The sequence below is a fragment of the Pleurodeles waltl genome, chromosome 12 (genome assembly GCF_031143425.1).
Source record: "Pleurodeles waltl isolate 20211129_DDA chromosome 12, aPleWal1.hap1.20221129, whole genome shotgun sequence".
In the NCBI taxonomy this organism is placed as follows: Eukaryota; Metazoa; Chordata; class Amphibia; order Caudata; family Salamandridae; genus Pleurodeles; species Pleurodeles waltl.
Window position 1 is genome coordinate 291,987,195 of NC_090451.1, and position 72,089 is coordinate 292,059,283.

Sequence of the window (72,089 nt, forward strand, 5' to 3'; positions counted from 1 at the left end):
GGCGTAGTCTTGTCTACGGTGTCACTGGGATGTCTGGGTCTCCAGCCACGTTTGTGGGGAGGTTCCTGGGCTACAGGGGAAGGGGTGGTGGTGGCCTGTGAATGCTCTGGCAGGGCTACCATTCCACTGGCTGTTGCTGAGGTTGAGGGCTGGGCTGTATCCTGGCTAGTGGTAGGGGCCTGCTGGTGGTGGAGGACTCAGGCATGATGTTGGGCATCCTCAGCAGCACCCCTGCAATGGAGGCCATGCTGGCATTCAGTTGTTTCCATTGCTCCATGGCCTCCTGCTGTTGTGCCACCTGCAGCCTCTTGTTCTCCTGCAATGTGGCCAGGATCTGACCCATCTTGTCCTGGGAGTGGTGGTATGCCCCAGGACCTCTGAGGTAGCCTCGTGGGCAACAGAGTCCCTCCTTGACCCAACCCCCTGGGCCACTGATACCCTCCCAGTGGCCCTGTCCCCCTGTGCCTGTGTACCAAGCACAGGTTGCCCAGTCTCACTTGCACTTGGACCTTCATCGTCCTGCCTGGCGGTGGGTGGTGACTCCGGTCTCTGTACAGGTGGGCAGTCAGTGGGCTGGTGACCCTGGTGTGGGGGCATTGGGCCACAGCTAATGGTGGTAGCTGAGTGGTGGGGGAGTCAATTGTGTCCTGGGTGGGGCTTCTGGGGGGGGGGGGGGAGGGGTGAGTGTCCAGGGCTCTGGGATTGGCCAGGGTAGTTTTCTGGGTCCAGACATCCATCTGGACTGTCATCACTGGGGCCTTCTTCTGCTGGTGGAGTGGCACTTCTTTGCACCTCCGGGTGACATAGGCAGTGGTTCCGGTGTGGTAGTAAAAATATTGTTTTGTGACTCCTGCAATGTATGGGCATTGTGGCTTCTGGGTGATGGTATAGTTGTAGTGCTATAGGGGATATGGCATTGACAGTACTGTCTCTTTGTATAATAGATGTGGTATATGTGTCTAATGTAATAGTTGTTACCATTGGCATGTAATTCTCCTGTTTTCTGCACCCTATCCTGTCATTGCCATATCCCTTCATCCCTTCAGGCACTTGCCACCTGTTTAATTAGCTTACTTCCCCAGTAGTGGGTTAGCTGTGCACACAAGGGATAGCCGACGGCAATCATTCGCTGAGACTCATCAGACAGCACCATCCCAATCGGTGGGTGGGCTGGCTCAAGAGCCAATAGACACTTGCTTGACGGCATCCTCCCCCGAACGGGAGTTCGAGTGGGTCCGGCAGGTTTCACAAAGTCCATTGACTCAGGAAGGGTGGTGTCTGCAAGACCCTAGCCCCGAAAACAAGTCAGTGAGGAGGATCTTGGAAGAGGAAATTGTGCACCCAATGTGGATCGGGAGGTAGGGGGAAGCACTGACTGCATCATAAATACCATCAATAACTCCTTGCTGGCGGCAGTCAAGGAGCCAACATGGCAATCCCATAAGATGGAGATTCAACTAGAGTTAATCCACATAATGGCTCAAAATGTTATCCCGTTAGATTATAAATTGAACGCGTTAATGGGAAAGTTAGAAGGGTGGGACCAGGGTGGGCCAACGGGGAGGGGAGAGGTTGGGATCCATACAGAAGCAATTTTGGATAAACTTTAAATAATGCCAGAGATGTTAACCAGTTTAATTCAATGTTGTGAACCTGCCGGGACAACAGAAAAAAATAAAAATGAATGGCATGTTACTTGGAGGCAAGAAGCAGGATATCTGCAAAGGCAGTCCCCCCGCATCCAAGCCTGAGGGGTTGGTTGGCAAGGAGCATGGTGTAAGAAACGAGCACCCCACCACGGAGCCCGCTATACCCCATAATTATCATGGCAAAAAAGTCTAGAATTGCGAAATCTGGAGATCAGCCGCAAAAAGTTCCTCCTCTCATGGTGTTCCCACTTTCCGCCTCTGCTACCGTGGAAAAAAATTGCTTTGAAGAGCCAACTCCAGAGATAGTTCCAAATGAGCCCCAAAATAATCCTCCCTTGTCAGTGCTGCCACTATCCCCTACAATCGTTGTGGGAAAAAGCAGTCTAGAAGCGCAAAATGTGAAGACAGTTTCGAACCAGTTGCGCAAGTAGAGCATGGGATATGCTCAACAGCCATCGTTGTCAAGAAGAAGAGACTGAAAAAAACACGCAAAGCCACAAAACACAACTTTAGATGGAAAGACACTGGAAGAACACTCAACGAAACCAGTAACTCCCCAGATACATTGGTGCCTTATCCTATTTTTAAACAGAGATCAGCAGCTACCTCCACACTGAGCGCTCGCCCAGCGGGGGAAGATCTCTCATCCAACGTCAAGCCTAAACTTCAAATCAACGACAATAAGGTGGCTTTGGCTCACAAAGAAGATCATAATCCTCTGCCTATCAACCCTGGGATGGAGTTCTCAAACATAGCATTTAGTCAAGTACCATCCAAGGTAGGTGCTAGGCCTGTCGGAACTAGAGTTCCAAGGATAACAAAGGGGCTGTCTCAAGTTGGTGGGGTGGTGCCTGTGACGGAACAAGAGTTTATTGGGAGTACGGAAACAGCACAGGTGCCTAGCTACACCCCTGTGCTTTATTCACTTGGCACGAAGGGTAGGAGCAGCATCTGTGAAGGAAATCTAGATAGGGAGCCAAGTATTATGCCATTTGTCATCAGTGGGGCCCTAGGTTAGAATAAACAAAGTAATACTGACAAGGCAATCGACCAGCATCTGATTTCTGCAGACGCCACTTCTAAACCTCATGGGGCAAAGGGGACCACCGGGAGGGGGCCTCAATCCACAGGAAGTTCAAGATCAGGCCTGGTGGGGGCTTGGAACCGTGAGAATAGATATCAACTCCGAATAGAATATAGCCCTGCGCTGGATCATGAATACACTAGGGTATTAAATATAAAGCCCGTAACCCATCAGGAAATCACGTATCAGCCAACTATAATCTTCACCCCATTATATGCTTCTCAGGGGCCAGGGACATTCTCAACAGATCAAATATCCTATGATTACTACATAATATATCGGCATTTGATAACTTAATGTCTGAAGATCTACTAGTGGTGAATTACAGCACTCTCACATGGATTAGTGAGAATGAATCAACATTGACCATATGGTCTGCACAAAATAATATCAATAGAATCTTTGAATATGAAGGCCTTTTAGAAAATTGGGGTATAAAAATTAGCAAGGAAGTCGGAGAACGGTACGCACAAGTCTAAGCTGCTGGAAACCAAGCATCACATCTGGTGAGGGAAAATCCCAGTACCCTGAGAGGAACTCCAGTCATGAAACCACTATTCTTAGGGGAAAAAATAACCATACATCTCATAAGGGAAACTGATGAGCCCAACTAGGATGGGCTTAGGAACACAGGTATGGTTCACTCTGATGGCCTAAATGACTGTCATGATATTGTGAGGGGGCAAGGATGGAATTGGCTCCCTGCAGCCCTGTCTACTAAAACGAAGAAGTGTATTTACCTCTGAATGGCCTCGCATAAAATCTGAATTTAACACAATTAAAATAATTAGCTGGAATGTGGCTGGCCTGGCTTCATTAATAACTGGCGCTAGTACTAAGAGCTTTGTAACTGAGGCAGATATTATGTGTTTCCAAGAAACATGGTCAGCAGAACCTCTGACCATAGAGGGCTTTATAATATTTCAGTTGCCTGCCTATAAAAAAAAACTTGTTTTGAAGATGTATTGGAGGTCTTTCTACATATGTTAAGTTAAATTTGGCCATTAAATTAGCAATGTGGGAGAATCTACAAGCAACATGCTACTGCTAACAATACATGGCTTAGCCTTATGTAAAAAAAAAACACCCGGTAACAGTAATAACGATATACGTTAACCCCCACCAAGGAAAGAAACAGATTATGGCTAAATCTATACTGGCCCTACTGAAGGAGTTTGTCTACAAACATTCAGGCCATGTATATGTGTTGGCAGGTGATTTTAATATTCGCCAGCTTGGCCAGGGAAGGGGGCTTTGCCAAGATCCAGTAAGATTGACCATAGAATCTTTCCTTAATGAACATGACCTAAAAACAATGGATCGTAACAACTTAGTAGCAGGCACATGCATCCCTACTTTCAGACAATAGATTATGGGGGTCATTACAACATTGGCGGTTAAAGCCGCTTACCGCCGTGCAGAAGACCGCCAACACACCGCCGTGGCTGCGGAATTCCGCCACAGCTATTATGACCCACATCTCGGAATCCGCCAAAATTCAGACACCCACACAAGTCCGCCACACCAAAGGTCAGTGATAAACTGGCGAAAACAAAACCTCCACCGTCATGCCAACAGAAATACGCCCACACTATCATGACACACGAATCAACGCAGCGGTCTTTCAACCGTGGTATTCCATTGGCGGTACACACCGCCGCGCTCAAAATACACACACACAGCATCCACAGGCACATAATACCATCACCCACACAACTTCCACGCACCTCACACAACACACCACTACATATCACCACACTTATCACCACACACACCACCCCACACATCACGTACACCACCCCATGGCACGGCAAAGACACCCCAGGTTCTCGGAGGAGGAGCTCAGGGTCATGGTGGAGGAAATCGTACGGGTAGAGCCACAGCTATTTGAATCACAGGTGCAGCACACCTCAAATGAAAGGAAGATGGAGCTATGGCGAAGAATAGTGGACAGGGTCAACGCAGTGGGACAACACCAAAGAAATCCGGAGGACATCAGGAAAAGGTGGAACGACCTACGGGGGAAGGTGCGTTCCGTGGTCTCAAGACACCACCTGGCGGCTCAGCGGACAGGCGGCGGACCCCCACCTCCTCACCCACAACTAACAACATGGGAGGAGCAGGTCTTGGTGATTCTGCATCCTGAGGGCCTCGCAGGAGTTGGTGGAGGAATGGACTCTGGTAAGTCAAATCTTAACTATTACATCCCCCACCCTACCTGCATGCTATCACATACCCCCACCCTGCCCTCACCCCTATCACTCCAACTCCTCACAAATGTCCCAATATCACAAACCACACATCCCAACACCAAGCCCTGCATGCAACAACAAAGCATGGACACCCATCACTAAAGCATGCCCACTGCACATACCCATACACCCCCCTAAACCATCATTACACAAGCTCCCACACAGGAATGCCAGCACTGGGTTACACGGTCACCCACCCACTGCACACCATGCCACACACAGATGCAATAATCATGCCTTTACACCCCTGCAGGACCACTACCCAACGTCACCAGACAGGAGGGTCCAGACATGTCCACTCCACCCACAGAAGAGGCCCACAGTGATGACAGCACCTCTGTCCAACTGGATCTAGATGACCAGCCCGGACCAATGGGGGCCTCGGGACAGTCGATTCCCCTCACACAGGCACAGGCCACCACAGACCTTCGTCCCTCAGGAAACACCAGCACAGCACCCACCCAGCGGGCCCATACCTCTGTCCCCAGGACAAGTCAATCAGCTGTGTGTCCACCACTACAGGGAACCCAGGATAACCCACCACCCCAACAACAACTGGGACCTGGGGGCAGTGGCAGTGGGCACACGGTCCAGGGGACGGAGGCCCAGGAACACAGGGGAACTGGGAGGGCTGCTGTGCGACAGGGGGCGGACAGGCCAAGGGAACCCACTCTCCACGAGGCCCTCTCCTCCATCATGGGAGCATACCACCACTCCCAGGAGACGATGGCGATGGCAATGGTACTGGCCAAGTTTCAGGAGACCCAGCGCATGCAGGAGGAACAGTATATGGGCTTCAGGGAGGAACTCAGAACCATCAACTCCACCCTGGGCACCATCGTAGGGGTGCTGAAGGAACTACTTAACACCAGGAGGGACACTTTGGCACTACAAGGGGCCCCTGACACTAGCATGGATGATGAACTGCCCACCACCTCCACTGGCTCTAGTGGACAGGATGCCCCGCCACAGGACCACCACACTACCACCCCACCCCCTGCAGAGGGACAACCACCCCGCAAACGGTCCCTGAGATCCAGGAACAAGACAGAGCACGATGCCAAGACCCCCGCCAAGAAATGAGACCACCCTGATTGTCATCCCACTGTCCCACTTTGTCACCCTGTCCATAATTAAACTGCCCCAGCTCCACTTCCCATGCCCATATGGGCAATGCACCTGTGAAACTAATAGACTGGACTCTGCCATGGACATTCCTCCACCATCACCCCTCACCATTTAACTTCCCCTTCCAATATTTTGCATTTAAATAAACACACCTAAAGCACAAAATGATCTTGAGTCTGTCTGTGATTTCGAAATAGTGTATTTGCAATTACAGTGACAAAATGTTCTTGAAATAGTAATGTCAACATACCTATGTCACACAGCTCTAGTCCATGAGGAATCTAAGCAGATGACACACGTTGGGACCCACATCTGTGAAACCGTAAGGGAAAGTGACAACTCAGTGACCATACACTGGGTGAAAATGACAGACAGTAGAGAGGTAGTAGTGTAAAAGTACATGTAGTAGGCAGGAATGTATTCTCACCTGTGTTTCACTGGAAATATTGCTGGATCACTGAGTCCCTGTTCTGCATGTCTTCTTCCTCTGCTTCATCCTCATCACTGTCCACAGGCTCCACAGCTGCCACAACACCGCCATCTGGACCATCCTCCTGCAGAAAAGGCACCTGTCGTCGCAAAGCCAAGTTGTGAAGCATACAGCAGGCCACGATGATCTGGCACACCTTCTTTGGTGAGTAGAATAGGGATCCACCTGTCATGTGGAGGCACCTAAACCAGGCCTTCAGGAGGCCGAAGGTCCACTCAATCACCCTCCTAGTTCGCCCATGGGCCTCATTGTAGCGTTCCTCTGCCCTGGTCCTGGAATTCCTCACTGGGGTCAGTAGCCATGACAGGTTGGGGAAACCAGAGTCACCTGCAAATGGCGAGGGACAACTGTTAGCCACACACTAACCTGTAGGGATAACCCCAGACAACCATTCCCACTGTCTTGCTTCCAGGGGCTCACCTAATAGCCACACACGGTGCCTCTGGAGTTGACCCATCACATAAGGGATGCTGCTATTCCGCAGGATGTAGGCGTCATGCACTGAGGCAGATAACATGATATTCACATGGGAGATGTACTGGTCGGCCAAACATACCATCTGTACATTCATGGAATGATAACTCTTCCGGTTTCTGTACACCTGTTCACTCCTGTGGGGGGGGGGGGACCAAAGCCACATGGGTCCCATCAATGGCACCTATGATGTTGGGGATAGGTCCAAGGGCATAGAAGTCACCTTTCGCTGTAGGCAAATCCTCCACCTGAGGGAAAACGATGTAGCTCTGCAGCAGGGCAGACAACACTCTGGACAATACGTTGGAAAACATAGGCTGGGACATCCCTGATGCCATGGCCACAGTTGTTTGAAAAGACCCACTTGCAAGGAAATGGAGCACTGATAGCACCTGCACTTGAGGGGGGATTCCTGTGGGATGGCGGATTGCTGACATCAGGTCTGGCTCCAGCTGGGTACACAGTTCCTGGATTGTGGCATGGTCATACCTGTAGGTGATTATCAAATGTCTTTCCTCCATTGTCGACAGGTCCACCAGCGGTCGGTACACCAGAGGATTCCGCCATCTCCTCACATTTCCCAGCGGACGGTGCCTATGAAGCACAACAGCGACCACAGAGTCAAACAACTCAGAGGTACGTACCCACAGTTTACCCAGAACACCAATCATACACAATAGGTGGCCTGTCTGTGTGTTGAGACTAGGCCTAGGTATGTGTGACTCAGTTGGAAATTAGGCCATGTGGGCCCCTGAAATGGCGGCTGCCTGACCTCTAAAGTGGGACAATGGGATGTGAGGTAATTGCGCTGGCGTTGTACACCGTCGCGGTAGGCGGTCGGAGACCGCAGCGCAATGCTGCATTGGTTAACATTGGACCCTATGGGTCCCAGGAGCCAATGACAATGTACGCCTGCGGTGATCGTACGCACCACCGCGGACGTGACCGCCATTTTGTATCTGTTCAATCACTCGATACCTGATCTTCGACAGGAGAGGACCTACACTGCAAGTGCTGCTGTGACCTCGGTCTGGAAGAGACAATGGCTCGTGCATCTGGGGAAAGGGCCCCTGCCTTCACATCGGAGGAGTTGGAGAATCTCGTTGATGGGGTCCTCCCCCAGTAAACGCTACTCTACGATCCTCTAGACAAACAGGTAAGTACACTGGGAGCATGTTGTAAGGACTATGCCTGTGTGGAGAGAGCTGGATGTAAGAAGGAAGGGGGCAGAGTTCTGCGTGCATGAAAGACGGTGGGTGCATGTGCCACATGGCATGGGTAGGGATGGGGGCCACTCGCTTTGACGATGGTAATGACTTCTCTTCTTCCCCTGTACATTTCATGTAGGTCAGCGCCCACCAGAAGAAAGATATTTGGCGTGCCATCTCCAAGGACGTCTGGACCCTGGGAGTCTACCACAGACAGAGCACCCACTGCCGGAAAAGATGGGAGGACATTCGCTTCTGGAGCAAGACGACGGCGGAGGCTCAGCTTGGGATGGCCTCCCAACGTGGGAGGGGTGCCCGTCGAACCATGACACCCCTGATGTTCAGAATCCTGGCTGTGGCCTACCCGGAGTTAGATGGGCGCTTGAGGGCATCACAGCAGACACAAGGGGGTGAGTACACTCTCATTCTGCTGCCTTTGCACGCAGTGGAGTTGTCTGGGTGGGGGAGGAGGGCTGTGGGTTTCCCTAGGCCAGGGAGAGTTCCGTAGGCTAGGCCCCTACGTAAGGCATGGCCCTGTGGCCCCCCACCTTACCTCTGTAGAGTGCCAAGTACAGCTATTCATGCCCCTGTGTCATCCATGTGTGCAGATGTCGTCCATAGCCTTGTAGGCCATTTCCCAGGAATTGCACTGTAGAGCCCAAGAGTGCGGTGTAGTGCAGGGGGCTTCTGTGTCTGTCTTGACCGCCAACTGTAGCGGTAATCCATGGTCTCAACATGTCTTTATTCTGTTTCCCTCCCTCCATTTTTTTGGTTTCCCTGTTCTTGTGTGAATTAGCATCATCAGGCGGAGGAGCAGTGGCACCGGAGCACGAGGGAGCTGCATCCCACATGGCCATGGAGGGCCACACTACGGACTCAGAATTCACCAGTGGGACGGAGGGCGAGGGGAGCTCCACAGCAGGGACAGGAGCTGACACCAGCGACACGGACTCGTACTCTGATGGAAGCTCCCTTGTGGTGGCGGCAACATCTGTGCCCCCCGCATCTACAGGTACAGCCGCCACCCCCCCTACCAGCACCGCCACCCCAGCAGCCCTTCAGCCTTCGCCCCGTGCCCGCTCACCCAGGAGGGTGGGCATCACCTTCGCTCCAGGCACCTCAGGCCTTGCCCCAGTCACCCCTGCTGCCCTCAGTGAGGCGGCCATTGACCTCCTCAGGTCACTCACTGTTGGGCAGTCTACCATTTTGAATGCCATCCAGGGTGTAGAAAGGCAGTTACAACAAACAAATGCATTCCTGGAGGGCATTCATTCTGGTCAGGCGGCCCTTCACCGAGCCTTTCAAACTCTGACTTCAGCACTGATGGCAGCCATTGTCCCTGTGTCTAGCCTCCCCCCTCCAACTTCCTCCACCCAAACCCAATCCCCTGTACCTCTGCCTATCCCAAGCACACCATCAGACCAGCCTGCACACACCTCACCACAGAAGGGAAGCTCAGGCAAACATAAGCACCACACATCCCACAGGCACTCACGCAAGCATCACACATGCAGACACACCAACATCCACTGCCTCCACTGGGTCCCCCTCCTCGTCATCTCCCTCCTCCCTCTCAGTCTTGTCTACACACACACCTGCATGCACTACCTCTACAGCCACTACGTTCCTCACCAGCACACCCACCAGCACAACCTGCTCATGTGCAGTCACCACCCCCACTACCATTCACACGTCCCCTGTCTCCTCTCCCAGTGTGTCTGTGACGCCCCCTCCCAAGATACACAAACGCAGACACACACCCACCCAACAGCCATCCACCTCACGACAGCCTCCAGCGCATGCACCTGCCCCAAAAGTCACCAAACCTACACCTCCTACAACCACCACCTCTTCCTCCACTCACCAACCCCCTCCAGCTACCCGTCCCAATGTGTCCCAAAAACTTTTCCTGTCCAGCCTTGACCTTTTTCCCACACCTCCCCCACCCTGTCCATCTCATAGGTCCCGAACTAGCACCTCAGCCACAACATCTCCAGGACCAGTGGTGCCTGTAGTCACAGGTATGTGGAGTGCACCGCCCACCAGGACAGCCAGTGTGGCATGGAGCCACAGCACAGCCAGTCACCCCCCTGTGAAGCATCAGAAGTTGGCCAGTGCCCGGCGGGAGAGGGGGAAGACTCCAGCCACCAAAGCCGCTCCCAGGGGTCCCTGTGGGAGTGTGGACTCAGCTGTGACACCTCCCAAGGTGGGGAAGGGCCACAAGAAACCCGGCAAGTCTGGGAAGAGCAGCACGGCGGAGAAGACCGCCATCATCCCCGCTGCCCAGGAGGCCACCGCCAGCCCCATCCCAGCTCCCCAGGATGGCCCGCCATCCCCATCCCTGCTGCCCAGGAGGCCCCCGCCAGCCCCCCAGCTGCCCAGGAGGCCATCGCCAGCCCCAGCCCAGCTGCCCAGGAGGGCACCGCCAGCCCAAGCCCAGCTGCCCAGGAGGGCCCCGCCAGCCCCTACCCAGCTGCCCAAAAGGGCCCCGCCAGCCCCAGCCCAGCTGAGCCATGAAGGACCGCCAGCCCCAGCCCAGCTGTGCCATGAAGGACTGCCAGCACAAGCCCCGCTGGGCCATGAAGGACCACCAACTCAAGCACCGCTGAACAGGGCACCGCCAAATTAAGCACCGCTGAACAGGGCACCGACAACTCAAGCACCACTGAACAGGCCACCGCCAAATCAAGCACCGCTGAACAGGGCACCGCCAAATCAAGCACCGCTGAACAGGGCAAGCACTGCTGAACAAGGCACCGGCAACTCAAGCACCGCTGAACAGGGCCCCGCCAAATCAAGCACCGCTGAACAGAGCACCGCCAAATCAAGCACCGCTGAACAGGGCACCGCTGAACAGGGCACCGCCAACTCAAGCACCGCTGAACAGGGCACCGCCAAATCAAGCACCGCTGAACAGGGCACTGCCAAATCAAGCACCGCTGAACAGGGCACAGCCAACTCAAGCGCCGCTGAACAGGGCACCGCCAAATCAAGCACCGCTGAGCAGGGCACCACCAACTCAAGCACCGCTGAACAGGGCACCGCCAAATCAAGCACCGCTGAACAGGGCACCGCCAAATCAAGCACCGCTGAACAGGGCACCGCCAACTCAAGCACCGCTAGCCCATGGGCGGCAGGGGCACTGACGCAACTGGGACCGTCACGGGGTGAGTGATGCACTCTGGGCACCAGTCCCCCTACAGAACCAGTGGAGACATACATCCACTACCTCTGTCCTTCACGGGATGAAGCACTCTGGGCACCAGTCCCCCTCCGGAACCAGTGGAGACATGCATCCACTTCCTCTGTCCTTCACAGGATGAAGCATTCTGGGCACCAGTCCCCCTCCAGAACCAGTGGAGACATGCATCCACTACCTCGGTCCTTCACAGGATGAAGCACTCTGGGCACCAGTCCCCCTCCAGAACCAGTGGAGACATGCATCCACTACCTCTCTCCTTCACAAGATGAAGCACTCTGGGCACCAGTCCCCCTACAGAACCAGTGGAGAGATCCATCCACTACCTCTGTCCTTCACAGGATGAAGCACTTAGTCCCCCTCCAGAACCAGTGGAGAGATGCATCCACTACCTCTGTCCTTCACAGGATGAAGCACTCTGGGCACCAGTCCCCCTCCAGAACCAGTGGAGACATGCATCCACTACCTCTATCCGTCACAGGATGAAGCACTCTGGGTGCCAGTCCCCCTCCAGAACCAGTGGAGACTGTTATCCACTTGAGAGACCGTGGCTTTGCACTCCCAAGGATAATGCAGTGGGCAAACCACCCACTGAAGACACTTGAAAGACTGTGGCTTTGCACTCCCCAGGATAATGCAGTGGGCAAACCACCCACTGGAGACACTTGAGAGACTGTGGCTTTGCACTCCCCAGGATTGAACAGTGGGCAAGCCACCCACTGTAGAGACTTGAGCTTTGCACTCCCCTGGATTGAACAGTGGGCATTGAGCCCCCTCATGGATCTGGCGTTGTGCACTCATCCGGCTGAGGTGCCACCCCTTCCCTTCCCCCTGAGGTGCCTGTTGTATTTCTATCTGATGCCCCTGCAGTGTTCTCTCTGTTTTGATCTGATATCGAGTGTGGGCCTCGCCCATGCATTTTGGGCCCAGTGGTCCACGGACTATAAATGGTGCAATACCTGGACTACTATTCTTGGTGTATATTTTGTTAATAGTGTATATATGTATATTTTTGCGTACTGGATTTTAATATATTACAATGGTTACACTCATTTCCTTTTGTCTTTGCATTCTTCCGGGGGGTTGGGGAGTGTAACTATAATGTATCACGATGTATTAGTATGTGTGTTGTAGTGGGTGAGGGTGGGGGTGGGGGTGTTGCGTGTGTGTGTCCCTGTTTTTTGTCTCCCCTCCCCTGTGTCGTAGGTGCAGTACTCACCATGGTCTTCGCCGCCGGCGTTCATGCTCCTGGTACAGGAGCAGGAAGACTATTGCAGGTAGGATTTGGAGTTCCGGGTCCATGGTGTCCTCGTTGAGTGTGTAGAGGTGAGCGTTATTCCTTCGAAATTCCTGTTTCCGCCGTGTTTTTATCCGCGGTGAATCCACCCCGGAAAAGGTGGCGGATTGGCCTGTCATAATAGTGTGGACGGTAGATTGTCTTCCGCCTGTCTGTTGGCGGTGACCGCCGCGCTGTTTGTTTGTACCGCCATGGCAGTCGGAGTGTTAAAGTGGCTGTCTTTGTTGGCGGTTTCCGCCACGGTCGTAATAGAAAATGTTTTTCCGCCGGCCTGTTGGCGGTCTTAACGCCGCTTTAACACCGTCCGCCAGGGTTGTAATGACCACCTATATCTTTCCAAGCCTAGCACTCCTGAGCAGGTGCTTAAGCCACAGGGTGGTTCACAGGCCTAAAAGTGATCATAACCCGGTGGTAATAAAAGTTGATCTTGGGGCTATGAGACATGACCTTTATAAAGCGAGTGGCCGTCAACTCACAGAAGGCCCCTTAACAAAACGCATTAAATGGTCTGCTGCCTGCAAAATAAATTATGAGGCCTGGAAGCAGGCAAATGGCACAATATATTTCCATCAGGGGGTTGGTCAAATAACTGATCAATGGGTGCTGGTGCTCAAAAACCTTCAAACTCACCTTTGCAACAGAGTGCTGCCCGGTCAAACTGGGGGCAAAAAGAACTGGGTGGATAAGCAGCTAGTATCCTAGGAATGGTTGCAGCATGAAAAGAGATGTCAGCAGGAAGAAAGGTGCTATAAGAGGATCAAAACTCCGGCCTTAGATGCACTAAGGAAGTCGGCACAGAAAGACTATAAAAGAGCACTATGGATAATGAAGGTTAAAAATACAGAAGAATGCTGGAAACACCTGGTAACATTGCTTCTGTCTAATAAAAGTAGAGAATTTTGGGATTACATCAGCACATTGCTCTATGATTCTGAAACAAGTACTAACATGATCTCTGCCAGCGACTGGGAAAGGCATGTGGGAAATCTCTATGTAGACCCAAAATATGCAGGGGATCAAGCTCTCAGTGCTAGTCTCAATGAATTGGATGAGCTAGACAATAAAACTGCTCCCATTACCATTAAAACTGTGCAAACGATCCTTGGCAAAATGAGGCCGGATGGGGCTCCTGGTCCCAATGGCCTACCAGGAAGTGTCTCCTGTTGGTAACAGTGTAATTATCTACGTAACTGGTAAAAGTACAATTAACTATGTAACAGGGTCAATGTCAGGGAAAGCGCTCGACTTCTGCGAAGCGAGATCGCGCTGTGAACAAAGATAAAAAGTAGTCCACAAACCGTATGGAAAACAGCGAGCCTCGCATGTTTTCAGTACTTGGTCACTGCGCTCGAGGAGGGCTAACCACTGGAACAGGCATGACGTATGCATGCCTTCCACTAATGAAAGCAAGCAGATTTTAACAGGCAAGCCCACGAACCAATGAAAGACGCTGATGTGACATGGACAGGGCTCCAAGCCCTTTTCTAACTCCTAAAGCGTCTTGCAAGCGAAACGCATGTGCAAGCGCATGCGACGCAGGCTCGACCCTAAAAAGGGGATATTACCTGCCCTGAAAACTATAGGCTGATAGCCTTATTGGATGTAGATGGCAAAGCATATGCAAGGGTTTTGCTACAAGAGTTAGAAGAATGGATCTCAGCAAATGGCATCATCCCACCTTATCAAACAGGCTTTAGATCCAACTCCCCTACGTTAGACAATGTCCTGGCACTCTCATATCTTGGGAAACAAGCAGTAAAATGAACATCTCCCCCGCTCTTTGCATGTTTTATTGATTATAGTGCAGCTTCCAATGGGGTGGTGCGGCACATCCTTTGGAAGAGATTAGCGTCCTGGGGGTTTCCAAGGAAATTGCTAGCTTCAATAATGGCCCTATACTCTGACACTTGGGTGAGAACAAAAATCACAAAAACCCACATGACCAGAAAGATTTTACTAACAAAGGCCTAAAACAGGACTGTGTTATCGCCCACACAGAGGAATGCACAGAGGAAATACGTTTCCTCTGAGGCTGGGTCAATTGGTGCTCCCCATAATACAATATGCGGACGATATGGTCTTGCTCGCCCAAACCTAGATTGGTCTCAAAAGGGGTCTTGACATACTGCATTACTACAATGAAAGAAATGCCTTAAAAGCAAATGCAGAAAAAACTAAAGTCCTGGTCTTCAGCCAGGAGAAAAAAACTGCATAAAATATGGAAACTTGGACCTTTAAGCATAGAGCTGTAAGATAAATATCACTGCTTGGGGGATTGGCTATCAAATATGGGGAGAACAACACACCAGGCAGCGGCACTGACTTCCAAAGCAGTGAAAATCTCCTATGCATTAGCAAACCTCCAGCAATGGCTTAAGGCATCCACATTTGAGCCATTAAGGAGGGTCATAAGAGCAAAATTGCTACCCACAATTACCTACGGCCATTTGGCATCTCTGGGCAAATTGACAGCCACTCTAGAGATGCCCAGATAAGAGCTTAGAAAAGGATTCTGAAGATCCCCAGACCAACAAGGCATGCAGGGATACGTTTGGAATTAGATATAATAAGTATGGATTTAACAAGCAAAATGGATATCATAAAGCTTTATCGAAGTGTCAGCAGGGCAGAGGCACGTAGCCTCAGGGGGGCCTTGAAAGCAATTTAAAAAAATAAAACCAGTAGTTTGGCCATCTATTTGACACAGGCTGAGGAACAATTCAACCTGGCCCGTTCCTATTCCACAGACACTGCCATCATGAAAGTGGTACTGAAGAAATACTGAAAGAGCTTGGCGTGCAAGCTTCTAGGGACAAAGATACCTCAACAGTCAAGGACATCCGTGGAGCCGTTGGCTTACATGAATCTTATGTAACCACCAAAGGGCAGCCCTATCTAAAAGCACCTTTAGGAGAGCGAGTGTTTCAGAACATTCTGCAGATGCACCTTTTAACTTTATCTGCCTAGGAATATAGACGGAAGTGGAATATTGCACAAGGGCATGTGTACAAATGCACGCTGTGTAAATACCATACTGAATCGATAATACATCTTATATGCTGTTGCCCATGCTTGGCATATGAACGGTGCCTACTGTCAGAGCCTCTGTTCTTGAAACATGGAGTGAGAACATGTAACAAACCTTTAAGACTTATTTTCACTGCAGTGGTACCCATGGAACTAGCCTGTTTCAGGATGTCTTTTTATAAGTTGTGTTTAGCCTTACGCCAGACAAGGAGCCAAACTAGCATGGGTATTCACGGAGGGAGGGGGGCTCTTAAGAAAAGGCTCTGACAAAATGGCTCCTGCCACCCAAGCTATCTCTCTCTGCCACTTAACGGTTCTGAATGGCGAGCTGAGAGAGGTAACCTATGCACAGCAGCTTCCTGGCTAGTGCACATCTTGTTGTGTTGGTCCCAGGGAATGTCAGATATGGGACTGGGTCAACAGGTGAACAATTAGTTGGTGGCTTAATGGGTACTTATTTGTATAACAGCTGGTGTGTAACAAGTTGGGGACCCCGGGGTGGGATTATCTTTTGTATGTTATAGTACTTTACTGCACTTAGATAGAAGGTGCTATGATCAGGCATCAGCTTTGGTATTTGAAGAGTGTTTCCTGCCGTTATTTTTTTCTTTCTTTTTTTTATTTAGCAGCTTTATTAGTTTTGCTTAATAACATAAAAACCAACAGGTCACATCCGCACGTCATTAACTGAACATTATACAAGTCCCACGTAAGTAACATGAGTACATGATCGATATTAGCCATATTAGTCAGGGACAGAGCACACAACGATTGCTGCATTTAAGGCATATCAGTTGAACGATTTCCCCAGGTTCCCATCCAACACCCCCACACTCTGTTGTATTTAGCAAGACAGCCTCTCGCCTCATACACTAGTTTTTCTTGTTGGGTGCACCATTCCACCCCTCGCCGCCATTTCACAAGTGCCGTGCTGTCTCTGCCTTCCAACCAGCTGCAATGTCTCTCTTGGCCACCAGACACCACTCCCACAAAGGCCTGCTCTGCTCTACTGGACCCCATCCCCAGCAGGACCCCCAACAAATGTGCCAGCGGGGCAGCCTCCACCTCCACCTGCAAGACTCTAGAGATCTCAGTAACCACTGCTCGCCAGTAAGTTAGTATATGTGGACAGCTCCACACCATGCGGTAGAGTCAGCGTTGGGGCCTCCGCAGCGGGGACAATCGGCATGTGGCCGGAGACCTGCTTTGTGCAACCTGTCAGGTGTGAGGTAGGCCAGATGTATGTAGTAGGTTTGCACCACACGAAGACGGGAGGTCATAGTCAAGGTTCTCGGGCCATCAATGCGTCTCTCCAGTCCTCGTCCTCTATTCGACCCAGCCAATGCTCCCACCGCTCTCGGAGTCTGCCAAATGTCTGTGTTTTGTTCTTGACCAGGGTGCGGTATATTTGCAACCCTCCCCCTTTAGCCAGGCCGCCCATCAGCATCTTGACTTCCACAGGGCTAAACTCGGGAAGGACCGCACCTGCCTGGACGTGCACTTTTAGTGCATGCCTGAGTTGTAGATATCTATGGAATTGAGTCTTGGCAAGCGTGTACCACTATTGAAGCTCTTGGAAGGACCGCATATGGGAGCCCTCCCAGATGTCGTCCAATAGTGAAATGCCTATAAGATCCCATTTATGGAACCCCTCCAGTGCCGAGACCTTTCCCAGCCACGTCCTGTGCCACAGTGGGGTTTGTGGGGTGAGACGGTGCCACCAACCCGTCACCCCCAGCGCCCCTCTCCACCCCATCAATACCACTCTTGTCACCTCAGGGACCCTACGCGGCAGGGGGTTACCATACAGTATCCCGAGCAGGCCAGTCATTAATCACCAGCAGATGCATTGCTAGGTAGTAAACATAAAGGTTGGACATCACCAAACCACCTTCATACACATCACCTTGACAGATGTGGAATGCCCGCCGGGGCGGGTATTATACCATAAGAATTGTTGCGTGGTTGCGTCCATTTCTTTAGACCACCGCTTGGGGCTGGAGTAGGGTAAGTTCTGGAGCAGGTAGAGGAATCGGGGTAATACCATCATTTTATACAGCACTATCCTTCCCAGGATGTTGAGGGGGAGAAACAGCCATCTCTGGAGGTCCTCCTTGACCGTCTGAGTGAGTGGCGAGATGTTAAGTGACCATGCCAGTTCGGGCAATAGAGCTATAGTTACTCCCAGATACTGGAAGCTGTTGCGTCGGATAGGGATGGCACTCTGCCATTCATAACAATCCCTTGTGGGGTGCAACGGAACAAGCAGAGATTTACTGGGCTGAGTGTCAGGCCGGAGGCCTCAGAGAACAGCCCCAGCAGTTTCAGCACCCAGGGTCCACTGCTAGCCGGGTTGGTCAGGAACAAAAGTACATCATCCACGCACAACGTAATGTGGTCTTCACGCCCAGTGGGCCAACACCAACTGTCAATCAAGGGATCCTCCCTTATGAGCTTCGCGAGTAACTCCATTGCCAGTGCGAATAGAAGCGGGGACTGGGGGCACCCCTGGCGGGCTCCCCGGCGATTAAGGAACTTGTCTGACACAACCCCGTTCACCTGCACCTGTTGGATTAGAATAAAGGAGTTTCTCTAGTCCTCAGAATTTAGGACCAAGCCCGGCTCTCAAAAGCACTGGGTGAAGGTACGTCCAATCCACTGTGTCGAATGCCTTCTCGAAGTCCAGGAGGAGGAGCGTCAGAGGAGGGGTTAAGAGGGCCCGGTTAGCCAATGCCACGTGTAATCGTCTAATGCAGTGACTAGTACTTCTAGTTGGCATAAAGCTGCACTGGTCCGGGTGCATCAATGAGGATAGCACTCTTTTCAGTCTAGTGACCAGTATCGTGGACAGTATCTTAACTTCGGTGTTGAGAAGTGAGATGGGGCGGTAGGCAGAACAGTGCTGTGAAGGGGGGCTGGCCTTGGGGATCACCACTATAGTGGCCTCGTCGAGGCCCGAGGGAAAAGCACCCGTCTGCTCGGCTTCCTTAAACATGGAAAGTAGGTGAGGCGCTAGGATATCACAAAACTTGCTGTAGAGCTCCGCCAGGAAACCATCGGGCCTGGAGTTTTGCCTGCAGCCAGTGCTGAGATAGCGGTCCTGACCGCCTCAAGCATTATGGGTTCGTCAAGTTCTTGTCTCTCCACTGCTGAGATTTTAGGGAAGGACACCTTCCCCAACAAGGGGATCTCTCTTTGCACTCAGGGCCTGGGCTGCTCTTCATAGAGTCTTGTGTAATAGGTGGCAAAGCTTTGCTCGATTTTGTAGGGGGTCCGGGAGATGGCTTCCGATTCATCGACGACCTCAGGGACGACTCTGTTCACCATGGGTCGAGTTGGAAGTCAATGCAAGAGCTTTCCATTCTTATCCCCCCACTCATATACGTGGGCTGTTGAGGCTCCCCACATGTGCTTCGCTGTTTTGAGAGTAAAGTGCCTGATCTCCTCCCTAACCAGGGCTAGCTGTCTCATCATGGATGCGTGTGTGGAGACAGTGAGCTGGTGTTCGAGTCGCAATGCCCTGGCCTTGAGTTCCGAAACCTTTTGGTTCCGCACGTTCTCCTGTACGTGGAGGAGATGTCTGGCTTGCCCCCTAAGGGTGGCCTTGCAAGCAACCCAGATTGTACCAGGGGACGGCATGACCCCCAGATTGTTTGTGAAATATTGGGAAAGTTGGTCCCCTAAGACTTGAGTATAGTCACCGTCCTATAAGTACCAGGCATTTAGTCTCCACATAGGGCGCTGGGCAGCGTCAATGTCGTCTATTCGAACGAGGAGTGGTGCATAATCAGAGACCCCGTGCGAAAGTATCTCAGCCCCTGTGACTCTAGGAATGTCTAGGGCTGGCATGAGGAGAAAGGCTATTCTAGCATGGGTGTGGTACGCTGCTGACGTATCGGTATACTTCGCGTTCTAGGATGCCATATCCACCACACATCACAGAGGCCAAGGCCCTCTGCCCAGTGGCTCAGACCAGAAGCCCAAGTAAAACGGCTCATGGACAGGGGTCCGATGATGTCCATCTCTGGGTTCATGACGGAATTGAAGTCCCCCCTCCAGTATGGTTAGACCCGGGGGAAGCACTGCCACTACCTCAAGGAGGGCAACCAAGAAGCGCTCAGACGCTCCCGGAGGAGCATAGGCGCTCAGGATATTGACTGGGTGCTCCCCGAGCGTCCCGGAAACTACTGCATAATGTCCCTGTGGATCCAACTTGGAAGCGGCTATCACTATGGGTAATGAGTGATGCAGCAGGATAGCCACTCTCCTAGAGCCCCTGGAGAAGCCCGCCTGATAGATCCTGTCATACCCACCTTGTGTGAGCATAGGGCACCAGGTACCTGCAGTAAGACTATGGGTGGGGCAAAGCGGTGGAGGGTGTTAAAGACAGCGGACCACTTAATTTTATCTAGAACCCCATTAACATTCCAGGAAATCACCCGCTTAGATGGTTCTGGTGTGTGTGGGGAACCGGTAGTGGTGTGTGTAATGTGCCTGTCCAAGAGCCATGATGTGACCAACTAATAGAAAAAAAGGTAACGTAACTACCATGCAACCACAATGAAACATTAGATTGCTGAATTAATATTTCCACCCTTCCCCCCAACTGCCCCACCCCATACTTCCAGCCCAGAAGCATCTGTCGCCCTTAAACACAACCAGAACCTCAAAATCAAATTGTCTGTCATTGGTGTGGAGTGGTGGACCGCTCCATATAGTCGGAGATCTGCAATGCGTCCGTCCTCCGTTCCACGCCCAGTGCCAGGCAGGAGGCTCTCCACTGCGCCCTCCCCTAATTGCTTAGAGTACGTGCATGTCACCCTCTAGGGGATCGAAGGAGTCTGGCTGAGGCGGTCCTCCTCCACGGTCGGTGTGAGTCTCTTTTCTTCCGGGCTGTCTGGTGTAGTCGTTCCTCCTGGATGAGCTGGATTCGGTGGTAGACCCTCTGCGGATGGGCTATGTGGGCCACTCTTTTTATTCGGCAGGACCGGGTGCGTCTGCGCCCCCTCTCGCACCTGGCGAGTCAACGCAGTTGGGCCCTAAGGAGTCATCCTCACTCGGGGGGAGACTCCTCCGTGCCACCCGATGCTCCTCGATAAGCCAGGCCTCAGGCGAGTCAAAGAAGAAGGATTTCCTGTTCAGGAGAACCTTGAGGCGCGCAGGCAAAAGGAGCATATAGGTCAATGGCATTGCCCTAAGCTTTTGCTTGACTCGTTCATAGGAGCAGCGTCTGGCCTGCACCTCTTGTGTATAGTCCGGGAATATTAAGATCTTGTGGTTGTCCCAGCAGCGGTCTGGGTGTGCTCTTGCTTCTCTAAGGATAGTGTCCCGGTCCTTAAAGTTGAGAAATCTTGCGATCATTTTTCTTCTGGGACCTTCCGGTGGCAGTTTGGGTGCCAGTGCCCTATGGGCTCGCTCAATAGCAAACCAGGGGGAGAGTCGCTGCTCAGGGACCCAGGATCTGACCCTGCGCTCCAGGAACTCGATTTCCTGGTTCGCCTCTGCTCCCTCTGGAAAGCCAATGAAGCGCAGGTTGTTATGCACGGAGCGATTCTCCACATCTTTGGCCCTATGGTGGAGCTCACCCGTGCGGGTCTGTAGCTAGGTGACTTTAGTTTTAAGATCCGTGATCTCATTTTCCACCTGGTAGACCCAGTCCTCGACTTCCTTGATGCGGCCCACCGCTGTCCGCAAGTCCTGCCGCAGTAGGCCCACATCATCCCTCACTTCACCAATCTTAGTCTCAACTGCCAGCTGGGAGAACTGCATAGCCTGTAGGATCACACTCACCCCCTCCGCAGCAGGGTCCTCCGGCACCGGGTCACCTACCCCCTGGGAGGCCACCTGCCTGGTGAACTGATCAATGCGCTGATGGGATGCAGGCGGCTGCTTTCTGGTTTTGTCTTTCCACACAATGGCCACGCAGGTCTGGGGCATTGTTTTCTTTACCGGATCTCCGTCCAGTCACCTCCCAGGGAGGGCCCGGGGGCATGGGCCACTCCGATCCAGTGCAGGGGGCTACCTTGGAGTTTAGTCACTCAGGAGATGGCACCACCAAGTGCCAGCAGGCAAGCGGAGGGGGGTTATACCAGCGACCAGGTCCCTCCAGGACTAGGCGCAGGTGGGCGAGTGAACGGGGGCGGGCAGCAGGCGGTGGGAACCCCCTAGACCTGGGTCGGCCCACACCCTCCCGGGTGATGCCACTCTGCCCGCCGTGCACCCTCTTTGTACCTCAAGCTCACACCTCGCTGCCCGCCGGCAAGCTGTCCCCGGTCTACCTCCTTTCTCTCTCAGGATCTCGTCATCTGTTCGTGGATGGTGCTGCACTTCAGGGCCCGGTGAGTATGGGGGGCCGGTCTTAGCACCAAGGGAGTATGGGGGGGCCAGTCTTAGCACCCCGGGCCCCCTTCTGATCTCCTCAACTTACTCCATTCTTCCAGCCAAGTTCCTCGCATGGGTGGAGGGTCGACCAGCCCCCACCTGCTCCATAGGGGCCGTGCGGGGTGCTCCCTTTCAGGTCGCCCGAGCAGCTTCTCCACTCTGCAGCTCGGTCGCATCTCTGCACCGACCAGGTTCAAGTCAGGCCGACCTCGGCTCCACCGCTAGCAAGCCCCACGTCCACGGCACCTACAGCAATCCGTGCTCCTCTCTGTCGGCCCGAAGCAGCCTCCACAGCACCCTGCTCCGTCGGGGCTCCAACGTCTCCCACTCACCCACTGCATGCTGGGATCGAATTGCGTCCCCAGGGCTGGGGCCTGCCAGCAAACGCAGCACTGGGGCCCCCAAGACTGTCCCCGCTGCCACCGAAGGCCGGCCCCATGCTCCCAGGACGCGATGTAGGCCTCAGGCTGCAGTCCTCACAGGGCAGGGCCCTCTGGTCAGTTCATGCCGTGGACGAGTGGCAGGGATTGGATTGTGCCCCCAGCATCAGCACTCAGCAGCAAACGCAGCACCGGGGCCCCGAAGGCTATCCCCACCATCAAAAACTGCCAGTTCCACACATCCAAGCCGTGGGCAGGCCCCAATCCTCAGCCTCAGGGGAAGGGGCTCTCCCACTGGCCTCTGCCGCGAGCTCACAGTGTGTCCAGGTCCTGCACCGCCTCGTCTGACTCCCCAACAGGTGCAGGACCAGGTGGGAGCAGTTTGGGCACTGGACAGATGGGGCTTGTTGTGGCGGATGATGGAGGGGTCAAGAGCACTCTTAGAGTGCGACTGCCATCTTGACGCCCGAAGCCACTCCCCTACTTTTATCTTCCTTTTTATTTATTTTAATATGTTGTAAAAAATTTAATAAATCATACAAAAAAGATTCATTCATTCACTACTTCCCAGTAATCTGCATGTAGGGGCCTTTAGAGTGTCATACATTGTTAGTCAATAGATTGGTGGTGCATTGTGCGTAATATAGTGTAGCCTACAGTACATGCTGGGGATGGTCATTGTGCATGCAGGGATGGTTTGGGGGTTAGTGGGGAGGTGTGGGCATGCAGAGGATATAGGTATGGGTGTATGGGGGATGTGTATAGGATAGAATGTTTAGTAGTAGTGACCGGGGTAGGGTGAGACATGCATAACAGATGTGGCAAATGGTAGGGGAGTATATGTGACTTACCAGAGTCCAGTACTCCAGTGAGTCCAGTGAGACCCTCCTGGCGCAGTGTAGCCAAGAGCTTCTCCTCCCAGTCGATGTATTCGGGTGGAGGGGGGGCTGCTGCCAGTCTTCTGTACCGCAATTTGATGTTGTGACACCATGGAACATACCTTCCACCTCTTCCTTATGTCATCCCTTGTGCGTGGATGGTTTTCCACTGCCTTGACCTTATTCACAATCGTCTGCATTAGATCCATTTTCCGGGCGATGGATGTCTGCTGTACCTGTGCGCAAAACAGCTGTGGCTCGACCCTGAGTATTTCATCCATCATGGTCCGCAGCTGCCTGTCAGTGAAGCGGGGGTGCTTAGGGGGTGCCATGGTGTGTGATGTGAGTGGTGTGCACTTGTGTGTGATGCATTTATGGTCTGTGGGCATAGTAAGTGTCTGGTAGTTGTTGACTGGCATTGATCTGCCTTTGCAAAGGATGGTGAGATGGGGGTGTGTTTTATGGTGGGGTGTGTGTGGGTGTGTCGAGTGTGTGTATGTGTCTCCGGTGTGAGAGTTTCGTATTGTCCTATGTGTGCAGTTGTTGTTGGTGCCATTATTCATTGTTGCGGTCTGTACCGCCAATGCAGGACCCGCCTTTGTATGACCACCATGCTTATTTGTGGATCAGAATTTGGTGGGCAGTCTGTTGTTGGCGTGGTGGTGGCAGGTTGCTGTCCTCTGACTTTCCACTGTTGTTGGCCCTGGCGGTATCATGGATTTGGCTGTTTTTTGGTGGGTTGTGTTTTTGTACTCATAATATGGCGGTATGGTCTTTTGGCAGGCCCCAGCACGGTGGTTGCAGTAATTACCACCAGACTCATAATGAGGGCCTATATCTTTGAATCTTTCATGTTTAATGACTCCAATTTTGCATGGTGTACCTCAAAGATTGTATACATTAGTGCGTGGTTTTACCCCAATATTAGAGAAACAATTGGTCATAATTTTGTAATGTCGACATCAAAGATACAAACCTTATTTTCCTACTGGTCTCCTTTATTTTTAGGAAGATTTAACTGTCACTTTTTCTCCTTGATTGTGGGATAAAATATGGCTAATCTATTTAAAACTTCTAATGCAGCACAGATTAAACAAGCACTCTTTTTTATTTATAATAGAGCTGTTGTTCCTCCAATACATGTTATTAAATGTGATACCTCTGCTTCTCTTCTTAGCTGATCTTATCCTGAAGATACTGGTTCTTTAGTTCATTTGTTGTACAATTGTCAGCATGTTAATGTTTTCTGGGGTTTAAATATTTGAAAATTATCTAGTATAGTATACCTCTTAGATTACTTTTCTCAGGGTCCTTGTCAGCTGATGTTGATTGTTCAACTAATAGGCCTATGTTATTGGATCTTGTTATTGCAGTTGTTTTTAAAGTCATACTTTCATGTTGGAAAGACTTCTCCAAATGTCTGGTGCTCACTTGGTGTCTTTATATGTGATGAACACAGAATGCAAAATGTCTCCTCGCTTAGCCTTCAGCAAAAGGTTAAGTCTGAGTTATTGAGGTTACATCTCACTACCTTTCTCTTTGCACTCATCACATTCTAAATGTTTATATTCCTTCTGTTATCTTCTTCTCTTTTTCCCCTCGTTTTGCTTCCTTTTCTCACTGTCATTTTCTCTTATTTTATCTCTTCCTATGCTTGCTTTTTGTCTTTCTTCTCTTTTTCAATGTTTTTTTTCAATCTTCAGTTGTATCTCTTTTGCAATCTTTTAATAGTTATTAAATTTTATGACTGCGGCACTATTTATATATATAGATGGAATGCCCCTTTTTGCATACTTACCCCACACCCCTCAATTTGTGGATTCTGTACTGCTGTTTTTCTGTATTATTGTCTAATATTTTCTATGGAAAATGCACATAGGAGAAAGTGTTTAGAGACCACTATCCACACTCCCTCTCCTCCCCCCCCCCCCCCACCAAATCCCAGGGACCAACACCCCGTTGCTGACGGCCAATTATCAAATGACTTCCAGTAGACACAATAATGACAAGGAGATGCAGTACATATTAAGAATAGACAAAGACTTGCTTAAGAGTTACAAAGGGGAATATGAAAAATGTGAGATATATTACTGATAGAAAATAAGGTATCATGCCTGTTTGTTTTTATTTTTATATTATGTTTATATTCAGTGTCTGTATGGTGAAATGGAGGGGAACTCATGTTTGCAATGTGTGGAAATGCCAGAAATAATTAGACAGAGCTCTAAAAGTTAGAGACATAAATAGCAAGAAACAGTGTAGGTTGAAATAGGTAAGGAAATCATGTGAGAGAAAAGATAATGTAAGAGCACAGTTTCCATATGAATTATCTGCCCTATACCATTAACAAATAATACCCAATCATAAAAGAAGTAAATTAACACAGACTAGGACAATATGGCTGGAATTACAAATACCATAGAAAAGGGAGCTCTGCACTCAGAGTTGCCGAATACACATGATAGAGACAAAAGATGTTGGTTGTTTAGAAATTTTACTGATGCCAGGATGCTTACAGGATGAGTAAATGTCATTGAAAACCAGTGATGGACCGGATGGATCAACTTTTTGTACTAGTGCAAAGTCACCAAAACTGACACAGCTGGCACAACCTGTTTCTCAAACCATTATTTGCACTGGAAAGTTGCCTTATTTTGCGTCATGGGTGTGTCCTGTGGTGCTACCTGCTACCACTAATGTTTTTGCCCGAAGCCCTAGATACTGATATTGATAACCAGAGATTTGCACCAAAGAAATGTGTCTCATTGGGGTAGGCACAAAGAAGAAAAACTTTTTTCTCTCCACGCTGTTCAAACTTTCCACTTGTGCTGCAATGTACAACTTATATGCAAAGTGAAAAAAGTTAAAAATGTTGTCTAGACATAGAAAGGTCTCTTCCGGTTTATAACCTTTGTTAGACATCACATGTGCACCTTTACACAATGCTGCAAAGGTGTTTGTGCGGCGAAAGGCAACCTAATTGTGTGCCAACACTTGAAACGATAGCAACAGCGACATATCTAAGCATATATGCCATTTTTCAGTTTTCTTCCGCTTTTACAACAGTGCAGCATCTTTGGTAGCTGTGATGTATGAAATATTAGTAAATCTGTCCCCAGGTATGGATTTGCCAATACCTTTGGTTCAGTTTGATTAAGCTGCATGAAATGTGGCACGCTGTTAGAAGTTGTGCCCAGTGCTGGGATCTCAGGTTTGAAATTGAATGGGATCTAACATGTGAAAACATCCTTGGTGCCATTTCAAAATGTGGCAGATTCCTAGCATATTTACCTTAATCTTGATATATTGAGTTTTTTGCAGATTTATCTAGGTGGAAAAAGGTGAAAGAGACAAACAAGTGTACATTTGTTTATACCTTTAACAAACCGAAACAAAATTCAGCAGACATAGAGGTTTCATGCAGATCTAGCAGGGCAATGGGACAAATTTAAAGGGAAAGGGTCGAAAAAATGAGTGATTTACTAATGACTGTGATGCCTTTTGAAAAAACCTGCATTGCATTAGGCAACCATTTACATTTTCAGTTTTTTATCCATCTGTCACGCTTTGTGCCATTATGTTGTAGGTGGCAATGTTAAAAATAGGCTACTTTAAAGTAGGGCAAAAATATCTCAATTTGCTACTAGATTTTTATTGATTGGCAAACCTACAGCGTGAAATGTGCACGCAGTAAAGTAGTTAAGCTTCTAAAGTCTGCCACCTTGTACTAGAGTCTACATGCTTCATGCAACTTTGTGGCAACTTTAAAAGCAGGGGTGACTCCTCCATTAGTGCGGAGGAGCTCGTCTCCCCCCCCCCCCCCCCCCCCCCCCGCCAGCAGCAGCAGCTGCAAACCTTTTACTAAAAAAAAGATAATAAACTATGTTTAATATCGTTTTTTAGTAAAAGGGTCGGGCACCACGGGCTGTGATGAGCACTGAGGGGGAGTGCACTGCACTCCCCCACAGTGCAAACATACATGTGCGGTAGGCTGTCTCCAGCCCAACAACACAGTTTCCGGGCTGAAGAGAGCCTGCACAGGCTCCCAGTCTGCCTGGGAGCGCCATGGCTGGACGCTCCCGGCCAATCCTAACGCTGCTTTGAGCCTGCAAAATATAATCGAACGAAGCGGTGTGGCGGCAGCGGTGGAGTTGTTTATTTTTATTTGTTATTAATTACATTTTTATTTACAGCCACCCCCCCCCCTGCTCTGCCCCTTCTGCGCACCACGACTGTTTAAATGCATTCTGATGTTTTTGTTGGTTAAATGTTTCCATATCCATCCACCACATCAATATGTGCCTGTTTCATCACTACAGGAGCCATGTCCACCATTAGAGATGGGAATGAGGCATTAACATTTGCTACAGATAGTCACAGTTGCATTTTACATGGCAGTCTTGGCAGACAAAGCTGAATGGGGACTTCTAGGATCTTCTAGTGCTTCGGCATCTCACAAAGAGGAAGAAGAAGTTTGCATAGGGGAGACTGTGGAACAAGTAAAAACAAGAAATAGTTACATAGTTATGGGTTTATTATCAGCTAACACGCCCCCCCACCACCCCCCAACAAGGAGAGATAAAACACAATTCCATAAGGGTAAAACCTAAAGTCAGTGACCTGAAGTTGAGTGTGTGACTAATAAGTAAATGTAGCATATGGCTGGGTTTTCAGAGATGGTCTTCTGAGCAGAGGGAGACAGGTTTTCGTGTGCTCCAGTGCTGTTGGTTAGCAGCCTCAAGCAGAAAGTAATTTGGGCTAACAAGAATGATGTATGGAAAAGTTAGATCTAATTCCCCTTATTGCCACATTGTCTTACCTGTGCTTTCTGTGTCGCCGAGCGCTATCAACTGAGACTATATGTCCCCTTGATAGGTGTGACATGGTAGTCTTATCTCTACGACTGTGGAATGTCCGAGCATTTGTTTTTCAAAATGTGGTCACTCTACGAAAACAACATTATTAGGGGGAGTAATCCACGTGTTGGAATAGGTCGTGGTGCCAGGTTGTGGTTACTCATGAGCAGGGTGGTAAAAGAAGGCCTAGCTTTAGCAGAACCTGTGCAGAATGGGTCAAGCAGAGGGCACAGGAAGGCCTCGAGTTCGTCCAGAACGTGGACTGCAGCACACAAAGCCACCCTTCTCCCTGCAGCGCCTCGGACCCACGGGACCGATAATTATCTTGGACATCATTCATTAGTGGGTCTCGCAGAGACGTCAGCGTGCCCCTGGCATTCCAACGGGACCAATACACGCTCTCAAACAAAGGCACTGCACATATTTCAGGGTTCTTTTTGAGTAAACGTAATGAAGTGTGCATGTCGGGGCCTCTTCAACATGTGAACTCGTCCACATTTGCATACAAGGCTTGTTGTTCGAACGTTCTGCCCAGGCGTGGGATGCGTCCATCAGCGCCCATTCGCTCTATCGGGCCCTGTCAGGCCTGGACAGGGAATAATCACAGGGAGAACGTAGTGTGTGCGTTAATGCTAATTGAAAAACAATACACACGGCGCTGACCCCTTTCCCTCTGACAGAAGTGGCGCGGCTACAAACGTGTGAACCGCCCCTATCTAATCTAGGGGTTCTGGAGGGTGCTGTGACATCCGGTACACTTCCTCTTCACTTGACGTCGGTAGATAAGATTAGAGTACCCCTTGAGAGAATGTCAGAGGGAGGTTCCTTGCTCTTCATATCTTGACACCAAAGACCGCCCTGCCACACACTTTTACTTTGTGAGTCAACCCCTGGTCCTGATTTCTGACCATCGACATAAAACATGCAGCTGTGTTGAGCATCAAACATTTCCCTGGAATGGCACCAATCTGTTCTTTTTTTTTGGTTGGAGGGAGGGGGATCACCAGGAGATGCCACAAAGCGCACAGTGAAGCTATTCTATGCTAAAACACCTGACAGACCATGTGACCTTTCTTAAACGCAAAGGTATTATGCTGCTGAGGAAACACAGACAGCGAACCATTGTCATCGTAGATATACTAAAATCACTTTTACAACAAAAAATAAAGCCAGCAGGAGTGGAGGGTGGAGTTTATTAACATACATGGCTCCCCCAGTCCCCAACTCCACTGTGCATTTAATATATATATATATATATATATATATATATATATATATATATATATATATATATATATGGTCGATCGATTCTGTTGGCTCGAAAAGGAGCCGCATTGTTGTGAACTACATGCTTACTGCATCTCCTATGATCTTTCTGGTGTATTCTGCTTTTTATGTCATGGCTAAGCACACAGTTAGATCCGGGATTACTTAGCACTCCGGAAGTGTGTTACCAGTTTCATTCTTATTGTGTGATGTCTCGCATGCATAGTTATTTAACTGACAGTAACCATGGAATTACGAACGCAAAGTCGGGATTGCCATTGCAACAGATAATAAATAATTCAGCAGTATTTGCAAAACCACGGTCACCCAGAGGCCGTGTCTGTATGAGTCGTCATTTTCTTCGACTTTGACAGTATTTCTAAACTTCTTCAGGTCATAGTTTTATCGTAAGAGGTGATTCGTTAAAGAACAAACACGTGACATCTTTTATGCTCGCGACTGTTTTTATTGGACTATTTAAGGTTCTCTGTAGGACGCAGCACCTTGTGCACTTAGTGCGGGTCAGCATTCTTGGTCCGGGCAAAGTGCCCAGCTTCACTCATCACCCCGAGGCACGTGAGGCGAAAAGCATTTCGAAGAAAACGAAAACAAATTGTGCGCACCTAGCCAGGCATAAATCCTCTCTGCGTGTTGAAAACGGCCAGTCACGTCACACTGTAAACGCACGCGCCCAAACAATGCTCGGATTCAAGACCCGAGTCTCCAAAGTTATTTTCATCGGTTTCATATTTAAGGGCGGAAACGGAACGTCGGTTTTTTTCACGAGGAGGAAGGTGATTGTATTTCCGGGTCCCAGCATAAATCACGACAATCTAGTTGTGCGGGAGCCGTGTGCCTCGCGACTCAGCATCCGCAAGAAAACTGTGTAGAAAGTGCAGCGTTAATAATTAAGTGCCTGCGATGGGATGCAGTAATTTGTACTAAGCATAAGAAAAAAATATTAATTTATTGGGAAATCCATACTGCAATTTCCGAAAGCCGCGTGTGAGCATTATTTAATACTGAAGAGGGCATCAATTGCGTGAAATGGGGATGCTTTATGTGTCGATGCCACAAAGCAAAAAATATTTCTTCTCTTACTGGCCACGCCAAATTCATTATTGTTTTACCATGACGATAGATTCCGCCTTTTTCGAATGAGCTGTAACTAGCAAGTTGGTTAGTTTGTCGACCTCGGAAGGACGAATGGCTGGATTGGCCCAGCCGGGATGTCAAACAGGTCAGGAGCAGATCGCAGCGGCGGTAGTTTAACTCGTGAACAATTGCTACAGTTGCATTTACCTTTCATATTCACCTTTGATACTGGCGGATTCACATGCAATGACATTGTACAGTACTCCGAAGAAAAGTGCTCAATTAAAACGGTAATCCCTAACGGAGCTGATCCCAAAATATGTATGTATATATTTTTCCTTTTTTGTTGATACTCCACACAGATCTTGCTATTTTGCATCAGGTCGCAGGCTGCGTTTTTTCTTCTGATCTATATTAAATATTAAGGCGCTCTGAACTCATTTCTTCTCATATTAGTGCCGCATCAATCCCGGCTCTGATTTTTTAATCAAAACAGTATTCAGAATATGATTCAGAAAGATTATATTTTGGGAGATTTGCGATCCATATCTTGGCCGTATGACAGATTGCGGGGGGTTCTGAGCTGGGTGGATAATCTGGCGGGCGGTCGGTTGACCTTTAATGCCTGGCGAGGTGGAGGGGAAGCCCTCTCTTAAGACTCCCAGCGGGCCCCCTTCGTTCAGTGCGCGCCTTAAACAATTCTCAGCAACATGCTTAAGTGTGCTTTAATCATTGTCTTCAGAAAATAATCATCTTTCTGGAGGGGAAAACATCATATTTCAGCGCGTTTAATACAACCACTGCTGAAGTGGGGGGCAGATGTCGGAGGGTCTGTGAACTGGTGCTCTGTGGTCGTATCTCTGTGTGCTCATGGTGGTTTTTCAGTGGGTGTTAAGCACCCTGCTGTCTGGAATGTGAGTACCATTTCCACTGTGTGGCCACAGGGACGAACACCTTTTGCTGTCAGGCAAACAAAGACCTATATGATGCCGAACACTTACGGGTTCACTGACTGGTAGGGGGACTTAACCTACTCCAAGTCAATGGGTCAATTCACAAAGGGACTTTTAAAAATAGTTTCTAAAGTTGTAGAACAATAGTACTACTTGGGGTATTACAAAGTGACATTTTCAAACCTATGGCTCGAGACGTAATCTCCACCTGTCCTACGTTTTCTACAGAGGTGTAAGAAAGACCCTCGCAGCGGGAGGGGGTGGGGGGGGGGCGGAGAGAGTCCACGAGCTAAAGGGGGCCCAATCAGCAGAGTACACTGGCCTGAGAGCTCCTGAGTGAGTTTCGAGGGGTGCCCCTCCATGCACTTTGAAGGGGGACCCTCAAGTTGTATTACGCCACTGGTTTTCTGCCTCTGTGGCAGAGATCTCGGCACACATAGGTATATGTTTCAGCAGTAAATAAGGGATGTAAGGGGGAGTGATGGGAAATAAATAACAAGAAATGGGGCGGGGTTGGGGATATGTAAGAAAGGGCATGAAGAGACATGTTTTTACAAAACACATATCCCCATAAGAATAAGACACCTGCAGTTCTCAAAAAACTCTACCAATTCTATCTCAACTCTACTAGTGACAAAATAGGTTCAAATAAACTCCAAACCAGCTTGCAGTAAGCCCAGCACCACACATGGTCAACCGTTGGTACTACAGCACACTCCCACATAAAACAATGGAGGCAGCCTATAACACTAGCACCCCATAGGAAATAATGTCAAATAAATTGCATTAATTCTAAATCAAATATATACCTAACTATTTTAAGTGAAAAGGTAAATACAATAAACAGTAAGTGTTCTTTTTTAATTTAATAATGCACCTAGATTAAAAATAAATTACATTACATTTTTAACTTAGTTTAAAAATGTAAACATTATTAAAATTAATTAAAATCTAACTTGTACTGTTTGTTAGAAATAAAATAAAGATGTAAGTGAAGATGGATTATTTCCGAACACTGTTTAAAAATAACATCTACATTAAAATATAAAGTAATACAAAGTTAAGTTTAGGAGATATTTCCCTATGGGGAGATTTCTGAACGATAGCAGAGATCTCTACAAAGAAGTGGAAAGTAACTTTGCACTCATAAATTTAGTCGTAGGGGTCTTACTGCTCATTTGAGGGGCTGGGTATTCTTATCTACACCCAGGTGTAATACAGATATGCTGAAGAGAAAAAAGTGGCGATTTGCACCTAGATTTAGGAGCAGCTCTACAGAGGACTGGATCTGCTCACGCAAAGTCACATTTGTTACTCACACCCAAAGATTGCAAACTTTGAGTCCTTGAAAAAAGAGGTTGCCTTGGAGTGTGCTTAACCCACTGAGCTATCTGTAAGTTAAGCACACCCCACTGTAGGTCTAAAACGTTGCTCTTTTGGCAGCTTTAGGGCTCATATAAATGTTTAATCCAGTAGAAAGAGATGTGCATTCACAGTTCGCCTTTACGTTTCTCTTCTATTCATCCCTTTTCATGTGTAAATTATTTCCAAGAACTGGAATTTTGATTTGGAAATGATAAGGCTGCGTGTTTAAGGGAAAAGTGTCATGTAGAGTTCTCCTGTGAATATTTACAAAAAAAGGTATGGCGGGTAAATGAGTTAGCAAAGCGCTATTTTATAGAGCAATTACGACAGTTGAAGTGAATTCCATAATGCAGCGTCCATTTTCGGTTGACGTCGGCGTGACATCCTTCCGCATGGTAGTCCACTGCAGAACTGGTGGCAAACGAGCGAAGACAGTGAGTTTGCAGCAGTGGGCAGGTGAAAGCAGTGAAAAGGGAGTGGGAGGATCACGCGCTGAGGAGAGGGCGGCCACTGAGAGAAATACAAGAGAGAAGAAAGAAGGGAGAGGGGAAAATAGGGTGAAAAGTGTGGTGAGAGGGGAGGGACGGGGGATTTGAAGAGGGAGGGAAAGATAAAGGAAGAGTGGTGGGGAGCACGGTGGATAACGGTAAAGAGGTAACGCGAGCATAAGCGATAAAAGAAGATGGAAGTGAAGATGGAAGGCAGGAGGAAACTAAGCTGCGAAAGAGAACGGGACGAATAGAATGGAAGGACAAGGGAGGCCGAAGTAAGGTGCAAGAGAATGATGCCGAAAGGGAGAATGCGTCGAATGGAAGGTGACGAGAGAGGCGGATGTGTGTAAAAAGAAGTGTGTGTGAAGGAGAGGTGCAGAGATGGAGAAACGGGATGCATGGGCGATGAGAGAGTTGGAGAGTGAGAGTGACAGAGAAAGGCGGAGGAGAAAGCGAGCGAGAGAGAGACATAGAGCTGAAACAATGATAAGACGACTGGTGATAAAGACAACAGAAGGGAGGGGTGAGAGCTACTACTTGCAAGAAGCCACCGAATGGGCCTAATACTCTTTATTACAAGCGCTAATCCTTCAAATCCGACTTGAAATAATGTTTATCTTTTGGCAGTTTAATTTCCCGTCCCTAAGCTGCAGGTCAGTGCAGCAGACTGTGCTGTTCCTGCTTCCTAAGCTACAGCAAGAAAGTGGAACATCATCGCGGATGATTTCCGCCAACTGCCTGCCTCGGTTATTCTTTAAACTCCCAGAAAGGAACGGGCCAGAACAGTCCACGATCTGCCGCTGTTATCGTTTGTCTGAATGCACCAGCTCGTAACCGGTCAATTCCCAGGCTTGCATATCATTTAAAAGCACGTTAATCGAGTGTTGTTTTAGGTTAACTTTTAAGAACAACATCTAGCTCATAGTTGAATTTATATATAAAAGCATTTCATGTTGAAGAGATAAAATATTCATTTTTCAACGTTGCGGGGATTCTCTGAGCCAGGTGACAAGAGTTCACGGTTGTTTGACGCTTTCCTCACAGAAGCCGAGCACGAGCTCAGCAGACTGCAGTGAACTCGGGCATTGAAAAATGGCGCTAGTGTGAATTCAGTTCTGACTTCCGAGAGGCGCTCGGCCGTTTCTTTCTACGAGTGTCCTGGGGGGCACACAAAACATTAAAGAAACCAACCCATTGATAACATAACCAGCCGTGTCCATATTAGGAGACAGTCCGGCTTCCAGTGGTCCTAGTGCATTCGGAGAGGCTAGTCTTTTAGTCCTAGTAACCAACGATATATAAAAGGGAAGTTGAGGGCCATAACATGGTATTCCAGATGAAACAGGCCTCTTTAATGAGTAGTGACCTGATTATTTGGATAAAATACCACCCAAAATTACTTTAAGACGAAACCAGCTACCCCACGGTTCTACTAAGGGCACCAGGAAGCTCAGCCACCCTTGGGTTCTGGTCGGTTACCAGTGGCATGGCCAGTGTGCCACAGGCCCTAGTGTAAGAAATGAAATGCTCCCTGTGAAATACAGCAATCACCAGGATTCAGTGGGCCCCTGGGTCCATAGGACCCAGGCAACACTGCATTTGCTGAACCGAAAGGAAGTTACAACCCCTGTTGGTTACTGTTTTTTCCCTGTTCATGGAAGATCATCAGTTGCTGAAGTGTTGATCCTTTTCATATTCTTAGAACAATGAGAATTCCTTGAATACAAATGGTATTTGTCTACACCAGGCAGGAAGGCAAGAAAATACACCCTTCACAAAGGCCAACTAAACAAGACAGGTGCAGTCTTTTCTGGCCTAGTATTAAAAAGACACGACCACAAACGAAATCACTGTTCAAGCACCACTTCCCAGCCCTCAATTATTTGAAGCTGAATTATTCATGGTACAAGATGGCTGTTTTCTTAAATGGTGCCTCTACTGCTCAGCCCTTGGGAATCTATTTTGCACAAAAGAAAAAAAAATGTTCAGTTTAAAGCATTTTCGGTCACAAAATCAGTATAACAAGGGATCCGCACAGTGTTTTTAGCCTTTGCTAAACGTGGGCAGCTCGATATTTCACATCGATTTCTCAGAGGAGGGTGATTTATTGAAGCAGAATTGATCTGGCTGTGGAAACCACAGATGATACACAGAGAAAGCTGACCGCGCTGAACTTGAGGGGTGAATGGCAGGCGGAATGGCCTGTTGGGAAATCGGTAGATTCCCCCTAGAAGCTGGTGCCTCTGAAAGGCATTTTAGGGCCCAGACAGTGCTAGCCATATAACAGACTGGTGGACATCTGCAGTGCTCTAATTCCATCCCACCGAACCTTCCAGAAGCACTGCCCTGCAGGAGAATTTCTTGTCAGGGACACTGGATTTAATCGATTTCTGCGTCCTCGGCTTTTTCGCATAATTATGGTTTTGCCACATTTGCGACATAAGCCATCATAATCTGCTACATAGTTTGCAGATTTTAAGAAAAAATGTGGTAGATCAAAGGATCAGAGTTACTAAATATGGAGGCCCTTAACAAAGTTTACATGGTCATCTTTCAGTTGCTTATTTCTGTATTTGGCTGTTAAACTGGTACTAATGAGGTGAAATCTTTGCCCAGACCTTATTACCATTTTTAAACATTACAATATCATGCATAATATCAAAAAATGTGCTGCATAATTTATCCTTTCTGTATAATTTAGGCAACTCTGCTGTATACTGTGATGCTTCCTTGCCGCATAATTACAGAGGCCTTGCATATAGATCTGTTCAGCTTATGACTCTTCCTAAAAGGACAACACAAGCTGAAGTTTCCTGCTTAGAACATCAGAAAGGTCTGGTTGCCTCCACCAGCCCGTAGTATATATCTATTTGTAATTACCGCATTCATTTAAAGTAGTGCTTTGATTTAGTTTAAAAAAATCGTGAACAATAACTCATTGTTGCCTCGTTAACGTTTGGTTCCGTAGTCTGAACTGAATGCGTTTGACGACAGTTTTAATTAAACTGAAATAATGCAGTGCTGTTGTTTTCTTTCATTTACTCCTAATTGGGAACAACGTTGTTCTTTTCATCTAATTATGGTGACCCACTAACAGGGCCACGGCTCGCCACTCCAGGCCAGTGGGGCCTGGTTAGCTGCAGAGAGCAGCCTAGGGTTGCCAGGCTTCAAGGGAGGGCTGAGCAGAGATAGAGGCAGCTGGGCCTGGTGTACTCGAATGCTGCGGCCTCCAGATTTATCGTGCTGCGTTTGACATTCAGACAAAAGAAGCGATCATTACCAAAAGCATTTCACGTAATCAAATCACTGGTCAAACAGATATATTCACCTTGTTGTAAACTATAAAATGTACACACAGCCGCATCCTCTTTTCGCGAATTAAACTTTACCTCCTCTCTCAGTCACCTATGCAAAATCAGTACGTACTGATGACAAGCGATTGCAAATTGTAGAAGCATCCATAAAGGAGATTTGTTTTCGGCAGGCCTTGCCATAAAATGGCAGATATTTATGGACAAAGAAAGCAAAACATGTATGAAAGTATCAACATATACAGGGAGTGCAGAATTATTAGGCAAGTTGTATTTTTGAGGATTAATTTTATTATTGAACAACAACCATGTTCTCAATGAACCCAAAAAACTCATTAATATCAAAGCTTAATATTTTTGGAAGTAGTTTTTAGTTTGTTTTTAGTTTTAGCTATGTTAGGGGGATATCTGTGTGTGCAGGTGACTATTACTGTGCATAATTATTAGGCAACTTAACAAAAAAAAAAAAAAAAACCCATTTCAATTATTTATTATTACCAGTGAAACCAATATAACATCTCAACATTCACAAATATACATTTCTGACATTCAAAAACAAAACAAAAACAAATCAGTGACCAATATAGCCACCTTTCTTGGCAAGGACACTCAAAAGCCTGCCATCCATGGATTCTGTCAGTGTTTTGATCTGTTCACCATCAACATTGCGTGCAGCAGCAACCACAGCCTCCCAGACACTGTTCAGAGAGGTGTACTGTTTTCCCTCCTTGTAAATCTCACATTTGATGATGGACCACAGGTTCTCAATGGGGTTCAGATCAGGTGAACAAGGAGGCCATGTCATTAGATTTCATTCTTTTATACCCTTTCTTGCCAGCCACGCTGTGGAGTACTTGGATGCGTGTGATGGAGCATTGTCTTGCATGAAAATCATGTTTTTCTTGAAGGATGCAGACTTCTTCCTGTACCACTGCTTGAAGAAGGTGTCTTCCAGGAACTGGCAGTAGGACTGGGAGTTGAGCTTGACTCCATCCTCAACCCGAAAAGGCCCCACAAGCTCATCTTTGATGATACCAGCCCAAACCACTACTCCACCTCCACCTTGCTGGCGTCTGAGTCGGACTGGAGCTCTCTGCCCTTTACCAATCCAGCCACGGGCCCATCCATCTGGCCCATCAAGACTCACTCTCATTTCATCAGTCCATAAAACCTTAGAAAAATCAGTCTTGAGATATTTCTTGGCCCAGTCTTGACATTTCAGCTTGTGTGTCTTGTTCAGTGGTGGTCGTCTTTCAGCCTTTCTTACCTTGGCCATGTCTCTGAGTATTTCACACCTTGTGCTTTTGGGCACTCCAGTGATGTTGCAGCTCTGAAATATGGCCAAACTGGTGGCAAGTGGCATTGTGGCAGCTGCACGCTTGACTTTTCTCAGTTCATGGGCAGTTATTTTGCGCCTTGGTTTTTCCACACGCTTCTTGCGACCCTGTTGACTATTTTGAACGAAACGCTTGATTGTTCGATGATCACGCTTCAGAAGCTTTGCAATTTTAAGAGTGCTGCATCCCTCTGCAAGATATCTCACTATTTTTGACTTTTCGGAGCCTGTCAAGTCCTTCTTTTGACCCATTTTGCCAAAGGAAAGGAAGTTGCCTAATAATTATGCACACCTGATATAGGGTGTTGATGTCATTAGACCACACCCCTTCTCATTACAGAGATGCACATCACCTAATATGCTTAATTGGTAGTAGGCTTTCGAGCCTATACAGCTTGGAGTAAGACAACATGCATAAAGAGGATGATGTGGTCAAAATACTCATTTGCCTAATAATTCTGCACTCCCTGTATGTAGAAGAACAAGGGAGATGCCTTTCTCAGGAAAATTCGCATGGATGCAGGACATAATTGAGATATATTTTGTCAAAGGACAAGGTGGATGCAAAGTGCAAGAGAAGCAAGCACAATGCTGACATGTTAATAACATGGACTAAAAAGTCAATTAATAGCAGAACCCTTTTGGTATGACAACTATTGATAACTTCATGACATAGTAAATAACAGACATTGAGACTTTAGAAAACACAGCACAGATTTGGCGGTGGCATTGGCACAGGGATTCTTGGGTAGAAGGCAAGATGGCATCTCACTTTCTGTGAAGGTGTGTAGTAGGTGTACTCCCACCTTGCATGCAATCACATGCTCCGGGATGCCCATGTATGTAATGACTAAGATGGAGGTTTATACAGAACAGCATCGAGTGGTAATCCTGTATTTCTGCTTTTAGTGGAGTTCTTGTGACTACTTTTGCCAGCAATGTTAAATTACCATATTTCTACCATGTTTTAAAAGATTCAAAGGTTTTTAAACTTTTCCATAATATTCATGGACTGGAGTTAGAATAGTAAATTAGGTTCTGGACGGTTTTGGTTAATTGTGCACTTTCTCCATATATAGCAGGACTGGAACTAGAGAAGCAAACAGGTGTGAGTGTTCCATAAAAACTCAGCAAGGTTGAGCACAGTTCCACCAATGGGTGAAAAATGTGCATTTGCACTACTTGCGCTGCAATTTAGCACCAATAGCTCTGAAAAATCTGCTTGAACGCCACCACGCGGTGCACAAGAACGTGCGTCAATTCGACTTGATTTTGTTGCAGCTTAAGTACTAAATCTACTCAAGGCAGAGCAAATCTACTTAAGAAGCAGCCCCCCCGACTGTGATTGTGTGCGACCATTCACATTAGAAAATGGTACTGGGGATACCTAATCCCCCTCGAATTTTTGGAGCCTCACATGAAAAAATTCCACCACACAGTAATTGGCAGAATCTGGCCAGAACTCAAAGTTACAAGAGTAATGTGGAGTTCGGAGTGTGGAATGTAACATGCTGCTCACCCCAATAGCAAATTATTCTTCCCAGTGTCTACAAAATTCTCTTCTGAACCGGTTATTGTATATGTGGATGCACTTTGCAAGCACCAAATTCTAATCTTACACAATGTGTAGTGTCTTACACATTGTCTGTGCTCTAAATGGCCCCCTCTGTAGTGATGGCATGTGTGTTTTTGTCTAGGCCTCCACATCAGATACTAATTTTAGAAGCCCTTTTTGGGCTTTTCACAAGGACTCAGCAGGCTTTTGTAACTCACCGCTCCTCCTGCGGTGTAGAAACAATGCTCAGAATGTGAAGTCATTGCGTTAATTAAGAAACATCCCTGGAAAATGGAACAAGAAACTTCTTTGTGAGAAAGTGAGATGAAACGTCATTGAGAGCATCTGTACTGTCACTGAGACAATCACTGCCACATCCCAGCCCCACGTCTACTTGCAGTGATGGAGAATTTGGAAGAAAGATTTTAAAATGATTCTGTACAAAGCTAATAAAGGGAATTTGCCTTCTTGCTTGGTGCCCAGCAGGCTGCCACAGGCAGTACCAGAAACTGGAATTGAGAGGTGTAAACGTTCACAAGGAAGGTATACTGATGGCTCGTACTTAGTAACCAGCTTATGTGATAAATCTCCCTCATAACTGGGTTAACTAGCAGAGCGCAGCTGTTCTCAAGCCTTTCAAAGCCAGTTGGGGAAAGGTGTGCATAATGTTATTTCTTCTCCCTGTTTTAGGAGTCCTCTCAGCTTCATTTAAACTCATAGCTACCAATTTGCCCCACTTCATTTGATAATGGTACCGTCAGCAGGATACGTTTTAGATAACAGCACCTTACACGCGGAGGTCTGAACCACTTTCAATTTTAATGGCCAAACAACACTTCCCAGAATGTAAAATGCTCCTGGCTAAAGAATGAGAAACGGTTAAAGATGCCACATGTTGCACATGACCACTTGGTAGTTATGCAACGCATTACACATCTTTCATTTCATTATGTGATTCTATTACACCTCTTCATTACGTTAGTGTTGCTGCTTCTCTAAAGTACTTTTGAGACCTGAAAAACCATCTCTCTTTTTAGACACAGAATATTGGCAAGAATATCCCCACTTCGGTCCTGGATCTAAGTTTATAGCCGTCTAAAAGGCGATGGGTGGTTCTCTATAAAAGAATACATCATTGTGTCGCATCTTAATGCAGTCCATCGCATCTCAGGCCCAGCTAATCCCAATATTTTACACATGAAGAACACCGTCAGCTTACTTTGGAGTCAACTGAACCTAGACTTTTAGGCCAGCATTAGCAACACCAAACCGACACCAGCAGAGCAAGCTGCTGAAAAGAGAATGCAAGATTAGGAGACAGAGCTGGCAAAACAAACATCTGCATGAGATTAAAACTGAAGATGATTTTAAAACATGGCATATTTGAAATGAACGTTAGTGTATCTCAGTGTTAGCTAGTTATAGCAATTATTAATGTAATATCCCTTTTCTATTTAGAATTGTCTGATCAAAGACCCCGACTGAATCAATTAACAGACTGTATCCTAAATGAGGATTCACCGCCCTCCCCCACTCTCATCAGCATATGAAAGGAGAAGCCATGGTTATTGTAAACACTGAGGGACACTCAACTTTTGATTTAAACTAATGTATGCAGGATCGAATCCAACTAATGTCTTTTAGTGCTCGAGGTTGCAAGTGTTATTTAAACATCTTGTGGGAGAGGAACAAAGTTGGCCTACATTCTGTAAATTGCTGAAGTTATGGTCCACCAAATGCTGTTGGTTTTCAAAACAATCTTTTTCTAGGTGGGTATTTCTTTTTAGAAGGTATTCTTGTACAGCATTCGAAAAGGAACACATTTATGGGTATATGGCTCATTTTAGCAGCTTGGTACACACCTACATGTCAGGTTAAAGGAGAGTCTTTCAAGACATGTTTTTTATGGCAGTTTTCTGTGATATTGTGTACAAAATAATACCACTATTTTCAACCACTGACCAATCTCTCAAATACTATTTTCGCTACCAAATGTTGAAAGAAGGCTGTTAGATTATTGTACTTTTCGAAATTTCACAGATAGGATCGCTTATTCCATAATGCCTTATTCCGAGGCCTGTTTTACAAAGATAAAAACATGTAGCCAGTATTATGTGCATTATCTTACTCACAGACATAATCATATTGACTGCAATGCGGACACAGATAGTTATATGTGCACACATGCAATATACAAACACACTTATGATCAGACAAAAACCAACAGATAGACACTCAGATGCACATCCGCAACCATTAGTTGCACAAAAACACCCACACACCCATTCTAGATAGACGTCGACTCTAAATATGAACCACCCCAGGAGTGGAATAAGTCAGGAAGACTTTGACAATTGCCACAAAGCCTCGTGTAAGGTAAATTCTAGACAGCCAGTAAAGATTTTCTTTAGGGTCTACTTGTGATCTTGTGAGCGTTTGGAGATTGTAGGACAAATGTTCTGTAAAACAAAGCAGGAAGTTTCTACTTGTTACATAAAACAACACCTGGATCAATCAGCCACCATTCTACATCAATAAAACAAATGTCATTAACAACAATATGGAACTGGATTTTTCCCCATTGCCTACGTGTTGAAGAATCATGGGGACAAACACAGCAGGCCTGTCACCGGTAAGATGCTCTTGATTATGTCTTGGTAGACTACATATATTACCCCCTTGGTAACTTAACATTGCCTCCCATGAGTTGGTCTTTTGATGCTACTGAGTTGACTCCATATTTCCTTCTGGACCCAACTGATGCACGTTAAGGACATGTCATGCATTTTATATTGTCCACTCTAAAGTTGTTACGTACCTGCATGCACCATGGAGCCAGGTATCACACACACTGCTGAACCCCATTCTTATCTGCAATGACATCAGATGCACTTTGCTTTCATCACCTCGTTCACAGTTGACACACCACACACAGCATATTCACTAATGGCCAAAATACAAACAACACCCTTGCAACCATGCACTCTAAGAGACACCCAGGAATCCAATATACATTTGGGCTCCTCACGACCTTGCCAGGGTTATGAATCACTATATAAGTATTTTAATCCAGCAGACCACCCAGAAAGCACGTTATGTCCTATAATTGGTATGGAAAACACTAAAAGCCAATAAAGCTCAATATAATACAATCAAAGCACATGACAAACAAATCAAGAAATTTGAAACCTTCCAAGTATGGGATTCACTGAGCTAAAACTTTTTCATTAATACATTTTGCTCATGGTGTTACATAGGCAGGCACTTCATGGACAATCATTGACCTCACTGCCATTCAGGAGAGGACGAGGCTCCACCGATTAGCCCTTTGTACCCAACATGAATCCTCATGCTACAAGAAACTGACACAGACCATCAGTGACCTTTTTTGACTCTTTGCTTGGTAATGACCACCTAACATGTAGTAGTGAGGTGTAGCTATTGGTTACCGGGCAGTGTAGAACAAAACAAATGAATAATTAAATAAGCAATCCACAGGAGACTCTCTGCAGTGATTGTTCTACTTATCTTGGGTTCCTTTTCACTCTTTATTATGCTTCATGGTCGGATTTAAGAACTACTCCCAGGACTGTGGAGACTGAACAGGGATTCCCCTTCAAAGTTAACACCTTTGTCCAGTATTAAAAAAACAGTACACCGTGATTCAAATTTTAGAGGTAATTTTCTTCAACGTCACAAATTTAATTATAAAACAAATGAATTAGCGTTTCTGCCTTCAACTCAATGTTAGCTATTTTCGTTACCTGATCTTTAAAAATGGGAAATGGCTTAGGAAAACTTCATGAGGGGGAAGGTCAGTTGAGATCTGCCAGATCCCTTTAGCACGTGAGCTATGAGGCAATTATCCAGGTTTAAGAACATCAAACGTGGACATAGTACCATCTCCATCGGATTCATGACCCCGTTCCACGATTTAGCTGGACATAAAATGCAAAGTAAAGTCATCAGTAGCCTTATTCGAAGCCCTCTGATTGGCTAAGACAACCTCATTATTCCACAGCTGATGCTAAAAGGAAGAAAAAGACGTAAAAGGTAACATCAACTACAGAAGTAGCATTTCAGTGTGTTCTGAGGTGCCCTCCACAAGTCTCAACTGCCTCTATGTTGATTTGAAATATTTATTTGCATTCCTCGAGTTTGAATTCTCATCCCCCCAGTCTGAAATCTAGTTCACTCTCTAGCCTCCCTGGACTATTGACAGCAATTCAAACATATAAAGAAATCTGAACATTCAATTGACTGAATTCGGTATTTTTATAAAATAAAAACCTTTGAAATATAAAGTAATGTGATATTGACACCATATGTACTTTTCTCAACTTTCTACATAATGCTTAGCTAATACTAATAATAGTAATAACGATAATTATAATACATTTCTGGGGCGGTTGTTGGCATTCACACAATACGTTGAATTATATTCGGGAACAGAAAGGAAGGAAAAGCTAAAACGCTTAAAGAAAATGGATTATTGATATTCTGAACGAAGGTACATTTATGGCACTGGCTTGCATAAAGCACATGGGTAAAGAGTGTGTGGATCTCTTCGGGTGAAGGGATTTTAGCTTCCTCTTCATGGTTTCTAACCCTGACCCTGGGGTTCTGCTAATAACAGACAGCTGTGGTACGAACAGAGTTCTCGGGACCGATCCTGGGCTGGATGCTGAATAGCATTGTACAGGTGCAGCGTTTGACCTTGAACAGCACTGCCTGCAGTTTGAGCGCCTCCATTTTGAGGATTTCAGTAACAGAAAACAACACACCTATAAGAAGAGTAGGGTAGAGTATCGATCAGCAGAGAAGTCAGGACCTAGCATTCAGAAAGTAGGGTGAAACAATACTAAAGACCGCTATAGGAAACCAATTAAAAAACACCTATTCACCTGTGTGACCTTTACTGAGCTCTCCAAGAAACCATTAATGACGTATCGCTCGGAATGAACCCCAACAAACTTAGAAATAAAACATGAACGATATATTAAAACGCTTTTTAGGGTTAAATATTAATTTATTTGATATTATGACAGGCTGACACATTTCCCATGGCTGGGAACACCATTCCAGTGATCAACAGATACCAGGAAGTTCCCATTTTACCATCTTTTACCTGAGCAGGACACTAGTGCTGCCTGACTGCTGACTGATGGGGAGGCTATTGGTTTCCCTGTGTACATAGTACATATATATTGCAAGTCCCAGGGTACAGGTAGGGAAACAGTTTATACTATGGAGAAGAGAAATACAATAAAGAACCACAACATTTCAAAGCACAATCATCTAAAAAAACGGGGAAAAAACAACTTCTGATTACACATATTTCAAGAAAAAGTCCATATTGAGATGAGGCAGGTTAGTGAGCAGCCAATGCAGATAGCCTGCCTATCATACTGCCTCAGAGCAGACCTAAAACTCCCTTTAAGTCACCCTGCTCTGAACTAAACACAGTTTTAATAGGCTCCATGCCCCAAAAGTCCCATACTTTGTTCCCATTCAGCCTGCATGCAGGCAACACTAATGGGTAAATGTGTTTGCAATCCACAAAGTGCATGGATTGTTTTCTCAGAGAAAAATATTTTCCATATATAGAGACATTTCAACAACTTGAGTTTCAGGTTAACTAGTTATGCTCCAAGGCGTTGCTTGTTCACGTTGCTCAGACAAATCACAACAGGCTTTAAGAGATTCAGTGGCATTGCTTGGACTTAGCAGATGTTTCAAAGATCAGAGTTTTTGGCATAACATCTATGCATCATGTGTGGCACTGGACCAGAGCTATGCCTGTGCATGGGCAGGGACGATAAATCTACATAAAGGAATAAACAGCTTTATCTGGTGGGGGGGCTTTATTCAACAGAAGTAGTCAACAGTTGTTCTCTCCCATGAGCTTGCACAGAAACATTGAGGTCCAGCTCCCTTCTGCTGCAGAGGAATACTGACAGGTGTCTCCCAGTACTGGGTAGGGGGCACAGCTTAGCTGCAAAGATTGCATGTTGAAAGAAGTTGTTCTAAAAATCTTAGTCGGCTGAGGCAGTTCATCTAACAGGCCCTCATGGCTGGTTTGGGTCTTCCCACTAGGATGAGGCCTGACCTCGCTGCACTGTTCAGAAACTGGTGGTTTTTCCCTTCCATGCAGGCAGTCGGGGCTCTCTGCCTTGAGTTCGTGGTTGGGGGGGCTTACTATGACGTTAGCCCCAGCTGTGTGAGCCAATGACCAAATTCGGGGCTTCTCTGTGGCATCAAAGAGTTGCATTGGAGCCGAGGTATCTGCTAAAGAAGATGGCTTGGCCAGCAGGCCCTCTAAGAAGTCTACTCTTGATGATGCGTGGGTGACTTTATTGCAAACCACCCCCTGGTAACTGCAAGGAGGTGTCATGTTGCAGTCACATTTCTCTGGATGACCTTCCTTTTTGCTTATGCTTGAAGGTGTGTCTTGCTGTGCATTCTTCGGACCACTTTCGATTTTCTCTGCTTCTCCATCTTCAAAGTCCTCCAGGTCGCTCAGTCTTAGCTCCTTTTCATCTTTGGAGACTTTGAAATCTACACAGAAACAACAGCAATATAAACAGGGTCAAATAAGACATTTATATAGAGATCTCTTTTGAGAGTGATCGTTTTCATGTTTGTGATTTCCAGCTACTGTGGTGGGTGGCTATGTTTCGTTCCTTCTGTAGTTTGTAATCCATACCCCTGGATTTAAATCAGTACCAAAAGCTGTCCTCATAACCAGGCAGAGACTGGGACCGGTGGAGCCACCTGTGTGTTGTGTAGTTAGGATATATCCTTTCCTACCCCCAGCATTGGAATGGGAATTTATTTAACCACACCTCGTCCACCAGATTAATTCTTTCATCTCCCTCAACAAAACAATCACACTTGCATGCTCACCCACACTCAGAAACATATTCAAATACTGACACACAGATATGGACACAATACGGAGTGTAAAAACACAAGCATGCACAGATAAATACGCACAAACATGTGTGATCTGACACATTACGAGTCATTGTCAGACATACACACAAAAACACAGACACATAAACACAATAAGGTACTCGTTAGATGTCAAATATAAACCACTTCACTCACACTGTTAGCAAGAACTCTGGCAGGAAGCATGAATCTGTACAGTTTAGATGTGCATGTTCTGTGCTGTAGATTCATGTCAGGAATTATGGTAGAGCACCCCCCCCCCCAATTAGGGGGACGCGGCGGTTAGGGCATGGTGCCGCCGTGGCCTGGGCCCTACGAACTGGTTGTGCGTTGGCTGGCTATTGGCACTTCCGCCCTCTCTCCTCATGAGGTGAGAGGGTGGAAGTGCATGCTCCTGGAGTCGCGCGGGCCGCATCATTTCCGGGTGCGGCCGCCGGTGCCTCATCCATGGGGGTGAGTATTTAAGTGTCCCCCCCAGAGAAGGCCTCAGCCTTTTCGTGGATGCATTGGGGGCCTGGAATGGTGCAACCCACCTTCCCATCCCCTGGTTTTGGGTTTAGGTTTAGGTGGGAGAGGAGATACTAAAGTCACCCTAAGCAACAGAGGGGTCCCCAAGGTCTTCTCTAAATCACATGCATTATTTCCTTTATGTCTATTAATGTATTTTTCCTTTTTAAATTAGTCTTGCCTTCCTATCTACCCTCTGCATGCCTCTTTTCTCTGAGCACTACATCTGTAAATCACGTGTTTCCCTTAATCCCTATTAATGTATATCTGCAAATTGTCCACACACAATACACTTTAAATATCACAACTTCTGCCTTTTGGAAAGTGACAACATTGCATCATAACACCGTCTAATAGCCTCTTCTCATCTATAAGCCCTACTAGATATCTGCATGAACTCACTTGCCCCCATTTCCCCACTAATAACAAAACTTAGCTTCTGTTACTTTCATCTACAACAGAGAAACTGAAGTGAATCCATGGTATAGTTTGCTTGAGCTAACGACTAATCCCAGTCTCCAACAATAACCAATAATACCGGACTAAATGCTAACATTGGGTTCTGAAGCAGCTGCTGCCGGGCATAAAGCGCTTCAACGCCTCGTCAGGGCTAGTCAGCGCTACTTAGTTACAATTGCAAATAAACCAGTATTTAGTAGCACACTGTGAGCACCTGGTCTGGGAAGAAAGCCTTATGTGGATCCTCCTAGCCTGCCTTTAGCAGAAGCTGCAGGCTGTGAGCCCTTCCATCATGCGAAAGAGCACCCTATGGAGCTGGGCCTTTTGGCTTGAAATGTGTGAAACTTCAGGACGCCACCATGGCCGAGTGCCTCCGGAAGCACTGCTGAGCTACAGCAATCAAGTGTGCTTCCTACGTAAAAGTTCTCTCCCAGTACCAGGATGTCATACTTCCTCGGCTACGGGATTGGTGCACGCCAGAGTCTGTGGTGTAAAGGTGGTACTAAGTCCCACCCTCCTTGGTCCCCTGTTAGATTTCTCTTACCCGTATCTTTGTTTTCCGAGCAGTCGCTCTCTCCGTCCCCCGGTCCCTCTTTTCTCTCGTCCCCCGCTTTATTCTTCGGGGCCCAGGTCATCTTGTTCTCCTTCTTGAGCCGCCGCCGGGCGTTGGCGAACCAGGTGGAGACCTGGGTGAGGGTCATCTTGGTGATGATGGCCAGCATGATCTTCTCGCCCTTGGTGGGGTAGGGGTTCTTGCGGTGCTCGTAGAGCCAGGTTTTCAGGGTGCTTGTGGTCTCCCGCGTGGCATTTTTACGTCTAGCTGAACTGCTGAAATCCATCGCCCCGTACCTACCAAGTACATGACATGTGCACGGATTATGAGACCGTTGCCACTGAATTGGTGGTGCCCGCTAGCAAGGAGAGCCCCACAAGAAGTTTATATCAAAATGAAACGTAATTATAAACGTATGACCCGTGACCTTCCATTAGTTAATAAAGGCAATCCAAAAATGTGCTCACATATTACATTTCATGTAAATGCACTCATATCGGTTAAGTGCACTCATGTGGTAAGTGCGTGCCTAGTAGTCATTTCTGTAGTAAAGTATAAAACAAGTGTAAACGTCAGTTTAAGTTCACCCACCACAAAATGCACACATATCAATTAATTGTACTCGAATAAATTAAGGACACAGATATTAAAAACCAGTTTACATGATTAATTTACCATCCATTAAGTGCATACATCACAGTAAAGTGTACATACATGTTCAGTTATATTAGTTTCCTGTATGCTTCTGATAAATGTGGAAACACATGCAGTTATGTGGTATAAGAGATGGTGTTTTAGATTTCAGGACTAATAACCTAATAAGCGAGTATCTTCACTTTGAACTATATTATTAAAATACCCAGTATGGATTGTACAAAGTTACAGAACACTTTCTTCTTGCCAAATGTAGTTTCTGAACGTATGGGTCGTTCATAACAGGTGCCTTTCTAACAACACAAATGTATACATTGGTATGTTGTTAACATACTAATTATTAGGCATGCTAAGGTTCCCCGAAATGCTTACAGAGCCATTCACTTTCCAGTGGCGTAGCAGGTTTTCCACTAATGAAGCAATGAAAAACGTCACCCCTACCCTGAGTCATAAATTGGAGCTTTAATTTGATTATAGCTCCCCGGTTAAACTCCAGGGTCCGGTGGCACTGCCCATGCTGTACTATTCACAGCTCCCCCGCTGCTAAATGCATTTGGAGGAACATTACCGACCTCAGGCCGCCTCAGAGGAACTACCATCTTGTTCATTGGGCCTGAGGCGGGCAGCTCAGCTAGTCTCTCGGTTGTGAGTGATGAAGGGTCAAAGGGCACGGGAAGACTCACCTGTCATACTGGTAGTGGCTGAGGGTGGGGTCGTAAGAGTAGTAGGCAGCAGACTGGCCAATGCCCGGGTGCAGGGAGCCGGCGCCGTCTTTGACCTCATACTGAGGGGTCTGCAAGAGAAGCTGAGGGCAGTTAAGATCGCGCTGACAGAACTTTCAGAAAAAAAGCGCCCTGACGTAGTCCCACAACATCGCGTGTGCCGACACACAGCCTGCTCTGTGCAGAGCTCAGAACGTAGTGCTTTTTTTGTACAAAAGAACCTGGGAAGAAAACAACCCACAAGAACACACTTTGCTGCACTAAAGCAAAAATTGCTCTCAGAGCCGGCTTTAGGGCTGGCGCGACAATAATTTTTGGCGTCCCCGCCCCTCCCACCATATAGTCCTCGAAGTCCCTATCACTCGGCAAGTGTCCATCATCCCCCATAGCCACTCTCTCTCATACATTTCTTTTGTTTAAAGAGGCTGATAAAGACTAGCTTTACTAATCCACTCGGCGATCCACATAAAGTACAGATCTGTTCTTCGCAAGGCACATTAACCCGCTAAGCTACTTTATGGCAGTCAGAAGGGCTACTAGACAAATCTCCACCTCTCTTTTAGCAGGAAGATTGATCACAAATGTTATCTTGACATTGTATTGAAAGTTGTTCTCGTAAGGATTCATGCAGAATGAACTTTTAAATCACAAGTTATTGCTAAACACAACTCCTGACCCCTTCACTTGAGGTCAGTGCGCCTCCAGGTTAGCGCCCAGTGCGGCCGCACCAGTCGTACCTCCCTAAACCCGACCCTGATTGTTTTTAAGACACACGCAGAACTAACAACCTCGCTTGTCCCGATATACTACTCGGTGCGGAATAATTTTTGCTTTAGTGTTGCAAAGTGTGTTCTTGGGGGTTAATTTCTACCCAGTTTCTTTTTTTTACAAACGCACTAGGTTTGTACCCTGCTCAGGGGCCTACACGTACAGATACACGTCAAAAAAATACTTGTATAACAACAATTACATAAAAATATCACTTCCTGTCCGACGCGTCCACTTCCTGCGCAAGTTAACTTCCATTGCCACGTACGTGTGCTCAAATAACCCGCCCTTTTCAGTCCGCACATGGTACAAGAAGCACATCAAACAAGACACACGCGGTACTCACCAGCGCCGTGTACAGCGTGGGGGCCTCGCTGCCATAGGGCAGGTAGTTGGCATATCCCTGGCTGGCTGCGGCCGTGTACGGGGCGCTGTACCTGCCCAGGGCGGCGCTGAACTCTGGCCTGGCGCTAGCCAGCAGCCGGTTCTCATAGGGCGAGCAGCAGAGGGTGGCACCCGGGCTGGACCCCGACGAACCGTCTGGAGGCGACCTGGAAGCAGACTCACAGCAGCTCGTGCTGGGGTTGGTAGCTACAAAAAACTATTGAAAAAATAGAATTACAAATGCTAGCTATTGCTTTTGTAGTGTATATCATACTAAAACGGATACAGAGAATGGGGCGAGCAAACTACTGTGAAACAAAACGTCTCTACTACGAACGTTCCAAAACTTTTTTGAGACTCTCAATAAACTGAAACATGCCTGTATTTGTTTTAAAGTTTTAACTTATAATAAATGGTGTTGTCCGAAGCTCCCAGTTGCACCACTGTGCTAAGAGATGCAAGTTTATCTATCACACCTGGATTTTGGTATATTTTAAGATTCACAACGATGGTTCCAGAGCTGTTCTTATTATGGGAGTGCATTAGAAACGCCTCATCTGCAACCTTAACCCAGAAATCACAGCCACCAAAGGTCCCGGCGCCTTGAAGTGCTGCTGCCCCACAGGACCCCTAGATCCAACTCCTGTGAAGGAAATGTTTCCTATCGAGGCGCCCAGCTGTAGAATCTATGACAAACCAACAGAACGCTGAATTATGCATTGTGCCAGCTGTCCTTGTCAATTCAATTTAAATAGACGCGATCTGCCAAATAAAAAGCAAAGCTCAATAGAAACGCAGTGCAAGAGAGTAAGATCGAAACAGGTGCGGTCAGTTCAGAAACTTGGGCGAACACGCAGACCTCAGCGGAAGGAAAACATTCACAGGGAGCCGACAATAAAGGGTTAAATGCGGCAGTGCCCGCTCAGCCACTGACCCCGCAGCTAGAGGTTTGACTGGGGAGGCTCAGTGCTGGGTCGGAGGCAGCAGGTTCAGGTATCGGGGTTGCCCCCGACACTGCCAGGTCTAGCACAGGAAGACGCTGTGGTCACGCGCACACCCAAAGCATCACCAAGTCAGCGCCGCGCACCCCGGGCAGGCACAGCAGCGGTCAACAGGCGACGGAGGCGCGAGCTTACCTGGGAAGTGCTGCTGTAAGGGTAGCCAAACTGTGAGAAGGACATCACTGCACCTCAGTTTTTTCGACTTCTTTTTCCACCATAAGGCAATATTTCTCCCAGCTCGATGAGGCGCTAACTCGCTCCAGACGCACCTCCACACACACAATTCCGCATAAGCCCCCTTTTTTTCTCAATTATAGATGACTGCACTTAAGCAGCCGGCGCGGGCACGCGGCTCGGTGCTGGAAGCCAAGGTCCCCCTCCCTGTGGCTTGACAATGCTAAAACAATAAAGCAGAAAATGTGGCATAGGCAGGAGAGGGGTAACACCGCCAACTCGCCCGGCTGGCAGGGCAGGGAGCCGGCGTGTTGTATTATTTGCAGCCTATGTACTTCTTTTTTCCTTCGCCCCGTGGAAGAGTATCAAAGTGACGTCATACTAATCCCGAACCGACAGGGCAGCTCGGATATAATAATGTCTTTGCCAATCATATTCCACATCTAATATTCTGAGATGCGCCCAACACTTGTTTCATGTTGTTTTAATGTTGTGCTCTGATGCACGTCAAAGGCAAGGGACCTGCAATGCTTTCTAGTTGCTCGCTCTCTTTTTTTTTTAAACCCAGCAAATTATATTTGGGGTAAAGGGAGAGGAGGGGGGCGCAGACACGACTCAGTCCATTAAACGTAGCAGGCAATCATAAAAACCTCCATTGTTCTTCAGCGAGGAGGCAGGCAGCGTGAATTGCCTCCCAAATCCATTCCCTTTAATATGTTCGCGTTGGTGATTGAGGGATGTTTTTGTTTTACAGAGCACCTGTCATTTTTGTGATTCCATGAGATGGCCGTGTGTCTACAGTGGACATATTAGTTTACAGTTGCTTCCCAGTGGATACTTGGTGTCCTGGTCACTGCTGTCCGCTACAGAGAGAGGTAAACGCGCTGTTTTCCTCGTAGGTTTTTTTTTTGTTTGTGTTATTGATAACTAATTAAGAGATCGGTGGTTCGCAAGGATGTCGAGTCTTGAACTAATATCACACAAGCTCTCTGCAGAAATTCCTGAATTTGAGAGCAGGTAGAAATGACGTTCTTAGTGTCAAGCAGGCAATTTACACAGCTTACCTATTCAGCTATTTCTGCTGACGTGTTTAAATATCACACTGTGATGCTGCTTAATTTTAATTTCTACAAAGAACTCTAAAATCGCAGCTTTCTGATGCAAATGCTGAATGGAGAGGAAGGTGCGACACTATTAACATTGTTGTCTTCGAATAAACGTATCGCACCTTTTATTAACATGGGACCGGCCCCTATTCATGTTGATATACCCGGGGCACAGAAAGGAAGTTCAGACAGAAAGTGATAGAGCTGAAGCAATAAACATGTATTTTGCGAATATATGGTATGGGGCCCTTTTGGAAATGTCAGACAGTCTTACAGCCTCACGTCCCGAGGCCTTGCCAAAGGAAAACAACTTCTCCCAAAGCCCAAGATGATTCTCGCGCCCCGCCTCTTCTCACCCTGGAGGCGCGCCGTGTTAACCTCGGCCACAGAAAAAGACAGCAGGCTAATAACCAAACAGAGCCAGCTGGGTGTTCCGAAGCCCCACCCGGCCGGAGGGGTTGGTACCCAGTAATTAATGATGATGGGCTATCCATTTTTCTCCATTAGACCCAGAAGCGGTCCCTGTAGAACTGGCTGGAGATTCTGACAGGTCAATGGGAGGGTGATTGATGGCTGCCTGGAGACCAGCCTGCCCATTACCAGGGCTGCGTAATTGCATCAATTAACAAATGGCAATGCCCTTGTTTAACCAGCAGCTTACACCCTGCACGCTTGCCTTTGAGGTGAGAAGCTGCGAAAAGGGGAGATTTGGAAATCTTTACTCGGAGTAGCGTTGGATTCCTGTCCCAATTAGTGAGAAAAATCGATGGGCAGAGAGTAGCGGTCTCTCGTTAATAACTGTTTACTTCACGGAAGCTGGAGTTGATGCTGGGAGACGAGTTATTCCCTCTCTGGCTAGGGACTCGGTACCACCCCCCCCAAACATTTTCTAAGTGTGAAAATCAAGGTCACGTTTTTGCAACCGGGGTGTCATATAAAAGTTTTCTACGCATACTTTTGGGACAAACTGAAATAATCAGACACCACATTTTGTTACAGTCAGGTGAGCGCACGTCACCCAGTTTTATTTTGGTTTTCTTTGTACCTCTTACTTTTTTCCTATAAACGCATATCTATAAATGGCAGAAGTCACAAAAACGCGGCTGCGAAACTTTACAATTAATGTGCACTTTGGCCTCTTATCATACCCAAGCGAGCGCCCCGTTGTTGGTTCACGGACAGGCGAAGTCTAAAATAGTCGTCGTGCCTGAGCCAGGTGCATCGGTGCTATGTCTCTCCGAGCCCGCAGCGCACTCCTCGCTTCAAGGTATCGGCAAGGCTGCGCTATGCTACACAACTCTTCAGTACTGGGAGCCGAGAGAAGGCGAGGGGCTTCTGAGCGGTTCCCGGCGCACGGGTGGGCTTAGAGTGGCGCTAGTGAGCTACGAGAGAGAGACGCAGCGGCGCAGATTTATTCGATCAGCGAGCGCAGTTTTAGGAAACGTAATGACGCAGCCTCTGTAGAGGCGGACGTTGAGGGGTACCGACTACCTGCTGGGCAGGTGAGGGCTCATCGCAAGCAAGCGAAGGCTCCTTTCCTCGGTACAGCCAGTGCCATCACGCAAAATGATGGGGCCCCTGTAAAACGTGAGGAGGAGCCTTCGGCTCGGCCAAGCCATTTTACGGATATTCATTAGCAGCAAATTGCTCATCCAGTGGCGTAACGGAAAAGTCAGGGCTCCCTTGCAGAATGTGACGAGGGGTCCCCTAGTCTCCCATATCCGGGAGGCCTTGGGGAGAATGGGAGGGCTACTGAAGGACTGGGGGCGCCTCTGTGCTGCAGCGGCCTTTCAGTAGAAGACAAGATTCCCAGGACCATGTGGGTTGTGGTGCTCCAGTCTACGTTTTCTTTTTGTTGAATTCTGGGCCTTTTAGTTCTGTTTTATACTGGAAGAAACAAGACTACAAATCCCAGAATTCAAAGACAAAAACCTGAACTGGAGCAGCGCATTAGACATGAACCAGAGAAAATTGGCAGGGCTCGTGTTAGGCCCTAATAGAGCCCTCCACGCCCCTACTTAGGAGCCCCTCAGTGGCCCACTTCATAAATTAGGCTTTGCCTTGTGTCACCCCACTGGGGGGTAGGTTTTCGGGATCTCAGAGGGGCATTTATGGCAAAATATTTGACATGAAGTGAAGTGGAGTCTCCCCGTGATCATTTTACCAGTTATCATATCTATCTATCTATCTATCTATCTACTTTTATATCGTGTTTTTTTTCTGACTGTTCTCCACACTTATGTTTTATTCCCAATTTCTTAACATGAACTCCGATAGTTCCAGTTACTTTTTGCTTACTTCGCGCCACACTTGTCTTTTTTTTCTGTATTTACTTTTAATTTCTGCCCTTCTTCTATTTAATCAATTGTTTTTTTTTTACTTCTTCCCAGCCCCCTATTTTTACTTTACTTGTTCTTTTTTACGTCATTATTACATATGTAGATCCACCTCCCGCCCCATAAGAGTTCAGGCAGGCGCGTTTGTGTGGTGGGGGAGGGCACGTCTTTTCATTAGGACAGACGTGTTTAACAGATCCAGCTGTTCGCTGAACACAGCGACACGTACAAAGGCGACAGGGTGGCTAGTGAGTTCATTACTCCACCGACGCTGAAGCTTGTGTCAACTCTCTTTTAGTTTACGAGGTCGAGTGACTGGGTTTCATTGAGCCCAACAAAATAGCAGCATCCGTTACATAGGGTTACCTGACGACCAGTGCTCCTGTTCTGGAGAGCCGTTTGGCATCCCAATGCATTCTGGGAGTTGCTGTCTAGGTTCAATTGAGCTAACACCTGAAAACAATTATTTGTGAAAGCAAACTCCAGGGGTGGTGCATTGTGCTTTCTTTAATTTTGAGGGAGAGTACTTGCGCTTCTCAGCACTCCTGCAATACATTTAATGAGAGTGTAGAGGCACGACTCATGAGCAAACGGGTACTCTAAACAGTGGGTACCTGTACTTCGGTATTTCCATTTAAATAAATAATGTTTCCATTTAAAGCGCTGGTTTTGGCACCAAGAACCCGAACCATTGATGCCATGTAAATAAAACGAAAATGATAAGTTGTCTGCTCTTTCAAAGGCGTTTAAGCAAATCATACTGCAGCGGTATGGGTTACTGGAGGATGCCAATGAAAGTCCCCAGAGGTATACAAATGGAGCACAGATCTCATCAAGCGTCCTAATAATTTAGCACTTTCTCTTCTCTCTCTTTTTCAAGTCTTTCAGTCATGAGTTATGTCCACACTCTGGAGACAGACACACTGCTGCTTATATACAATTAAAACGAAGCTGAACTTATCCCCAATGAACAGTTGCCTAGTAGTGCCATTCCTACCCAGAATCCTCCTGTTTTTCTGTCTCCTCCAAGAGGTGTTGCCCTTTGCTTTCCAGCAATGGGCCCAGAGTCCCTGCTTACCCTTTGGCTCTGTTTGGTTATTTTCTTGTTTGGGTTTCCTACCTTTTTACATATCTTCTTACATGGTCCGTTGGACCCTATTTTTTGTTGGCCTCTTCGACTTGCTACTTTGCACGGCTGGCAGTGCATGCACATATACCTCTCTTATGGACTTCGTAGTTGTGTGTCTCTTCTGGACTGAGTAGTTGTGTGGGGCTGCTTCTAGTGGTTGACTAGATCACCCATCTGTCTTCTTTCTACTAGGGCTTGGGTCGGGATGGTTCCCAATGAGCCGTGATCCGATCCTCTGTCCAAGGATGCAGGGGGCCTACAACTGAACACATTGTAACTGGGATTCCAACCAATGTATTCAGTTTCCAGACTCAAAATGAGAACATTTTAATATGATGACAATAATATAAGCTATTTCTCAAAGTGGTAGATAGGTTGCAACATATTATGTACAGTTAGCAAAAGACACATAACATGTATACACATTTGACAAGTGTAGGTCAGAATTGCCTTACTAAATAGCCTTTGATAAGAAGAATGAATAGCCTTATTTTAGGTCTATGAACATTGTTTAGTTTCCACTAGAAAATTGCAATAAGACTTATGTAGTTTTGTCTTGTTTTCATAAACTCTTTCCCTGCTGCCCTTTTGCAAAAGAAAAAAGCAAGCAAACTGCTGAACAGAGAAATACTTTTCTCCCCTAACCACCATCGATTGAGAGATGAGATTGTGACACTTATCTGGTGACAACATATAAAGGTGAAAATAATTTACAGGGTAGAACATGCAGCAAGCATGGGTTCACAGTGTGACATATTTCTCTTGAAGTTCTTTACGGAGCCCACCAGTCTCAAAAGATGTTAATCACTGCTGTGTCTGTGGTGGTTTGGATGTTGAACGGGGAGGAGGGAAGGGATGCTTTTAAACCAACACTTTAAGGAATCTAAGGCACATTTCGGTGTCTTTTAATGGTGCTGATGTCCAGTGAAAATAGACACAAACACAGACAAATCTGACTGCCAGTCCCTAGGCCCAACTACCAACCTTAAAATGTACATCTTTGGGGAAGGGGTGTCACACCCTATACCCGTAAAGATATGTCTCTGCCTGACCCATTGTTTCGGGCCAACCAATATGTTTGCTGTTCCACCTACTGTCTGTGGGTAAGTAGGTTTGGTATCAGGCCGTCTCCAGTGACCTACACCTCATTTTGTGCTAAATGTAAATCACTTAGGGGGTCATTCTGACCCTGACGGGCGGCGGAGGCCGCCCGCCAGAGTTCCCCCCTCCAGAACACCGCTCCGCAGTCATAAGACCGCTGCGGTGATTCTGGCTTTTGCACTGGGCTGGCGGGCGGCCGCCAAAAGGCCGCCCGCCAGCCCAGTGCAAAAGAGCCTTCCCACGAGGACGCCGGCTCAGAATTGAGCCGGCGGAGTGGGAAGGTGCGACGGGTGCAGTGGCACCCGTCGCGTATTTCAGTGTCTGCAATGCAGACACTGAAATACAATGTGGGGCCCTCTTACGGGGGCCCCTGCAGTGCCCATGCCATTGGCATGGGCACTGCAGGGGCCCCCAGGGGCCCCACAACAACCCATACCGCCATCCTGTTCCTGGCGGGAGAACCGCCAGGAACAGGATGGCGGTATGGGCTGTCAGAATCCCCCATGGCGGCGCAGCAAGCTGCGCAGCCATGGGGGATTCCCAGGGCAGCGGAAAACCGGCGGGAGACCGCCGGTTTTCCCTTTCTGACCGCGGCCAAACCGCCGCGGTCAGAATGCCCTGCGGGGCACCGCCAGCCTGTTGGCGGTGCTCCCGCCGACCCTGGCCCCGGCGGTAGTGAACCGCCGGGGTCAGAATCACCCCCTTAGTATTTAGGGCCAGATGTAGCAAAGGGTTTTACCCATTCTGTCCTTATGGGAAAATGTGTTCCTACATATGGCCCTTAGTGATTTAGGCAGCACCTCCATTTCTTCTTGTGCTGGGGTTAAATAGCAGCTTTCTCCTGTTCACCCCAGTGCAGCCTTTTTCTTGTATTCTGGTTTGTTGACTTCCTGCCCTGCATCCTGTTCTGTTCCTATTTGGCACAGAGTTTGAATTTAGGATGCATCATGGGCTTTGTTTTTGCCTAGTAGACAAGATAACAATCTTCAGTGTTGAATTCAGAACACAAATCCAGGCCATCACAAATCTTGAAATGCAAGAAGAGAAACACTAGAAGAAAGATAGTCTTATGCTGTGTTTTAAGGGTATGAAAATCCATTTCAATACAAATATAGTAAATGCCATCAATCAACACCTCAAAACTAAGACGAGCATCCCCCTTCAAAGCGAAGTAGCCCCCATGGTTTGCCCACATGCACACCAAAAAAGAGAACCCTCAGATTTTTTTTTTTTTTAGTTAAGGATTTTATTGAGGAAAAAACATATATTAAATCCAACATTGCCATAACATGAAGGAAGTAATTAGAAATTTTACACAGAGATAAACGTTAATTAATTCTCAAAATATATAAATAAAAACATGTGATATAAGCAATGCTAAAAGTCAAAATATTGTAGATTGTTTTAAAATGAGGCACTTGGAGGAGAGAGTAATGAGAAAGAGGAGGGGAAGAAGAAAAAGAGAAGGGACAAAAGTAGTGTCAATTGTAGAATGAAACAGAAAATAGAAGAAACAAAATAACATAATCTACGCATAAACATTTCAAATACAATTAACACCACAAGGCAGTGCATACAGTAAGTTAGAGATAAATATAACAACTACCTGCTGAAGTGTAAAGAGGCACTAGTCATAGCAAAATGAGACAAATATTAAGTGTCTTCCAAATCTTATTGAATGCACTTAGCGGATAACTGTAGAGAGCTGAAATTAAATCTGTCCAACCTGTGGTGATGGCACACTAGATCCCACCAGCATTGCTTGGTAATATTATCTGCAAACTTCCAATTAGATATAATAACTTGTATGTTATTTGAAAGTAAGAGGTCACCTAATTTCCCCAACACCTTATCAGTAGACCAGACATTATGCATACCGCTGAAAATGCCTGTGGTATGTTTCTTAAATTTAATGCTAGATATTATGGTGGTAATAATAGAGCTGGATCACTTTGGGCTCATTAAGTTAAATGCAGGAAAGTGAAATTCACCATTGAATCTATTTTCAATGACACTGCTGACAAGCTGCTCCACAGCACCAACATCACTGCTTGTTTTGCGATGTATTACAAAACCTTATATTCCACTGAAATTTCCTCTTCACAGTGACCACTTAGTACTTACATTTTCCAATCTCCAGGCTAAAAATGTACCTATGCATAATTTGTCTCTAGTAGATCAACCACTACTCCTCAAGGTACTATATTCTGCTGTAAAACACCTTCCAAAGAGGAAAGCACCAGGACCAGATGGTCGCACTGTGGACTACTATCTTATTTTTTCAAAACTTCTCTTTCCCAAGTTAATTTAATCAATTATCTCTCTTCCTTGAATGATTCCATTGGTTCCTAAACATAAGTCATGCTATGCCTTATTCCTAATAAAGAACAGGATTTGACCCAATGCAAAAATTATAGACCTATCTCTTCAATAAATATTGAGTATAAGATTTTTGCCAAGGCAATAACTCTTCGATTGTTTCCCCTGTGCCAGATTTAATTGATCCAGGGTAATCTGACTTCATTCCCAAAAAGAACATTGCAGAAAATTCCTGTACCTTATTGAATATCACTAAGGAAGCCTACAAACTAAAGAATTCTTTAGCAGCTCTTACTTTAGATGCAGAAAAAACATTTGACAGGGTTCACTAGCAATTTCTCAAGAAGGCATTCCAACGGCATGACTTTGATCCCAATTTTACAAAGCTCATTTAATTACTGTACTCTTCACCTTGCTCCTGGGTCATTGGTAATGGCAATGAGGCTTCTTATTACCCTCTTAACAGGAGAGCTAGATAAGGCTGTCCCTTGTTTCTATTGCTTTTTGTACTTCAACTGGAGCCATTCATTTACCATATAAACCTTTCAAATTATTTCTTCGGACTTGGAGTTAAGAGCATTCAAATTAAATTCACTGCATATGTGGATGACCTTCTGTGTAGGTCAAATCCAGGTTCGGAAGTTTGGAGCTATAAATTTCAATGTAAACCAGTCAGAAGTCATGCTATTAAATATTTATTGTATTAAGCAACCATTTGGTGAGGCAGGTTTATCTTGGAACCCCACTAAAATTAAATGCTTGGGAATATGGTACTGTAGTAATATTAGGGAGAATCTTATAGCGGATTCATAAGACCTACTTTCTAAGCTTTGCAATTCATCCCAGAAATGGCACTCGTTATATCTTTCATGGTGGGGTCACCTAGCTATGATTAAAATGTTGCTTCTCCCTATCATATATTTCTTTCTCTTGATGACATCTGTAAGAATCTCTAATGTTTTTTTGGATGTCTTGATGAAATCCTCTCTAAATGTTTATGGAACAATAAAATGCCTAGAATCTCTTTCCAGAAATTGAAACCATGTAATTTGTAACAAAGGGCTAGATTATGAGGCTGGCAGTCTAAGGACCGCCAACCTTGCGGTGGCTGTCAGACCGCTGCAGCAGTCCGACTGCCACATTATGAGGTTGGCAGGCAGACCCGCCAACCTCCCACCATCCATGCCAGGATCTCAGATCCTGATGGGCTGACGGTGGTGCAGTTTGCAATCAGCCAGGATGGCACTGACGTCGACGTCGCCCTGCTGATTACTATCTTTTATTCTCCGCCAGTCTTTTCATGGTAGTTCAACCGCCATGAAAATGCTGGTGGAGAACAAGTGCAGAGGTCCCCCTGCTTAGCAGACAGTGCACATTTCAAGGGTGCTGGTGTTCCCTGCATGCAGCAGCATTGCGGCCTCCTCTATTATGAGCAGGCAACAATGCTGCTGACCCTTTCCCACTGGGATGACTGGCGGAAAGCTTAGTTTCCGCCAGTCAGCCCAGTGGGAAAGTCGTAATGGGGCTGCATGGTGGTGACTACCCCGTCAGGAGTTTGCCAGATGGGTGTTTCCGTCCGCCAAACTCTTAATCAGCCCAAAGTATAATTTGTCCTTCCTTTCTACCTCTCTGACTTACTCATCACTTCATTACTTTATAGCTAGATTCACAGTAATCTAATGCCAATGTATACATATATTGTGTTCAGGCGGGGGTTGGACCTTCTCTGGCCAGTGTTTCACCACAATAATGAGTTTGAAATATTGCCTTTTAATATTACTGTTGGCAATTTATATAGTGATATTAGAAATGTTTTCATCTTTAATATCACAAGTAATAATATAATTTTTAGTGTTTCATTTATTGTCATTGTTAAAATGTTGTTGTATACTATATAGATGTATGTAATTTTTTTTTTTATAATTGTAACATTGTAAATGTTATGTATTTTATTAATTTTATCTACTCAAGTGTTAAAATATTTAGGAGTGGGAAGTTTTTACTAGGGGTATCGAGTAGGTAGCTTTTTAGATGGTTTTAATACTTTTTTGATTTTTAAAAAACATTAAATGTAAATTTTCATTTTTTAAATTCATTTTTATTAGTACTTAATTTACTTTGATAGCAGGTTAGTGTAATTGTAAATTTTTTGTTTGTTTTCTAGTAAAAGGATATAGGGTTAATAAGGGAAAAGAGTGGGGAGTGTTTTAACTTTTGTTTTTATTTTAAAAGAATACATTTAGAACTATATTTCATGTATGTATTTGCTTTAAACATATATATTTTTAATTTGTAATGTTTGCAAGAAAATTAGTCATATAAATTATTTATTAAAAAGGATTACACATATTATATATTTGGTTTCTGTGGATCAAATTGTGTTTTGTATATAATATTTGTAAGGTGATATTGCAAATTATGATGTTTGATTTTTGCTAATTTTAAATTTAAAGAAATAAAAATATTAAAAGGTATTTATCATTTTTTATTTATTGTTTTGGGATTTTTTCAATGCTCACATTTTCCTAAACATTTAATTCATATAATTGTTGGTAATTGTAATAAATGAAATATTTTAATCTATTGAATTATTAAAAATAGAAATAATTGAAAATATGTTAAGGATTTTAGGCTATTCTGGCAAGTGTTTACTTCAAGGTCCCCAGGGTCCTCAGCAGAGCAGTGGTCCCCTATTTTAGCTCCCTGTATAATCTACATGCAGGAGACAGGTCTGTGGTGGGTCCTAGTTTGTGTGTTTCTCAGCCCCCATGACATTTTAGAATACCCCAAGATTACTATGGATGAGGTGACTAGTTCCATCAAACAGATAGCTCCTAGAAAGGCACCAGGAATTGACAGAATCCCAGGAGATATATTGTTTGGTGCCAGAAATTTGGATCCGCTACCTCACAGTTTTTTTCCAATGCTATTTTGGAGGGACTGTCCTCTCCTGGGTGCTGGGCAGGTGCTGAAATAATCCCCATTTACAAGAAAGGTTCCCCCGTAATTCCAGCAAACTATATGCCGATTAGTCTGATCGACATGATGCAAACATTGTTTGCATGTGTGATCTTAGTGATGGATAGAAGATAGTAGTGTCCTTAGTCCCCTACAGGCGGGCTTTAGGTGGTCTATTTCCACAGTAGATCAAGTATTTCGCCTCCAGCTCCTATATTGGAAGACAGTAGTTCTAGAGGGCTGTAGCCTTTATTTAATAGTTATTGACTTCCCTGTAAGAAAAGGTGTGAGGCAGGGTTGTGTCTTGGCACTCACAGTATTTCTACTGTAGATTAATGGTCTTATTGACTCACTTAATAACGTTAGTAATGATGATACACAAGAATAGCTTTGGCCAATATTCCCACTTTAATGTTTACGAACGACACCCTTCTTTTGTCCACGACAGTGATGGGCCTTCAAAGGACTCTTGACTGCTTTCATGATTTTTGTAGACTCCGGGGATTGGAAATCAATGTGTGTAAAACCAAGTACATGGTTTTCAATCCTACTCCAACCACTTGCCCAGGCCTGAAGCTGAATGGCCCAGTTTACTGGCGGCTTCGTAAGGTCCTCAAAGACTCATTTAAAAAAAAAAAAAAAAACAGTTAGCCCTGTGGTTGAAATACAAAGATCGCAAGCGGTGTGGGAGGTTCTGTATAGGGCAAAACTTTGGGGGCATTAAGCAGGGTCCGGGATGCAAAAGCTTGAGAACAGTTTTTTTAGGCAGCTATTAAGCCTTACATCAAGCACACCCTTAATTCCGTTGAGGTTTGATCTGGAAATAAGACCAATTACTGAAGACCTGGGACTCAGACCTCTTCAAATCTGGAGGAGACTTTACACCACTCCGGAACTAGAAACTTGCCATGGTTGTGTTTTATATTAGGGATACTTTGTCCAAGTTGGACAAACCCAGGTTATCGGAGGAACCTGCCAGTTACTGTCTAAGAGAGACCTTGCAGCTTCATATAAGCGTTTTAGACTGTTGATGATTTTAGAGAACAGTTCTTTGTGCCCATTGGTCCAAAGATTCTTAGAGTTTAAGGATTACTATGGACAGGAATACTTTTCAGATTAGATTCACACACCATTGGCACGTAAACTTTTTGTACAGTTTAGGCATAGTTCATTGCCCCTAAATGTGTTTACAAGTAAGTGGAGTTGTGGCAATAATTCTTGGGAATTCAACCTGCCCTCTTGGTGGGACAGGTGAGGAGTCTGAGGCCCATGTTTTTTTCTTCTGTAAAATTTATGGCCACCCAAGGAAGAAGTGGTTGCTTCTGATTTGTAGGCTTTAGGGTATTAAGCAATATGTAGAGGCACTTAGAATTTTAAAAACAAATGCTTGGAAACCAATTTTTTTCTCAATGAAGAGATTCTTATTCTCCCCATGGTGTATTCGCAAAAGGTATTTGCAATCGGCCAACCCTGACTAATGCCTTGAGACTTGTACAGTGTTGCACTTCTTACCTAATGGAGAGTATTGTTGATTAATTTTAACTCAATTATGTTTTATATGTATATGTACAGTGTTGCACGTCTTATCCAATGGTGATGTATTGTCGAACAATTTTAACTCAATTATGTTTCATATGTGTATATTAGGTACATATTTAGTCTTATTTATGGTGTGCTTTTATAACTGCCTGTCGCAATAAAGTAATTTTGACTGACTGACTGAAAATACTTTAATAAAACTGTTTAGCTTTGATGTGTTTTAAATGACTTTATTACATTTTAAATAAAAGTTTATTTTACACCTTTTTTATTTATTTTACAATTAGTAAAAACAAATGGGATTTTTGCTGAATATTATATTACTTTTAAATTTAAATATATGGATTTATTGGAGTGGGAATATCAAACATGCCCCCATTAAAGTCAGTTTTCCCAATGTATTTTAAATTGAAGTGTAATTAGTAAATGTAACCCTTCCAATGTCCAACGTGTTCCCCAGTATAGCTCAGAGGGATTAGTAAACATAACCTCTTCAGTGTCCAATGTTTTTCCAAATTCAGCTCAGTTTGGAGTTGAAACAGGAAATCTAACCCCTTCAATGCCCATTACCTTCCCCAGTGTAACTTAGATTGCAGTGGAAATAGTAGATCCAGACACTTCAATGTCCAACATTTAGTAATAGTAAATGTAACCCCTTTAATATATAATCGTTTTCCATATGTTGCTTAGATTGATGTTGGACTACTACATTCAACCCCTTTAACTTCCAGTGCTATTCCCAGTGTAGCTTATAATGGAGTGGGAATAGTACATTTAACCCTTTCAATGTCCAACATTTTCCTCAATGTCTGTTAGATTGGTGTGGGACGATTAAATCTAATCCCTTCAATTCAAATGCTTTCCCCAGTGTAGTTTAAATTAAAATGGGAATAGTGAATTTAAACTCTTCAATGGCCATGATTTCCTCAATGTATGTTAGATTGGAGTGGGACTATTACATCTAATTCCTTCAATTTCAAATGCATTCCCCAATGTAAATTAGACTGAAGCAGGAATAATAACTCTACAATGTTCAACACTTTCCCCAATGTAGTATAGATTAGAATGTGAATACTGAACTTAAAGTCTTCAGTGTAAGACACTTTTCCCACTGTAGCTTAGATTGGATTGGGGATATTAAATGAAACGTCCTTGACCTGTGAAGATTTTTCCCATGAAGATTAGAGTGTATGCATTTGTATTACTGAAAACAATCGTAACACATTTTTTTTTTTTAAGTTACTTGGATTTTTACAGTAGCATTTTTTTTTGTACAGACATTGTTAGATTTAATTAATTTGTACATATTTTTATTCTCTATTATATTTTTAGAACCACAATATACACACCCATTGTTATAAAAATATTTTTACATTTCTTTTCCTATTTTTATTTTTATTTTTTTGTTACATGTTCATGATTTCATTTTCAAACATATTTTACATGTTTTACATTTTTAAAATATATTTTGCCATATTAACAACAAATTGTTTACAAAACTTTTATCAAACAATACAGTTTTCACAAAAACTTTCAATACATTGATAGCATTTGTTTATACATTACTAAGTCCTGTAATTTCAATATAATTGTCAGAACAGTTTTATCATACTTCCATTTTTCTTTATTATGATTTCAAACAATTTTATTTTAAGCCAAGTCAAATAATCTTTATTCAGGCAAATTTGGCCATGAAAGATAATCAAGTGTAATAAAAACATCCAGTTAAAACATACAAAAGTTCTAAAAGTTATGTAAAATCAATACAGTATATTATCAACCAATATGTTCCAGTAGAATGGCAGCATTGTGACAAAAACTCAAAAAATAAAAATCAAGCATTGATATATCCTGTGAACACTGCATTAAGAAACAGTTTGTATTAACAATATGAGAGAGCAAACCAAACCTAGAGGTCTAAGCTTCCATAGATTTTCTACATCTCCCCGCAACTTTAAGAAACAAACTGACCGTGAAACATATAATATGACTGTTTAGTAGCTGAAGATGAAATAATGCTTCTCTACATTTCCGGTGCACTAAAGAATTTAATACGGGTTAAAGAAAGTATCAAAATCAAGGATTATAAACTGTCATATGGGCAAAATGGGGCAGGACCCCCACCCCGAAGTGCTGCAGTCTTCTCAAAAGCACAAAAGTCGCCAGCCTGATCCTGTCCTGAAGCAGAAGAGGAGAGACCTCTACGAATGCGTAAGATCATGGGTCAGGAACAATATAGGGTCAGCAGGTGGTAAAGACCTATAATAACCCCTTGCAGAGTTCTTGCTTAATTCAATATACAACCTTGTCTTGCAGAGCTCTGAAAAATTGCACTTGACCTTTAGTTTATCATCCCTTTCGGTACTAGAGGGGGCCATGAACAGAGCAGACTGTCCCATTGCGCTAAATATAATCTAGCCATGGCATTGTACTGCCCTTGTCCAAGCTAAGGCAGTCAGTGATAATATTCTTGCTCACACAAGCATCAGGGTTAAGCTAGATGCTAACACACAACAGCAAAGCAGCCAAATTTACTTTAGCAGATATGTACTGTAGGTTTAGCTCAGAGTGAATGGTAAAGTTTGAGCTGAAGGGAGAGAGATAGAGTAGCCTCCAACAAATACAATTTTCTTCAGCTTGGAGGAAAGAAGCATTAAGATATCCCAAGACCTCTCCACCATATAAGGCTGCAGAGACACACTGAGGGCTTCATTACGTGTTTCACTGCTGTGGTGGTGGCTGCCAAAAGACCGCCAAGTTGGTGATCATACAGACCACCGTATTACGAGTTACACAGGCAGGACCACAAAAAAACCTGCTGAAATGCCTACACTGCCTGGACTCTTAAGGGCTGGAAAGAGGGGGTTCCTCAACCAGCCTGTCAGAAATCCTCTGAACCAATTACGACCCACAAATCATGATAGAGGTTCCCCCATGGCGGAAACCCAATGACTATGTAAACCGTGGCAGTTTACACAGTAATATGCTACACCACATTGGATAGTTTGAATTCCACACACCTGAAACACATCCACATACCTGACACACCAATAAACTGCACTATAAAACACACCCCTTCACACACCACTATCCTCTGCAACCAGAATGCCACACACAGAAGACAGAGTGCCATTTAAAAATACAGAACCATAGATTAGGCACCCCTCACCACTCCAAATACTGCTCATCCCACACTTGAACATCATAAATATCATATAATATTTCCTCCACACATCGGTGACCACCCATCACCCACTAACAACACAGCACCCCCACCTCACCACCTGATTTTTTTTTTTTTAAAACCTTTCGTGTCATCCTTCACTTCCATGTCCCCACACAAACATCCCACTTCACAGACAATGAGTTGAGGGTCATGGTAAACAAAATCATCAGGGTAGAGCCACACCTTTTTGGAGCCCAAGTCCAACAAACCTCAATTGCCAGGAAAATAGGGATGTGGCAAAACATAGTTGACAGGCTGAATGCTCTAGGCAGCTATCCATGCAGAAGGGGTGACCTCAGGAAGAGGTGGAATGACCTCAGGGGGGAGGTACGTTCCATGGCCATCAGGCACCAGCTGGAAGTCTGCAAGACTCGCTGTGTGGCCACAGCTCCTCTCCCAACATTCACATCATGGCAGGAGAAGGTCTTGGATATCCTGCATCCTGAGGTCTTGACCGGAGTACCTGGGGGAGTGGAGTCGGGTGAATCACAACAAAGGGTATGTCAGCCTAAAGTTCGGTCTTGCATGCTCACTGATCACCTTTTGCCATCATCACAGCCAACATACTCACCACCCCTGTGTCCAACTGTCCAAACACCCCTGCTTGCCATACCACGTGTCAACTAGTTTCACCTGGGGGCAAAGTGTCTGTGTATGGCGTAGGAAGTACAGGGACTGACAGCACTACAACTCCCAGCAGGCACTATTCTACCATTAAGAAAACCAGAACAGTGTACCTCAATGAAAATAGCCCTGCATATCAACTACACAATCTATTCAACCCACCTGAATGACCCACATTCTTACAGTCTGGGGCAAAAACAGAAACACCATGACTACCTTCCAGTACAATACCACCAACACATAGCTACTGCTGTGTCCTCTGCTAAAATGGCCTTCTTAGCTCCCTTCACCTATTGATATATACTCATCTGAGGGTACACACACGCAAATGCAGTGTGCTGTACCAGGTGAAATGTTTTATATATGGGCAGGTAGAATGGTTACTCCTAAACTGATAGACAGGTCAGTGTCCGCTTTACTTTCTGGAGCTGACTGGTGATTCATTACTTAACACCTGCTAACTGGGAGGTACCATTAATAACATCAAGTTACACAGCTACCAAGACATGCATCTATCAACAGGCACCACACTGCCATGCTAATCTGATATCCTGTAGCAAAGTGTCTGACATAGGAAGTCCCTGTATCTCATACAGCTGTAGCCCAGATTTCAAAGCAGGTGTCACTGTCCTATCAGGGGATCCTGTAAAGCCTTCCTGTACATGGATCAAAACATATCCAGCTGTCAAAATATGATACCACATGTTACATTTCAATCTGTAACTGTCTGTTGTACTTCTCCAACTGGTCACCTACCCATTGTGAGCATGGAGAGAGGGCACTTGAGACAGCTGTTTCCCCCCCCCCGGATAAAGCCCTCAACGAGGATGACACCCCGGGAAGTGAGGAAAATGAGGATGACTCTGGCCCATCTGGGATACCTGGTCAGCCAACACCTGTCAGCCTCACCCTGCCCACAACTACACCTCCCAGTCCTGTTTCTTCAACATCCCAAGCAACCATTTGCCCCCAAACCTGTCTCCCAAGGACAGTTGATACCATCATGTGCCCCCCAAACCGATATCAGAGTCACCACTGGAGAACCCAGGCAATGAAGGACCTGGAGCCAGTGGGAGTGGGCAAACTATGCCAAGGGCAGAGGCATGTGGGGGTAGAGGGCTTGGGAGGGATGCAGTGGGCCAGTGGATTGAGGATGCAAGGGGTACAACTGGCCAGGACACACTCTCCCAAGTCTTGGGAGCCTATCAACAAATCCGAGGTGTGATGGCCAGATACTTTCCATGATGGACCAGATCAAGCGGCTGCAGAGGGACAACCACCAGGAAGTCATACAGAAGTGGGAGACCCACAATGGCAACATGACCTCTCTAACGGGTGCTCAGAGACATTAACACCATCCTGAGTAGGTTATGTCCACCGCAGCAGACCCCCTCATTTGGCCATGTTAGATCAGGCCCCTCTTCATCTGTATCAGCCAGTTGAAATGAGTTTCTGCAAGTGGAAGGATATGCCTCAAACACCCCTGCCTCTATAGCTGAAGAACCCCCAGCAAACATGGATATCTTCCTAAACATCCAGGAGAAACAGATGCCAAGACCTCAACCACAACCAGGAACTGATCCCCTACACACATTGGTTCCCCTTGTGTGTGACAGATACACCCCATTGACTGTTTTACCACCACTATCCATTTTTCAAAGGCACAAGGACACTGGACTTGAGACTCCAAATGTTGCAGAAGCCACCATAACTCAACCTTTCACTGTTTGCTGTAATGATTTCTTCCCATTCCTTTCACCTACCTGTGCACATGCAAATAAACACACATAAACCAAATATCTTGGCTGAGAGTAATTTCTTTGATATTTTCATTATTAAACTGTGAAAAATGTATACACATAATATTCACATATGCCCGTCCCATTCTCTAAAGTCCCATCTCACATGTACAGTTGAATCTGGGTCTGATACATGTAAAATTGTACAAATGGACACCCCCCCCATTCTCATTTAGTAGACTTGCCAGCGCACAGGTTGACAACATGCCAATCAGCACACAGGGCACTATATCCACGCAATGTAATGCTTCTGCATAGGTGTAAATAACAAGAACCCCACAGACTCCTGAAGTTAGGGGCCTGTCAGTGTGAGGCTGTATAAATAGACAAACAGATTGCTTCAATGTTTCATCAGCTAAAGCCTATCACATTTCCATACGAAACCTTCCAATTGACCCCACCCCATATCACTCAAAGATGTCAGTACAGCTGTCCCCAGTCATGGAACCTTCCACTTACCATGGTCAGGTATCTGTAGGCATGCACCTCACTTATGTCAGTCTTGGCACCCGGTGGCTTTCAATGAGGAAACACAGTGACAGCTACATACAAGTTAAATAGTATCATAATCAAACTAATGAGAAGGTTAAGGTGATGGAGTACACAGGAGGACATGTTTAAGAGACACAAGGCCACAAATATGGCACAATAGTACCCAGACAACATGGCACACAGGTCTATTGTGTGGAACGGTACACTACCAACCCACTGTCCTGACAGTTTGGGCATGGAACTCACATACCACCAATATGATGCTGTACACTCCCTGGATCTATCAATGTTCAATTCACATGTCAGGCCTGCAAATCCCATCAGCATCTGACACCATTCAGATTTGAGCACATGAGAATGATCTCGTGAAGAAATCTGCAAAGTGAAAATATAATACAAAAGTTATCTGGAAGTAATGGTAATGAAGACCCATAAAGATATGTTCCAAATACAATTGTCACACTGACTGTGCAGGGTCATAAAGAATGAGATCATCAGGATAGCACACTCTATTGACAAATTTGAATTCACATCTGAGCTATGTACTGCCAAGCAACTAATGAGCTGTCTGATGGTCATACTAAGACCCTTTACAAACATCTCTAAGCCCCCCAAATACCCACAGAGTGAAGTATTATACAGAACAACACATACCTACACTCAGTTGAAGTACTGATGTATGAGATCTGCACAGCTGTCTCCACCTTCATCCTCATTGTAAGAGGCTGGCGTGGCTTGTAGTGGGTACCAATGGTGCTTACACTTTATGCCAGGTCCAGTTATCCCTTATTAATAGAGTGTAGTAGTGTTCTAGCAGCTTAGGCTTCGACTTCGACTCCGCCAACTTCCCAGACAGCTGGAAACACGCAGAAATCCAACCCCTTCTCAAGAAACCCAAGGCTGACCCCAACGACCTCAAAAACTTCCGACCGATCTCTCTCCTCCCTTTTCCAGCAAAAGTCATCGAGAAGATCGTCAACACCCAGCTCGCCCTCTTCCTCGAAGACAACTCCATCCTAGACCCCTCTCAATCCGGTTTCAGATGAAACCACAGCACCGAGACTGCACTCCTCGCCGCCACAGATGACATCAGAACTCAAATGGACAACGGCGAAACCTCGGCCCTCATCCTCCTCGACCTATCTGCCGCTTTTGACACAGTCTGCCACCGCACCCTACTGACCCGCCTCCATGAAGCCAGCATCCAAGATAAAGCCCTCAACTGGATCTCATCCTTCCTCTCCGACAGAACGCAGAGAGTACGACTCTCCCCTTTCCGCTCCAAAGCCACCAACCTCATCTGCGGCGTCCCCCAAGGCTCCTCCCTCAGCCCTACGTTGTTCAACGTCTACATGGCCCCCCTCGCTAAACTGGCCCGCCAACATCACCTCAGCATCATCTCCTACGCCGACGACACCCAGCTAGTCCTCTCCCTGACCAAAGACCCACTCACCGCCAAAACCAACCTCCACGAGGGACTAAAAGCCATCGCCGAGTGGATGAACGACAGCCGCCTGAAGCTCAACTCCGACAAGACGGAAGTCCTCATCCTCGGGCGCACCCCTTCGGCCTGGAACGACTCCTGGTGGCCCACCGACTTCGGTCCCCC

At 46.1% G+C, this 72,089-nt stretch overlaps 1 protein-coding gene across 1 annotated transcript; it reads right to left on the minus strand.

Moving 5' to 3' along the window:
• Positions 1–44,692: 44,692 nt before the first annotated feature.
• On the minus strand, positions 44,693–52,394 carry IRX6 (iroquois homeobox 6). The gene is made up of 5 exons (XM_069216279.1): positions 51,813–52,394; positions 50,639–50,893; positions 49,486–49,595; positions 48,140–48,444; positions 44,693–46,233 (listed from the first exon to the last, which is right to left on the minus strand). The coding sequence occupies exons 1-5, from the start codon at positions 51,855–51,857 to the stop codon at positions 45,557–45,559; spliced, it is 1,392 nt and encodes a 463-aa protein (XP_069072380.1). The 5' UTR covers positions 51,858–52,394; the 3' UTR covers positions 44,693–45,556.
• Between the last annotated feature and the right edge of the window lie 19,695 nt (positions 52,395–72,089).

Coding starts and splice junctions, on each gene's coding strand:
- IRX6 (XM_069216279.1), bottom strand. CDS start 51,857: ATGTCCTTCTCACAGTTTGGCTACCCTTACAGCAGCACTTCCCAG. Junction 49,596..50,638: donor CCACGCTGTACACGGCGCTG/GTGAGTACCGCG, acceptor CTTCTCTTGCAG/ACCCCTCAGTATGAGGTCAA. Junction 48,445..49,485: donor AGCCACTACCAGTATGACAG/GTGAGTCTTCCC, acceptor TGTACTTGGTAG/GTACGGGGCGATGGATTTCA.